Source organism: Megascapheus bottae, unplaced genomic scaffold (assembly GCF_031878675.1).
Source record: "Megascapheus bottae isolate mThoBot1 unplaced genomic scaffold, mThoBot2.hap1 HAP1_SCAFFOLD_65, whole genome shotgun sequence".
NCBI classification, from domain to species: Eukaryota; Metazoa; Chordata; class Mammalia; order Rodentia; family Geomyidae; genus Megascapheus; species Megascapheus bottae.
The window spans coordinates 770,769-842,857 of record NW_028327756.1 but is presented as its reverse complement, the minus strand read 5'-3'; positions in this window follow the sequence as shown (position 1 = coordinate 842,857).

Below are 72,089 nucleotides of genomic sequence, written 5' to 3'. Positions count from 1 at the left end.
GAGGCGCCCAAAATACAGCTGAAGGATGAGACTGTGCACACATCCACCAGAGTAGAGACTGATCTCTCTGTGGGAGGGCCTGGGAATACAGCTGAAGGATGAGACTGTGCACACATACACCAGATAAGAGACTGATCTCAATGTGAGAGGCTCTGAGAATACAGCTGAAGGATGAGACTGTGCACACATCCACCAGAGGAGAGACTGATCTCTCTGTGACAGGCCCTGCCAGAGAATACTGCTGAAGGATGAAACTGTGCACTCGTCCACCAGAGAAGAGACTGATCTCTCTGTGAGAGGCCGTGAGAATACAGCTGAAGGATGAGACTGTGCACACATCCACCAGATGAGAGACTGATCTCTATGAGAGGCACACAGAGTACAGGTGACGGATGAGACTGTGCAAATATACACGAGAGTGGAGACTGATCTCTCTGTGAGAGGCCCTGATAATACAGCTGAAGAATGAGACTGTCTACACATTCACCAGAAAAGAGACTCACCTCTGTGAGAGGCCCTGAGAATACAGCTGAACGATGAGAATGTGCACACGTCCACCAAAGAAGAGACGGATCTCACTGTGAGAGGCACACAGAGTACAGCTGAAGGATGAGACTTTCCACATATACACCAGACAGAAGACTGATCTCTCTGTGATAGGCCCTAAGAATATAGCTGAAGGATGAGACTTTGCACACATTCAACATAGAAGAGACTGATCTCTGTGAGAGGCCCTGAGAATGAAGCTGAAGGATGAGACTGTGCACATATCCACCAGAGGAGAGACTGATCTCTCTGTGAGAGGCCCTGCCTGAGAATACAGCTGAAGGATGAAACTGTGCAATCGTCCCCCAGAGGAGAGACTGATCTCTCTGTGAGAGGCCCTGAGAATACAGCTGAAGGATGAGACTGTGCACACATCCACCAGAGGAGAGACAGATCTCAGTGTGAGAGGCCCACACAGTACAGCTGAAGGATAAGACTCTGCACACATCCACCAGAGGAGAGACTGATCTCTCTGTGAGAGGCCACAGAGTACAGCCGAAGGATGAGACTGTGCACACATCCACCAGAGGAGAGACTGATCTCTCTGTGAGAGGCCCACATAGTACAGCTGAAGGCTGAGACTGTGCACACATCCACCAGAGAGGAGACTGATCTCTCTGTGAGAGACCCTGAGAATACAGCTGAAGGATGAGACTGTGTACACATTCACCAGAGAAGAGACTGATCTCTGTGAGAGGCCCTGAGAATACAGATGAAGGATGAGACTGTGCACACGTCCACCAGAGAAGAGACTAATCTCTCTGTGAGAGGCCCATAGAAAACAGCTGAAGGATGGGACTGTGCACACGTCCACAAGAGAAGAGACTGATCTCTCTGTGAGAGGCACACAGAGTACAGATGAAGGATGAGACTGTGCACATATACACCAGAGAAGAGATTGAACTCTGTGAGAGGCCCTGAGAATACAGCTGAAGGATGCGACTGTGCACACGTCCAACAGAGAAGAGACTGATCTCTCTGTGAGAGGCCCACAGAATACAGCTGGAGGATGAGACTGTGCACACATCCACCAGAGGAGAGACTGATCTCTCTGTGGGAGGCCCTGAGAATACAGCTGAAGGGTGAGACTGTGCAAACATGCACCAGAGGAGAGACTGATCTCTCTGTGAGAGGCTCTGAGAATACAGCTGATGGATGAGACTGTGCACATCTCCACCAGAGAAGAGACTGATTTCTCTGTGAGAGGCCCACAGAGTACAGCTGAAGGATGAGACTGTGCACACTTCCACCAGAGGAGAGACTGATCTCACTGTGAGAGGCCCACAGAGTACAGCTGAAGGATGAGACTGTGCACACATCCACCAGAGGAGAGACTGATCTCTCTGTGAGAGGCCCTGAGAATACAGCTGAAGGATGAGTCTGTGCACACGTCCACCAGAGGAGAGACTGATCTCTCTGTGAGAGGCCGTGACAATACAGCTGAAGGATGAGACTGTGCACACATTCACCAGAGAAGAGACTGATCTCTGTGAGAGGCCCTGAGAATATAGCTGAAGAATGCGACTGTGCACACGTCCAACAGAGAAGAGACTGATCTCTCTGTGAGAGGCCCACAGAATACAGCTGGCGGATGAGACTGTGCACACATCCACCAGAGGAGAGATTGATGTCTCTGTGGGAGGCCCTGAGAATACAGCTGAAGGGTGAGACTGTGCACACATCCACCAGAGGAGAGACTGATCTCTCTGTGAGAGGCTCTGAGAATACAGCTGAAGGATGAGACTGTGCACACGTCCACCAGAGAAGAGACTGATTTCTCTGTGAGAGGCCCACAGAGTACAGCTGAAGGATGAGACTGTGCACACATCCACCAGAGAAAGACTGATTTCTCTGTGAGAGGCCCACAGAGTACAGCTGAAGGATGAGAGTGTGCACACATCCACCAGAGGAGAGACTGATCTCTCTGTGAGAGGCCCTGAGAATACAGCTGAAGGATGAGTCTGTGCACACATCCACCAGAGGAAAGACTGATCTCTCTGTGAGAGGCCGTGAGAATACAGCTGAAGGATGAGACTGTGCACACATCCACCAGAGAAGAGACTGATCTCTGTGAGAGGCCCTGAGAATACAGCTGAAGAAAGCGACTGTGAACACGTCCAACAGAGAAGAGACTGATCTCTGTGTGAGAGGCCCACAGAATACAGCTGGAGGATGAGACTGTGCACACATCCACGAGAGAAGAGACTGCTCTCTGTAAGAGGCCCACAGAGTACAGCTTAAGGATGAGACTGTGCACACATCCACCAGAGGAGAGACTGATCTCTCTGTGAGAGGCCCACATAGTACAGCTGAAGGCTGAGATTGTGCACACATCCACCAGAGAGGAGACTGATCTCTCTGTGAGAGACCCTGAGAATACAGCTGAAGGATGAGACTGTATACACATTCACCAGAGAAGAGACTGATCTCTGTGAGAGGCCCTGAGAATAAAGCTGAAGGATGAGACTGTGCACACGTCCACCAGAGAAGAGACTGATCTCTCTGTGAGAGGCCCATAGAAAACAGCTGAAGGATGGGACTGTGCACACGTTCACAAAAGAAGAGATTGATCTCTCTGTGAGAGACACACAGAGTACAGATGAAGGATGAGACTGTGCACATATACACCAGAGAAGAGATTGATCTCTGTGAGAGGCCCTGAGAATACAGCTGAAGGATGCGACTGTGCACACTTCCAACAGAGAAGAGACTGATCTCTCTGTGAGAGGCCCACAGAATACAGCTGGAGGATGAGACTGAGCACACATCCACCAGAGGAGAGACTGATCTCTCTGTGAGAGGCTGTGAGAATACAGCTGAAAGATGAGACTGTGCACACATCCACCAGAGGAGAGACTTATCTCTCTGTGAGAGGCCGTGAGAATACACCTGAAGGATGAGACTGTGCACACATCCACGAGAGAAGAGACTCTTCTCTCTGTGAGAGGCCCTGGGAATACAGCTGAAGGACGAGACTGTGCACACATCCACCAGAGGAGAGACTGATCTCTCTGTGAGAGGTCCTGAGAATACAGCTGAACGATGAGACTGTGCACACATCCACCAGAGGAGAGACTGATCTCTCTATGACAGGCCCTGTCTGAGAATACAGCTGAAGGATGAAATGTGCACTCGTCCACCAGAGAAGATACTGACCTCTCTGTGAGAGGCCCACGGAGTACAGCTGAAGGATGAGACTGGGCACACATCCACCAGAGAGGAGACTGATCTCTCTGTGAGAGGCCCTGAAAATACAGCTGAAGGATGAGACTCTGCACATATCCACCAGAAGAGAGACTGATCTCCTGTGAGAGGCCCATAGAGTACAGCTGAAGGATGAGACTGTGTACACATCGACCAGCGGAGAGACTGATCTCTCTGTGAGAGGGCCACAGAGCACAGCTGAAGATTGAGACTGTGTACACATCCACCAGAGAAGAGACTGATCTCTCTGTGAGAGGCCCTGCGAATACAGCTGTAGGATGAGACTGTGCACACATCTACCGGAGGAGAGACTGATCTCTCTGTGACAGGCACTGTCTGAGAATACAGCTGAAGGATGAAACTGTGCACTCGTCCACCAGAGAAGAAAATGATCTCACTGTGAGAGACCCTGAGAATACAGCTGAAGGATGAGACTGTGCACACATCCATCAGAGGAGAGACTGATCTCTCTGTGAGAGGCACACAGAGTACAGCTGAATGATCAGACTGTGCACGTATACTCCAGGGAGGAGACTGACTCTCTGTGAGAGGCCCTGAGAATACAGCTGAAGGATGAGACTGTGTACACATTCACCAGGGAAGAGACTGATCTCTGTGAGAGTCCCTGAGAATACAGCAGAAGGATGAGACTGTGCACCCATCCACCAGAGAGGAGACTGATCTCTCTGTGAGAGGCCCACGGAGTACAGCTGAAGGGTGAGACTGTGCACACATTCACTAGAGAGGAGACTGATCTCTCTGTGAGATGCCCTGAGAATACAGCTGAAGGATGAAACTGTGCAATCGTCCACCAGAGGAGAGAATGGTCTCTGTGTGAGAGGCTCTTAGAATACAGCTGAAGGATGAGACTGTGCACACATCCACCAGAGGAGAGACTGATCTCAGTCTGAGAGGCCCACCGAGTACAGCTGAAGGATAAGACTGTGCACACATCCACCAGAGGAGAGACTGATCTGTCTGTGAGAGGACCACAGAGTACCGCTGAAGGATGAGACTGTGCACACATCCACCAGAGGAGAGACTGATCTCTGTGAGAGGCCCTGAGAATAAAGCTGAAGGATGAGACTGTGCACACGTCCACCAGAGAAGAGACTGATCTCTTTGTGAGAGGCCCACAGAAAACAGCTGAAGGATGGGACTGTGCACACGTTCACAAAAGAAGAGATTGATCTCTCTGTGAGAGGCACACAGAGTACAGATGAAGGATGAGACTGTGCACATATACACCAGAGAAGAGATTGATCTCTGTGAGAGGCCCTGAGAATACAGCTGAAGGATGCGACTGTGCACACTTCCAACAGAGAAGAGACTGATCTCTCTGTGAGAGGCCCACAGAATACAGCTGGAGGATGAGACTGAGCACACATCCACCAGAGGAGAGACTGATCTCTCTGTGAGAGGCTGTGAGAATACAGCTGAAAGTTGAGACTGTGCACACATCCACCAGAGGAGAGACTTATCTCTCTGTGAGAGGCCGTGAGAATACAGCTGAAGGATGAGACTGTGCACACATCCACGAGAGAAGAGACTCTTCTCTCTGTGAGAGGCCCTGGGAATACAGCTGAAGGATGAGACTGTGCACACATCCACCAGAGGAGAGACTGATCTCTCTGTGAGAGGTCCTGAGAATACAGCTGAACGATGAGACTGTGCACACATCCACCAGAGGACAGACTGATCTCTCTATGACAGGCCCTGTCTGAGAATACAGCTGAAGGATGAAATGTGCACTCGTCCACCAGAGAAGATACTGACCTCTCTGTGAGAGGCCCACGGAGTACAGCTGAAGGATGAGACTGGGCACACATCCACCAAGAGGAGACTGATCTCTCTGTGAGAGGCCCTGAAAATACAGCTGAAGGATGAGACTGTGCACATATCCACCAGAAGAGAGACTGATCTCTCTGTGAGAGGCCCATAGAGTACAGCTGAAGGATGAGACTGTGTACACATCGACCAGCGGAGAGACTGATCTCTCTGTGAGAGGGCCACAGAGCACAGCTGAAGATTGAGACTGTGTACACATCCCCCAGAGAAGAGACTGATCTCTCTGTGAGAGGCCCTGCGAATACAGCTGTAGGATGAGACTGTGCACACATCTACCGGAGGAGAGACTGATCTCTCTGTGACAGGCACTGTCTGAGAATACAGCTGAAGGATGAAACTGTGCACTCGTCCACCAGAGAAGAAAATGATCTCACTGTGAGAGACCCTGAGAATACAGCTGAAGGATGAGACTGTGCACACATCCATCAGAGGAGAGACTGATCTCTCTGTCAGAGGCCCTGAGATTAGAGGTGAAGGATGAGACTGTGTACACATTCACCAGAGAAGAGACTGGTCTCTGTGAGAGGCCCTGCGAATACAGCTGAAGGATGAGACTGTGCACACGTTCACCAGAGAAGAGACTGATCTCTCTGTGAGAGGCCCACAGAATACAGCTGAAGGATGAGACTGTGCACATGTCCACCAGAGAAAAGACTGACCTCTCTGTGAGAGGCACACAGAGTACAGCTGAAGGATGAGACTGTGCACATATACACCAGAGAGGAGACTGATCTCTCTGTGATAGGCCCTGAGAATACAGCTGAAGGGTGAGACTGTGTACACATTCAGCAGAGAAGAGACTGATCTCTGTGAGAGGCCCAGAGAATACAGCAGAAGGATGAGACTGTGCACACATCCACCAGAGAAGAGACTGATCTCTCGGTGAGAGGCCAACTGAGTACAGCTGAAGGATGAGACTGTGCAGACATACACCAGAGGAGAGACTGATCTCTCTGTGAGAGGCCCACAGAGTACAGCTGAAGGATGGGACTGTGCAAACATCCAGGAAGAGAGGAGACTGATCTCTCTGTGAGACGCCCTGAGAATACAGCTGAATGATGAGACTGTGCATACATCGACCAGAGAAGAGACTTATCTCTTTGTGAGAAGCCCTGAGAATACAGCTGTAGGATGAGACTGTGCACACATCCACCAGAGGAGAGACTGATCTCTCTGTAGAGGCCCACAGAGTACAGCTGAAGGATGAGACTGTGCACAAATCCACCAGAGGAGAGACTGATCTCTCTGTGACAGGCCCTGTCTGAGAATACAGCTGAAGGATGAAACTGTGCAATCGTCCACCAGAGGAGAGACTGATTTCTCTGTGAGAGGCCCACAGAGTACAGCTGAAGGATGGGACTGAGCACATATCCACCAAAGGAGAGACTGATCTCTCGGTGAGAGAGGCACTGAGTACAGCTGAAGGATGAGACTGTGTACACATCCACCAGAGGAGAGACTGATATCACTGTGAGAGGCCCACAGAGTACAGCTGAAGGATGAGACTGTTCACACATTCACCAGAGGAGAGACTGATTTCTCTGTGACAGGCCCACAGAGTACAGCAGAAGGATGGGATTGTGCACACATCCACCAGAGAGAAGACTGATCTCTCTGTGAGAGGCCCTGAGAATACAGCTGAAGGATGAGGCTGTGTACACATTCACCAGAGGAGAGACTGATCTCTGTGAGAGGCCCTGAGAATACAGCTGAAGGATAAGACTGTGCACACGTCCACCAGAGAAGTGAATGATCTCTCTCTGAGAGGCCCACAAATACAGCTGATGGATGAGACTGTGCACACGTCCACCAGAGAAGAGACTGATCTCTCTGTGAGAGTCACACAGAGTACAGCTGAAGGATGAGACTGTGCATATATACACCAGAGAAGAGACTGATCTCTGTGAGAGGCCCTGAGAATACAGCTGAAGGATGCGACTGTTCACACGTCCACCAGAGAAGAGACTGATCTCTCTGTGAGAGGCCCACAGAATACAGCTGGAGGATGAGACTGTGCACACATCCACCAGAGGAGAGACTGATCTCTCTGTGGGAGGCGCTGAGAATACAGCTGAAGGATGAGACTGTGCACACAGCCACCAGAGGAGAGACTGATCTCTCTGTGACAGTACCTGTCTGAGAATACAGCTGAAGGATGAAACTGTGCACTCGTCCACCAGAGAAGAGACGGATTTCTCTGCGAGAAGCTGTGAGAATACAGCTGAAGGATGAGACTGTGCACACATCCACCAGAGGAGAGACTGATCTCTCTGTGAGAGCCCCACAGACTACAGCTGAAGGATGAGACTGTGCACAAATCCACCAGAGGGGAGACTGATCTCTCTGTGACAGGCCCACAGAGTACAGCTGAAAGATGAGACTGTGTACACATCCACCAGAAATCTCATTGTTCTCTCTGTGAGAGGCCCTGAGAATACAGCTGAAGGATGAGACTGTGCACACATCCACCAGAGGAGAGACTGATCTCTCTGTGACAGGCCCTGCCTGAGAATACAGCTGAAGGATGAAACTGTGCACTCGTCCACCAGAGAAGATACTGATCTCTCTGTGAGAGACCAATGGAGTACAGCTGAAAGATGAGTCTGTGCACACATCCACCAGAGATGAGCCTGATCTCTCTGTCAGAGGCCCTGAGAATACAGCTGAAGGATGAGACTGTGTACACATTCACCAGAGAACAGACTGATCTCTGTGAGAGGCCCTGAAATACAGCTGAAGAATGAGACTGTGCACACGTCCACCAGAGAAGAGACTGATCTCTCTGTGAGAGGCCCACAGAGTATAGCTGAAGGATGAGACTGTGCACATGTCCACCAGAGAAAAGACTGATCTCTCTGTGAGAGGCACAAAGAGTACAGCTTAAGGATGAGACTGTGCACACATTCACCAGAGAGGAGACTGATCTCTCTGTGAGAGGCCCTGAGAATACAGCTGAAGGATGAGACTGTGTACACATTCACCAGAGAAGAGACTGATCTCTGTGAGAGGCCCTGAAATACAGCTGAAGGATGAGACTGTGCACACGTCCACCAGAGAAGAAACTGATCTCTCTGTGAGAGGCACACAGAGTATAGCTGAAGGATGAGACCTGGCACATGACCACCCGAGAAAAGACTGATCTCCCTGTGAGAGGCACACAGAGTACAGCTTAAGGATGAGACTGTGCACATATACACCAGATTGGAGACTGATCTCTGTGAGAGGCCCTGAGAATACAGCAGAAGGATGAGACTGTGCACACATCCACCAGAGAAGAGACTGATCTCTCTGTGAGAGGCCCACAGAGTACAGCAGAAGGATGAGATTGTGCACACATCCACCAGAGGAGAGACTGATCTCTCTGTGACAGGCTCTGTCTGAGAATACAGCTGAGGGATGAAACTGTGCAATCGTCCACAAGAAGAGAGACTGATCTCTCTGTGAGGGGCCCTGAGAATACAGCTGAAGGATGAGACTGATCACACATTCACCAGAGGAGAGAATGATCTCTCGGTGAGAGGGCCACTGAGTACAGCTGAAGGATGAGACTGTGTACACATCCACCAGAGGAGAGACTGATCTCTCTGTGAGAGGCCCACAGAGTACAGCTGAAGGATGGCACTGTGCACACATCCACCAGAGAGGAGACTGATCTCTCTGTGAGAGGCCCACAGAGTACAGATGAAGAATGAGACTGTGCACACATCCACCAGAGGAGAGACTGATCTCTGTGTGAGAGGCCCACAGAGTACAGCAGAAGGATGAGACACTGCACACATCCGACAGAGAGGAGACTGATCTCTCTGTGAGAGGCCCTGAGAATACAGCTGAAGGATGAGACTGTGTGCATATTCACCCGAGAAGAGACTGATCTCTCTGTGAGGGGCCCTGACAATACACCTGAAGGATGAGACTGTGCATGCATCCACCAGAGGAGAGACTGATCTCTCTGTGAGAGGCCCACAGAGTACAGCTGAAGGATAATACTGTGCACACATTCACCAGAGGAGAGACTGATCTCTCTGTGAGAGGCCTACAGGGTAAAGCGGAAGGATGAGACTGTGCACACATCAGCCAGAGGAGCGACTGATCTCTCTGTGAGAGGCCAACAGAGTACAGGTGAAGGATGAGACTGTTCACACATCCACCAGAGGAGAGACTGATATCTCTGTGAGAGACCCTGAGAATACAGCTGCAGGATGAGACTGTGTACACATTCACCAGAGAAGAGACGGATCTCTGTGAGAGGCCCTGAGAATACAGCCGAAGGATGAGACTGTGCAAACATCCACCGGAGAAGAGAGTAATCTCTCTGTGAGAGGCCCACAGAGTACACCTGAAGGATGAGACTGTGCACACATTCACCAGAGGAGATACTGATCTCTCTGTGAGAGGACCTGAGAATACAGCTGAAGGATGAGACTGTGCACACATCCACCATAGGAGAGACTGTTCTCTCTGTGACAAGCCCTGCCTGAGGATACAGCTGAAGGATGAAACTGTGCACTTGTACACCAGAGAAGATACTGATCTCTCTGTGAGAGGCCCACGGATTACAGCTGAAGGATGAGACTGTGCACACATCCACCAGAGTAGAGACTGAACTCTCTGTCAGAGGCCCTGAGAATACAGCTGAAGGATGAGACTGTGCACACATCCACCAGAGAAGAGACTGATCTCTGTGAGAGGCCCTGAGAATACAGCTGAAGAAAGCGACTGTGAACAGGTCCAACAGAGAAGAGACTGATCTCTGTGTGAGAGGCCCACAGAATACAGCTGGAGGATGAGACTGTGCACACATCCACGAGAGAAGAGACTGATCTCTCTGTAATAGGCCCACAGAGTACAGCTTAAGGATGAGACTGTGCACACATCCACCAGAGGAGAGACTGATCTCTCTGTGAGAGGCCCACATAGTACAGCTGAAGGCTGAGATTGTGCACACATCCACCAGAGAGGAGACTGATCTCTCTGTGAGAGACCCTGAGAATACAGCTGAAGGATGAGACTGTATACACATTCACCACAGAAGAGACTGATCTCTGTGAGAGGCCCTGAGAATAAAGCTGAAGGATGAGACTGTGCACACGTCCACCAGAGAAGAGACTGATCTCTCTGTGAGAGGCCCATAGAAAACAGCTGAAGGATGGGACTGTGCACACGTTCACAAAAGAAGAGATTGATCTCTCTGTGAGAGACACACAGAGTACAGATGAAGGATGAGACTGTGCACATATACACCAGAGAAGAGATTGATCTCTGTGAGAGGCCCTGAGAATACAGCTGAAGGATGCGACTGTGCACACTTCCAACAGAGAAGAGACTGATCTCTCTGTGAGAGGCCCACAGAATACAGCTGGAGGATGAGACTGAGCACACATCCACCAGAGGAGAGACTGATCTCTCTGTGAGAGGCTGTGAGAATACAGCTGAAAGATGAGACTGTGCACACATCCACCAGAGGAGAGACTTATCTCTCTGTGAGAGGCCGTGAGAATACACCTGAAGGATGATACTGTGCACACATCCACGAGAGAAGAGACTCTTCTCTCTGTGAGAGGCCCTGGGAATACAGCTGAAGGACGAGACTGTGCACACATCCACCAGAGGAGAGACTGATCTCTCTGTGAGAGGTCCTGAGAATACAGCTGAACGATGAGACTGTGCACACATCCACCAGAGGAGAGACTGATCTCTCTATGACAGGCCCTGTCTGAGAATACAGCTGAAGGATGAAATGTGCACTCGTCCACCAGAGAAGATACTGACCTCTCTGTGAGAGGCCCACGGAGTACAGCTGAAGGATGAGACTGGGCACACATCCACCAGAGAGGAGACTGATCTCTCTGTGAGAGGCCCTGAAAATACAGCTGAAGGATGAGACTCTGCACATATCCACCAGAAGAGAGACTGATCTCCTGTGAGAGGCCCATAGAGTACAGCTGAAGGATGAGACTGTGTACACATCGACCAGCGGAGAGACTGATCTCTCTGTGAGAGGGCCACAGAGCACAGCTGAAGATTGAGACTGTGTACACATCCACCAGAGAAGAGACTGATCTCTCTGTGAGAGGCCCTGCGAATACAGCTGTAGGATGAGACTGTGCACACATCTACCGGAGGAGAGACTGATCTCTCTGTGACAGGCACTGTCTGAGAATACAGCTGAAGGATGAAACTGTGCACTCGTCCACCAGAGAAGAAAATGATCTCACTGTGAGAGACCCTGAGAATACAGCTGAAGGATGAGACTGTGCACACATCCATCAGAGGAGAGACTGATCTCTCTGTGAGAGGCACACAGAGTACAGCTGAATGATCAGACTGTGCACGTATACTCCAGGGAGGAGACTGACTCTCTGTGAGAGGCCCTGAGAATACAGCTGAAGGATGAGACTGTGTACACATTCACCAGAGAAGAGACTGATCTCTGTGAGAGTCCCTGAGAATAAAGCAGAAGGATGAGACTGTGCACCCATCCACCAGAGAGGAGACTGATCTCTCTGTGAGAGGCCCACGGAGTACAGCTGAAGGGTGAGACTGTGCACACATTCACTAGAGAGGAGACTGATCTCTCTGTGAGATGCCCTGAGAATACAGCTGAAGGATGAAACTGTGCAATCGTCCACCAGAGGAGAGAATGGTCTCTGTGTGAGAGGCTCTGAGAATACAGCTGAAGGATGAGACTGTGCACACATCCACCAGAGGAGAGACTGATCTCAGTCTGAGAGGCCCACCGAGTACAGCTGAAGGATAAGACTGTGCACACATCCACCAGAGGAGAGACTGATCTGTCTGTGAGAGGACCACAGAGTACCGCTGAAGGATGAGACTGTGCACACATCCACCAGAGGAGAGACTGATCTCTGTGAGAGGCCCTGAGAATAAAGCTGAAGGATGAGACTGTGTACACATCCACCAGAGAAGAGACAGATCTCTCGGTGAGAGGCCAACTGAGTACAGCTGAAGGATGAGACTGTGCAGACATACACCAGAGGAGAGACTGATCTCTCTGTGAGAGGCCCACAGAGTACAGCTGAAGGATGAGACTGGGCACACATCCACCAGAGAGGAGACTGATCTCTCTGTGAGAGGCCCTGAAAATACAGCTGAAGGATGAGACTGTGCACATATCCACCAGAAGAGAGACTGATCTCTCTGTGAGAGGCCCATAGAGTACAGCTGAAGGATGAGACTGTGTACACATCGACCAGCGGAGAGACTGATCTCTCTGTGAGAGGGCCACAGAGCACAGCTGAAGATTGAGACTGTGTACACATCCCCCAGAGAAGAGACTGATCTCTCTGTGAGAGGCCCTGCGAATACAGCTGTAGGATGAGACTGTGCACACATCTACCGGAGGAGAGACTGATCTCTCTGTGACAGGCACTGTCTGAGAATACAGCTGAAGGATGAAACTGTGCACTCGTCCACCAGAGAAGAAAATGATCTCACTGTGAGAGACCCTGAGAATACAGCTGAAGGATGAGACTGTGCACACATCCATCAGAGGAGAGACTGATCTCTCTGTCAGAGGCCCTGAGATTAGAGGTGAAGGATGAGACTGTGTACACATTCACCAGAGAAGAGACTGGTCTCTGTGAGAGGCCCTGCGAATACAGCTGAAGGATGAGACTGTGCACACGTTCACCAGAGAAGAGACTGATCTCTCTGTGAGAGGCCCACAGAATACAGCTGAAGGATGAGACTGTGCACATGTCCACCAGAGAAAAGACTGACCTCTCTGTGAGAGGCACACAGAGTACAGCTGAAGGATGAGACTGTGCACATATACACCAGAGAGGAGACTGATCTCTCTGTGATAGGCCCTGAGAATACAGCTGAAGGGTGAGACTGTGTACACATTCAGCAGAGAAGAGACTGATCTCTGTGAGAGGCCCAGAGAATACAGCAGAAGGATGAGACTGTGCACACATCCACCAGAGAAGAGACTGATCTCTCGGTGAGAGGCCAACTGAGTACAGCTGAAGGATGAGACTGTGCAGACATACACCAGAGGAGAGACTGATCTCTCTGTGAGAGGCCCACAGAGTACAGCTGAAGGATGGGACTGTGCAAACATCCAGGAAGAGAGGAGACTGATCTCTCTGTGAGACGCCCTGAGAATACAGCTGAATGATGAGACTGTGCATACATCGACCAGAGAAGAGACTTATCTCTTTGTGAGAAGCCCTGAGAATACAGCTGTAGGATGAGACTGTGCACACATCCACCAGAGGAGAGACTGATCTCTCTGTAGAGGCCCACAGAGTACAGCTGAAGGATGAGACTGTGCACAAATCCACCAGAGGAGAGACTGATCTCTCTGTGACAGGCCCTGTCTGAGAATACAGCTGAAGGATGAAACTGTGCAATCGTCCACCAGAGGAGAGACTGATTTCTCTGTGAGAGGCCCACAGAGTACAGCTGAAGGATGGGACTGAGCACATATCCACCAAAGGAGAGACTGATCTCTCGGTGAGAGAAGCACTGAGTACAGCTGAAGGATGAGACTGTGTACACATCCACCAGAGGAGAGACTGATATCACTGTGAGAGGCCCACAGAGTACAGCTGAAGGATGAGACTGTTCACACATTCACCAGAGGAGAGACTGATTTCTCTGTGACAGGCCCACAGAGTACAACAGAAGGATGGGATTGTGCACACATCCACCAGAGAGAAGACTGATCTCTCTGTGAGAGGCCCTGAGAATACAGCTGAAGGATGAGGCTGTGTACACATTCACCAGAGGAGAGACTGATCTCTGTGAGAGGCCCTGAGAATACAGCTGAAGGATAAGACTGTGCACACGTCCACCAGAGAAGTGAATGATCTCTCTCTGAGAGGCCCACAAATACAGCTGATGGATGAGACTGTGCACACGTCCACCAGAGAAGAGACTGATCTCTCTGTGAGAGTCACACAGAGTACAGCTGAAGGATGAGACTGTGCATATATACACCAGAGAAGAGACTGATCTCTGTGAGAGGCCCTGAGAATACAGCTGAAGGATGCGACTGTTCACACGTCCACCAGAGAAGAGACTGATCTCTCTGTGAGAGGCCCACAGAATACAGCTGGAGGATGAGACTGTGCACACATCCACCAGAGGAGAGACTGATCTCTCTGTGGGAGGCGCTGAGAATACAGCTGAAGGATGAGACTGTGCACACATCCACCAGAGGAGAGACTGATCTCTCTGTGACAGGCCCTGTCTGAGAATACAGCTGAAGGATGAAACTGTGCACTCGTCCACCAGAGAAGAGACGGATTTCTCTGCGAGAGGCTGTGAGAATACAGCTGAAGGATGAGACTGTGCACACATCCACCAGAGGAGAGACTGATCTCTCTGTGAGAGCCCCACAGACTACAGCTGAAGGATGAGACTGTGCACAAATCCACCAGAGGGGAGACTGATCTCTCTGTGACAGGCCCACAGAGTACAGCTGAAAGATGAGACTGTGTACACATCCACCAGAAATCTCATTGTTCTCTCTGTGAGAGGCCCTGAGAATACAGCTGAAGGATGAGACTGTGCACACATCCACCAGAGGAGAGACTGATCTCTCTGTGACAGGCCCTGTCTGAGAATACAGCTGAAGGATGAAATGTGCACTCGTCCACCAGAGAAGATACTGACCTCTCTGTGAGAGACCAATGGAGTACAGCTGAAAGATGAGTCTGTGCACACATCCACCAGAGAGGAGCCTGATCTCTCTGTCAGAGGCCCTGAGAATACAGCTGAAGGATGAGACTGTGTACACATTCACCAGAGAACAGACTGATCTCTGTGAGAGGCCCTGAAATATAGCTGAAGAATGAGACTGTGCACACTTCCACCAGAGAAGAGACTGATCTCTCTGTGAGAGGCCCACAGAGTATAGCTGAAGGATGAGACTGTGCACTTGTCCACCAGAGAAAAGACTGATCTCTCTGTGAGAGGCACACAGAGTACAGCTTAAGGATGAGACTGTGCACACATTCACCAGAGAGGAGACTGATCTCTCTGTGAGAGGCCCTGAGAATACAGCTGAAGGATGAGACTGTGTACACATTCACCAGAGAAGAGACTGATCTCTGTGAGAGGCCCTGAAATACAGCTGAAGGATGAGACTGTGCACACGTCCACCAGAGAAGAAACTGATCTTTCTGTGAGAGGCACACAGAGTATAGCTGAAGGATGAGACTGTGCACATGACCACCCGAGAAAAGACTGATCTCCCTGTGAGAGGCACACAGAGTACAGCTTAAGGATGAGACTGTGCACATATACACCAGATTGGAGACTGATCTCTGTGAGAGGCCCTGAGAATACAGCAGAAGGATGAGACTGTGCACACATCCACCAGAGAAGAGACTGATCTCTCTGTGAGAGGCCCACAGAGTACAGCAGAAGGATGAGATTGTGCACACATCCACCAGAGGAGAGACTGACCTCTCTGTGACAGGCTCTGTTTGAGAATACAGCTGAGGGATGAAACTGTGCAATCGTCCACAAAAGAGAGACTGATCTCTGTGAGGGGCCCTGAGAATACAGCTGAAGGATGAGACTGATCACACATTCACCAGAGGAGAGAATGATCTCTCGGTGAGAGGGCCACTGAGTACAGCTGAAGGATGAGACTGTGTACACATCCACCAGAGGAGAGACTGATCTCTCTGTGAGAGGCCCACAGAGTACAGCTGAAGGATGGGACTGTGCACACATCCACCAGAGGAGAGACTGATCTCTCTGTGAGAGGCCCACAGAGTACAGCTGAAGGATGGGACTGTGCACACATCCACCAGAGAGGAGACTGATCTCTCTGTGAGAGGCCCACAGAGTACAGATGAAGAATGAGACTGTGCACACATCCACCAGAGGAGAGACTGATCTCTGTGTGAGAGGCCCACAGAGTACAGCAGAAGGATGAGACACTGCACACATCCGACAGAGAGGAGACTGATCTCTCTGTGAGAGGCCATGAGAATACAGCTGAAGGATGAGACTGTGTGCATATTCACCCGAGAAGAGACTGATCTCTTTGTGAGGGGCCCTGACAATACACCTGAAGGATGAGACTGTGCATGCATCCACCAGAGGAGAGACTGATCTCTCTGTGAGAGGCCCACAGAGTACAGCTGAAGGATAATACTGTGCACACATTCACCAGAGGAGAGACTGATCTCTCTGTGAGAGGCCTACAGGGTAAAGCGGAAGGATGAGACTGTGCACACATCAGCCAGAGGAGCGATTGATCTCTCTGTGAGAGGCCAACAGAGTACAGGTGAAGGATGAGACTGTTCACACATCCACCAGAGGAGAGACTGATATCTCTGTGAGAGACCCTGAGAATACAGCTGCAGGATGAGACTGTGTACACATTCACCAGAGAAGAGACGGATCTCTGTGAGAGGCCCTGAGAATACAGCCGAAGGATGAGACTGTGCAAACATCCACCGGAGAAGAGAGTAATCTCTCTGTGAGAGGCCCACATAGTACAGCTGAAGGCTGAGACTGTGCACACATCCACCAGAGAGGAGACTGATCTCTCTGTGAGAGACCCTGAGAATACAGCTGAAGGATGAGACTGTGCACACATCCACCAGAGGAGAGACTGATCTCTCTGTGAGAGGCCCACATAGTACAGCTGAAGGCTGAGACTGTGCACACATCCACCAGAGAGGAGACTGATCTCTCTGTGAGAGACCCTGAGAATATAGCTGAAGGATGAGACTGTGCAATCGTCCACCAGAGCAGAGACTGATCTCTCTGTGAGAGGCCCTGAGAATACTGCTGAGGGATGAGACTGTGCACACATCCACCAGAGGAGAGACTGATATCTCTGTGAGAGACCCTGAGAATACAGCTGCAGGATGAGACTGTGTACACATTCACCAGAGAAGAGACGGATCTCTGTGAGAGGCCCTGAGAATACAGCCGAAGGATGAGACTGTGCAAACATCCACCGGAGAAGAGAGTAATCTCTCTGTGAGAGGCCCACAGAGTACACCTGAAGGATGAGACTGTGCACACATTCACCAGAGGAGATACTGATCTCTCTGTGAGAGGACCTGAGAATTCAGCTGAAGGATGAGACTGTGCACACATCCACCATAGGAGAGACTGTTCTCTCTGTGACAAGCCCTGCCTGAGGATACAGCTGAAGGATGAAACTGTGCACTTGTACACCAGAGAAGATACTGATCTCTCTGTGAGAGGCCCACGGATTACAGCTGAAGGATGAGACTGTGCACACATCCACCAGAGTAGAGACTGAACTCTCTGTCAGAGGCCCTGAGAATACAGCTGAAGGATGAGACTGTGCACACATCCACCAGAGGAGAGACTGACCTCTCTGTGAGAGGCCATGCCTGAGAATACAGGTGAAGGATGAAACTGTGCACTCGTCCACCAGAGAAGAGACTGATCTCTCTGTGATAGGCCCTGAGAATAGAGCTGAAGGATGAGAATGTGCACATGTCCACCAGAGGAGAGACAGATCTCACTTTGAGAGGCCCACAGAGTACAGCTGAAGGATAAGACTGTGCACACATCCACCAGAGGAGAGACTGATCTCTCCGTGAAGAGGCCCACAGAGTACAGCTGAAGGATGAGACTGTGCACACATCCACCAGAGGAGAGACTGATCTCTGTGAGAGGCCCTGAGAATACAGCTGAAGGATGCGACTGTGTACACGTCCACCAGAGAAGAGACTGATCTCTCTGTGAGTTGCCCACAGAATACAGCTGGAGGATGAGACTGTGCACACATCCAGCAGAAGAGAGACTGATCTCTCTGTGGGAGGCCCTGAGAATACAGCTGAAGGATGAGACTGTGCACACATCCACCAGAGGAGAGACTGACCTCACTGTGAGAGGCATAAAAAGTACAGCTGAAGGATGAGACTGTGCACATATACACCAGAGACGAGACTGATCTCCCTGTGAGAGGCCCAGAGAATACAGCTGAAGGATGAGACTGTGTAGTTATTCACCTGAGAAGAGATTGATCTCTGTGAGAGGTCCTGAGAATACAGCTGAAGGATGAGACTGTGCACAGGTCCACCAGAGAAGAGACTGATCTCTCTGTGAGAGGCCCACAGAGTACAGTTGAAAGATGGGACTGTGCACACATCCACCAGAGGAGACACTGATCTTTCGGTGAGAGGCCCACAGAGTACAGCTGAAAAATGAGACTGTGCACACATCCACCAGAGGAGAGACTGATCTCTCCGTGAGAGGCCCACAGAGTACAGCTGAAGGATGAGACTGTGCACACATCCGCCAGAGGAGAGACTGATCGCTCTGTGAGAGGCCCACAGAGTACAGCTGAAGGATGAGACTGTGCACACATCCACCAGAGGAGAGACTGATCTCTCTGTGAGAGGCCCACATAGTACAGCTGAAGGCTGAGACTGTGCACACATCCACCAGAGAGGAGACTGATCTCTCTGTGAGAGACCCTGAGAATACAGCTGAAGGATGAGACTGTGCACACATCCACCAGAGGAGAGACTGATCTCTCTGTGAGAGGCCCACATAGTACAGCTGAAGGCTGAGACTGTGCACACATCCACCAGAGAGGAGACTGATCTCTCTGTGAGAGACCCTGAGAATATAGCTGAAGGATGAGACTGTGCAATCGTCCACCAGAGCAGAGACTGATCTCTCTGTGAGAGGCCCTGAGAATACTGCTGAGGGATGAGACTGTGCACACATCCACCAGAGGAGAGACTGATCCCAGTGTGAGAGGCCCACAGAGTACAGCTGAAGGATAAGACTGTGCACACATCCACCAGAAGAGAGACTGATCTCTCTGTGAGAGGCCTACAAGGTAAAGCCGAAGGATGAGACTGTGCACACATCAGCCAGAGGAGCGACTGATCTCTCTGAGAGAGGCCAACAGAGTACAGGTGAAGGATGAGACTGTTCACACATCCACCAGAGGAGAGACTGATATCTCTGTGAGAGACCCTGAGAATACAGCTGAAGGATGAGACTGTGTACACATTCACCAGAGAAGAGACGGATCTCTGTGAGAGGCCCTGAGAATACAGCCGAAGGATGAGACTGTGCAAACATCCACCGGAGAAGAGAGTAATCTCTCTGTGAGAGGCCCACAGAGTACACCTGAAGGATGAGACTGTGCACACATTCACCAGAGGAGATACTGATCTCTCTGTGAGAGGACCTGAGAATACAGCTGAAGGATGAGACTGTGCACACATCCACCATAGGAGAGACTGATCTCTCTGTGACAAGCCCTGCGTGAGGATACAGCTGAAGGATGAAACTGTGCACTTGTACACCAGAGAAGATACTGATCTCTCTGTGAGAGGCCCACGGATTACAGCTGAAGGATGAGACTGTGCACACATCCACCAAAGCAGAGACTGAACTGTCTGTCAGAGGCGCTGAGAATACAGCTGAAGGATGAGACTGTGTACACATTCACCAGAGAAGAGAGCGATCTCTGTGAGAGGCCCTGAGAATACAGCTGAAGGATGAGACTGTGCACACATCCACCAGAGAAGAGACTGATCTCTCTGTGAGAGGCCCACAGAATACAGCTGAAGGATGAGAATGTGCACATGTCCACCAGAGAAAACACTGATCTCTCTGTGAGAGGCACACAGAGTACAGCTGAAAGATGAGACTGTGCACATATACACCAGAGAGGAGACTGATCTCTCTGTGATAGGTCCTGAGAATACAGCTGAAGAGTGAGACTGTGCACACATCCACCAGAGAAGAGACAGATCTCTCTGTGAGAGGCCCACAGAGTACAGCTGAAGGATGAGACTGTGTACACATTCACCAGAGAAGAGACTGATCTCTGTGAGAGGTCTGGAGAATACAGCTGAAGGATGAGACTGTGCACACATCCACCAGAGGAGAAACTGATCTCTCTGTGAGAGGCCCACAGAGTACAGCTGAAGGATAATACTGTGCAAACATTCACCAGAGGAGAGACTGATCTCCCTGTGAGACGCCCACAGAGTACACCTGAAGTATGAAACTGTGCACACATCCACCAGAGGAGAGACTGATCTCTCTGTGATAGGCACTGAGAATAGAGTTGAAGGATGAGACTGTGCACACATCCACTAGAGGAGAGACTGATCTTTCTGTGACAGGCCCTGCCTGAGAATACAGGTGAAGGATGAAACTGTGCATTCGTCCACCAGAGAAGAGACTGATCTCTCTGTGATAGGCCCCGAGAATAGAGCTGAAGGATGAGACTGTGCACACATCCACCAGAGGAGACACTGATCTCACTGTGAGAGGCCCACAGAGTACAGCTGAAGGAAAAGACTGTGCACACATCCACCAGAGGAGAGACTGATCTCTCTGTGAGAGGCCTACAGGGTAAAGCCGAAGGATGAGACTGTGCACACATCCCCCAGAGGAGAGACTGATCTGTCTGAGAGAGGCCCACAGAGTACAGCTGAAGGATGAGACTGTGCACACGTCCACCAGAAGAGAGACTGATCTCCCTGTGAGAGGCCTACAGGGTAAAGCCGAAGGATGAGACTGTGCACACATCCCCCAGAGGAGAGACTGATCTGTCTGAGAGAGGCCCACAGAGTACAGCTGAAGGATGAGACTGTGCACACGTCCACCAGAGGAGAGACTGATCTCTCTGTGAGAGGCCCACAGAGTACAGCTTAAGGATGAGACTGTGCACACATCCACTAGAGAGGAGACTGATCTCTCTGTGAGAGACCCTTAGAATACAGCTGAAGGATGAGACTGTGTACACATTCACCAGAGAAGTGACTGATCTCTGTGAGAGGCCCTGAGAATACAGCTGAAGGATGAGACTGTGCACACGTCCACCAGAGAAGAGACTGATCTCTCTGTGAGAGGCATACTGAGCACAGCTGAAGGATGAGATTGTGCACATATACACCGGAGAAGAGACTGATCTCTGTGAGAGGCCCTGAAAATACAGCTGAAGGATGCGACTGTGCACACGTCCACCAGAGAAGAGACTGATCTCTCAGTGAGAGGCCCACAGAATACATCTGGAGGATGAGACTGTGCACACATCCACCAGAGGAGAGACTGATCTCTCTGTGGGAGGGTCTGAGAATACAGCTGAAGGATGAGACTCTGCACACATCCACCATAGGAGAGACTGATCTCTCTGTGACAAGCCCTGCCTGAGAATACAGCTGAAGGATGAAACTGTGCACTCGTACACCAGAGGAGATACTGATCTCTCTGTGAGAGGCCCACGGATAACAGCTTAAGGATGAGACTGTGCACTATCCACCAGAGTAGAGACTGATCTCTCTGTCAGAGGCCTTGAGAATACAGCTGAAGGATGAGACTGTGTACACATTCACCAGAGAAGAGACTGATCTCTGTGAGAAGCCCTGAGTATACAGCTGAAGGATGAGACTGTGCACACGTCCATCAGAGAAGAGACTGACCTCTCTGTGAGAGGCCCACAGAATACAGCTGAAGGATGAGACTGTGCACATGTCCATCAGAGAAAAGACTGATCTCTGTGAGAGGCACACAGAGTACAGCTGAAGGATGAGACTGTGCACATATACACCAGAGAGGAGAATGTTCTCTCTGTGATAGGCACTGAGAATAGATCTGAAGGATGAGACTGTGCACACATCCACCAGAGAAGAGACTGATCTCTCTGTGAGAAGCCCACAGAGTACAGCTTAAGGGTGAGACTGTGCACACATCCACCAGAGGAGAGACTGATCTGTGTGTGAGAGGCCCTGAGAATAGAGCTGAAGGATGAGAATGAGCACATATATACCAGAGGAGACACTGATCTCTCCGTGAGAGGGCCACTGAGTACAGCTGAAGGATGAGACTGTGTACACATCCACCAGAGGAGAGACTGATATCTCTGTGAGACGTCCACAGAGTACAGCTGAAGGATGAGACTGTGCACACATCCACCAGAGGAGAGACTGGTCTCTCTTTGAGAGGCCCACAGAGTACAGCTGAAGGATGAGACTGTGCACACATCCAGCAGAGAGGAGACTGATCTCTCTGTGAGAGGCCCTGAGAATACAGCTGAAGGATGAGACTGTGTACACGTTCCCCAGTGAAGAGACTGACCTCTCTGTGAGAGGCCCTGAGAATACACCTGAAGGTTGAGACTGTGCACACATCCACCAGAGGAGAGACTGATCTCTCTGTGAGAGGCCCACAGAGTACAGCTGAAGGATAATACTGTGCACACATTCAACAGAGGAGAGACTGGTCGCCCTGTGAGAGGCCCACAGAGTACAGCTGAAGGATGAAACTGTGCACACATCTACCAGAGGAGAGACTGATCTCTCTGTGAGAGGCCCACAGAGTACAGATGAAGAATGAGACTGTGCACACATCCACCAGAAAAGAGACTGATCTCTCTGTGAGAGGTCCACAGAGTACAGCTGAAGGATGAGACTGTGCACACATCCACCAGAAGAGAGACTGATCCCTCTGTGGGAGACCCAGAGAATAGAGCTGAAGGATGAGACTGTGCACACATCCACCAGAGCAGAGATTGATCTCACTGTGACAGGCCCTGTCTGAGAATACTGCTGAAGGATGAAACTGTGCACTCGTCCACCATAGAAGAAACTGATCTTCTGTGAGAGGCCCTGAGAATACAGCTGAAAGATGAGACTCTGCACACATTCACCAGAGGAGAGACTGATCTCCCAGTGAGAAGCCCACAGAGTACAGTTGAAGGATGAGACTGTGCACACATCCACCAGAGGAGAGACTGATCTCTCTGTGAGAGGCCCACAGAATACAGCTGAAGGATGAGACTGTGCACACGTGCACCAGAGAAGAGACTGATCTCTCTGTGAGAGGCACTGAGAATAGAGCTGAAGGATGAGACTGTGTACACATTCACCAGAGAAGAGACTGATCTCTGTGAGAGGCCCTGAGAATACAGCTAAAGGATGAGACTGTGCACACGTCCACCAGAGAAGAGACTGACCTCTCATTGAGAGGCCCACAGAATACAGCTGGAGGATGAGACTGTGCACACATACACCAGAGGAGAGAGTGATCTCTCTGTCTCAGGTCCTGTCTGAGAGTACAGCTGAAGGATGGGATTGTGCACACATCCACCAGAGAGGAGACTGATCTGTCTGTGAGAGGCTCTGAGAATACAGCTGAAGGATGAGACTGTGTACACGTTCACCAGAGAAGAGACTGATCTCTGTGAGAGGCCATGAGAATACAGCTGATGGAGGAGACTTTGCACACGTCCACCAGAGAAGAGACTGATCGCTCTGTGAGAAGCCCTGAGAATACACCTGAAGGATGAGACTGTGCACCCATCCACCACAGGACAGACTGATCTCACTGTGCGAGGCCCACAGAGTACAGCTGAAGGATAATACTGTGCACACATCCACAAGAGGAGAGACTGATCTCTCTGTGAGAGGCCAATAGAGTACAGATGAAGAATGAGACTGTGCACACATCCACCAGAAAAGAGACTGATCTCTCTGTGAGAGGCCCACAGAGTACAGCTGAAGGATGAGACTGTGCACACATCCATCAGAGAGGAGACTGATCTCTCTGTGAGAGGCCCTGAGAATACAGATGAAGGATGAGACTGTGTACATATTCACCAGAGAAGAGACTATCTCTGTGAGATGTCCTGAGAATACAGGTGAAGAATGAGACTGTGCACACGTCCACCAGAGAAGAGACTGATCTCACTGTGAGAGAGCCTGAGAATACAGCTGAAGGATGAGACTGTGCACACATCCACCAGAGGAGAGACTGATCTCTCAGTGAGAGGCCCACAGAGTACAGCTAAAGGAGAAGACTGTGCACACATCCACCAGAGGAGAGACTGATCTCTCTGTGAGAGGCTCACACAGTACAGCTGAAGGATGAGACTGTGCACACATCCACCAGAGAGGAGACTGATATCTCTGTGAGAGGCCCTGAGAATATAGCTGAAGGATGAGACTGTGTACATATTCACCAGAGAAGAGACTGATCTCTGTGAGAGGCCCTGTGAATACAGGTGAAGGATGAGACTGTGCACACATCCACCAGAGAAGAGACTGATCTCTCTGTGAGAGGCCCACAGTATACAGCTGAAGGATGAGACTGTGCCCACGTCCACCAGAGAAGAGACTGATCTATCTGTGAGAGGCACACAGAGTACAGCTGGAGGATGAGACTGTGCACACATCCAACTGAGGAGAGACTGATCTGTCTGTTGGAAGCCCTGTGAATACAGCTGAAGGATGAGACTGTGCACACATCCACCAGAGGAAAGACTGATCTGTCTGTGACAGGCCCTGTCTGAGAATACAGCTGAAGGATGAAACTGTGCACTCGTCCACCAGAGAAGAGACTGATTTCTCTGTGAGAGGCCCTGAGAATACAGCTGAAGGATGAGACTGTGCACAAACCCACCAGAGGATAGACTGATATCTCTGTGAGAGGGCCACAGAGTACAGATGAAGAATGAGACTGTGCTCACATCCACCAGAGGAGAGACTGATCTCTCTGTGAGAGGACCACAGAGTACAGCTGAAGGATGAGACTGTGCACACATCCACCAGAGAGGAGACTGATCTCTGTGAGAGGTCCTGAGAATACAGCTGAAGGATGAGACTGTGCACAGGTCCACCAGAGAAGAGACTGATCTCTCTGTGACAGGCCCTGAGAATAGAGCTGAAGGATGAGACTGTGAAACATCCACCAGAGGAGAGACTAATCTCTCAGTGAGAGGCCCACAGAGTACAGCTAAAGGAGAAGACTGTGCACACATCCACCAGAGGAGAGACTGATCTCTCTGTGAGAGGCCCACAGAGTACAGGTGAAGAATGAGACTGTGTACATATTCAGCAGAGTAGAGACTGATCTCTGTGAGAGGCCCTGTGAATACAGCTGAAGGATGAGGCTTTGCACATGTCCACCAGAGAAGAGACTGATCTCTCTGTGAGAGGCCCACAGAGTACAGCTGAAGGATGAGACTGTGCACATATACACCAGAGAAGAGACTGATCTCTCTGTGAGAGGCCCACAGAATACAGCTGGAGGATGAGACTGTGCACACATCCACCTGAGGAGAGACTGATCTCTGTTGGAGGCCCTGAGAATACAGCTGAAGGATGAGACTGTGCACACATCCACCAGAGGAAAGACTGATCTGTCTGTGACAGGCTCTGTCTGAGAATACAGCTGAAGGATGAAACTGTGCACTCGTCCACCAGAGAAGAGACTGATTTCTCTGTGAGAGGCCCTGAGAATACAGCTGAAGGATGAGACTCTGGACACATCAACCAGAGGAGAGACTGACCTCTCTGTAAGAGGCCCTGAGAATACAGTTGAGGGATGAGACTGTGTACACATCCACCAGAAGAGAGACTGATCTCTCTGTGAGAGGCCCTCCCTAAGAATACAGCTGAAGGATGAAATTGTGCACTCGTCCACCAGAGAAGAGACTGATCTCACTGTGAGAGGCCCTGAGAATACAGCTGAAGGATGAGACTGTGCACACATCCAACAGAGGAGAGACTGATCTCACTGTGAGAGGCCCACAGAGTACAGCTGAAAGATAAGACTGTGCACACATCCACCAGAGGAGAGAGTGATCTCTCTGTGACAGGTCCTGTCTGAGAATACAGCTGAAGGATGAAACTGTGCACACGTCCACCAGAGGAGAGAGTGATTTCTCTGTGAGAGGCCCTGAGAATACAGCTGAAGGGTGAGACTGTGCACAAATCGACCAGAGGAGAGACTTATCTCTTTGTGAGAGGCCCTGAGAATACAGCTAAAGGATGAGACTGTACACACATCCACCAGAGGAGAGACTGATCTCTCTGTGACAGGCCCTGTCTGAGAATACAGCTGAATGATGAAACTGTGCAATCGTCCACCAGAGGAGAGATGATCTCTCTGTGAGATTCCCTGAGAATACCGCTGATGGATGAGACTGAGCACATATCCACCAGAGGAGAGACTGATCTCTCGGTGAGAGGGCCACTGAGTACAGCTGAAGGATGGGACTGTGCACACATCCACCAGAGGAGAGATTGATGTCTCTGTGAGAGGCCCACAGAGTACAGCTTATGGATGAGACTGTGCACACATCCACCAGAGGAGAGACTGATCTCTCCGTGAGAGGCCCACAGAGTACAGCTGAAGGATGGGATTGTGCACACATCCACCAGAGAGGAGACTGATCTGTCTGTGAGAGGCCCTGAGAATACAGCTGAAGGATGAGACTGTGTACACGTTCACCAGACAAGAGACTGATCTCTGTGAGAGGCCATGAGAATACAGCTCATGGAGGAGACTTTGCACACGTCCACCAGAGAAGAGACTGATCGCTCTGTGAGAAGCCCTGAGAATACACCTGAAGGATGAGACTGTGCACCCATCCACCAGAGGACAGACTGATTTCTCTGTGCGAGGCCCACAGAGTACAGCTGAAGGATAATACTGTGCACACATCCACAAGAGGAGAGACTGATCTCTCTGTGAGAGGCACACAGAGTACAGATGAAGAATGAGACTGTGCACACATCCACCAGAGAGGAGACTGATCTCTCTGTAAGAGGCCCTGAAATTACAGATGAAGGATGAGACTGTGTAAATATTCACCAGAGAAGAGACTATCTCTGTGAGATGTCCTGAGAATACAGCTGAAGGATGAGACTGTGCACACGTCCACCAGAGAAGAGACTGATCTCACTGTGAGAGAGCCTGAGAATACAGCTGGAGGATGAGACTGTACACACACCCACCAGAGGAGAGACTGATCTCTCAGTGAGAGGCCCACAGAGTACCGCATGAATGATGACACTGTGCACATATCCACCAGAGGAGAGACTGATCTCTCTGTGAGAGGCCCACAGAGTGCAGCTGAAGGATGAGACTGTGTACACATCCAGCAGAGAAGAGACTGATCTCTCTGTGAGAGGCACTGAGAATAGAGCTGAAGGATGAGACTGTGCACACACCCAGCAGAGTAGGGACTGATCTCTCTGTGAGAGGCCCTGAGAATACAGCTGAAGGATGAGACTGTGCACACGTCCACCAGAGGAGAGACTGATCTCTCTGTGAGATTCCCTGAGAACACAGCTGAAGGATGAGACTGTGCAAACATCCACCAGAGGAGAGACTGATCTCTCTGTGAGAGGCCCACAGAGTACAGCTGAAGGATAAGAGTATGCACACATCCACCAGAGGAGAGACTGATCTCTCTGTGAGAGGCCCACAGAGTACAGCTGAACGATGAAACGGTGCACACACCCACCAGAGGTTAGACTGATGTCTCTGTGAGAGGGCCACAGAGTACAGATGAAGAATGAGACTGTGCTCACATCCACCAGAGCAGAGACTGATCTCTCTGTGAGAGGCCCACAGAGTACAGCTGAAGGATGAGACTATGCACACATCCACCAGAGAGGAGACTGATCTCTGGAAGAGGTCCTGAGAATACAGATGAAGGATGAGATTGTGCACAGGTCCACCAGACAAGAGACTGATCTATCTGTGAGAGGCCCACAGAATACAGCTGAAGGATGAGACTGTGCTCACATCCACCAGAGGAGAGACTGATCTCTCTGTGGGAGGCCCTGAGAATACAGGTGAAGGATGAGACTGTGCAAACATCCACCAGAGGAGAGACTGATCTCTCAGTGAGAGGCCCACAGAGTACAGCTAAAGGAGAAGACTGTGCACACATCCACCAGAGAGGAGACTGATCTCTCTGTGAGAGGCCCTGAGAATATAGCTGAAGGATGAGACTGTGTACATATTCACCAGAGAAGAGACTGATCTCTGTGAGAGGCCCTGTGAATACAGCTGAAGGATGAGACTGTGCACACGTCCACCAGAGAAGAGACTGATCTCTCTGTGAGAGGCCCACAGAATACAGCTGAAGGATGAGACTGTGCACACGTCCACCAGAGAAGAGACTGATCTATCTGTGAGAGGCACACAGAGTACAGCTGGAGGATGAGACTGTGCACACATCCAACTGAGGAGAGACTGATCTGTCTGTTAGAGGCCCTGAGAATACAGCTGAAGGATGAGACTGTGCACACATCCACCAGAGGAAAGACTGATCTGTCTGTGACAGGCCCTGTCTGAGAATACAGCTGAAGGATGAAACTGTGCACTCGTCCACCAGAGCAGAGACTGATTTCTCTGTGAGAGGCCCTGAGAATACAGATGAAGGATGAGACTGTGCACACACCCACCAGAGGATAGACTGATGTCTCTGTGAGAGGGCCACAGAGTACAGATGAAGAATGAGACTGTGCTCACATCCACCAGAGGAGAGACTGATCTCTCTGTGAGAGGTCCACAGAGTACAGCTGAAGGATGAGACTGTGCACACATCCACCAGAGAGAAGACTGACCTCTCTGTGAGAGGCCCTGAGAATACAGCTGAAGGATGAGATTGTGTACATATTCACCAAAGTAGAGACTGATCTCTGTGAGAGGCCCTGTGAATAGAGCTGAAGGATGAGACTGTGCACACATCAACCAGAGGAGAGACTGATCTCACTGTGAGAGGCCCTGAGAATAAAGCTGAAGGATGAGACTGTGCACACAATCCAACAGAGGAGAGACTGATCTCACTGTGAGAGGCCCACAGAGTACAGCTGAAAGATAAGACTGGGCACACATCCACCAGAGGAGAGAGTGATCTCTCTGTGACAGGTCCTGTCTGAGAATACAGCTGAAGGATGAAACTGTGCACACGTCCACCAGAGAAGAGAGTGATTTCTCTGTGACAGGCCCTGAGAATACAGCTGAAGGGTGAGACTGTGCACACATCGACCACAGGAGAGACTTATCTCTTTGTGAGAGGCCCTGAGAATACAGCTAAAGGATGAGACTGTACACACATCCACCAGAGGAGAGACTGATCTCTCTGTAGAGGCCCACAGACTACTGCTGAATGATAAGAGTGTGCAAACATCCACCAGAGGAGAGACTGATCTCTCTGTGACAGGCCCTATCTGAGAATACAGCTGAATGATGAAACTGTGCAATCGTCCACCAGAGGAGAGACTGATCGCTCTGGGAGAAGCCCTGAGAATACACCTGAAGGATGAGACTGTGCACCCATCCACCAGAGGACAGACTGATCTCTCTGTGCGAGGCCCACAGAGTACAGCTGAAGGATAATACTGTGCACACATCCACAAGAGGAGAGACTGATCTCTCTGTGAGAGGCCAACAGAGTACAGATGAAGAATGAGACTGTGCACACATCCACCAGAGGAGAGACTGATCTCTCTGTGAGAGGCCCACAGAGTACAGCTGAAGGATGAGACTGTGCACACATCCACCAGAGAGGAGACTGATCTCTCTGTGAGAGGAGCTGAGAATACAGCTGAAGGATGAGACTGTGTACATATTCACCAGAGAAGAGACTGATCTCTGTGAGATGTCCTGAGAATACAGGTGAAGGATGAGACTGTGCACACGTCCACCAGAGAAGAGACTGATCTCACTGTGAGAGAGACTGAGAATACAGCTGAAGGATGAGACTGTGCACACATCCACCAGAGGAGAGACTGATCTCTCAGTGAGAGGCCCACAGAGTACAGCTGAAGGATGACACTGTGCACATATCCACCTGAGGAGAGACTGATCTCTCTGTGAGAGGCCCACAGAATACAGCTGAAGGATGAGACTGTGCACACATCCACAAGAGGAAAGACTGATCTGTCTGTGACAGGCCCTGTCTGAGAATACAGCTGAAGGATGAAACTGTGCACTCGTCCACCAGAGAAGAGACTGATTTCACTGTGAGAGGCCCTGAGAAAACAGCTGAAGGATGAGACTGTGCACACACGAACCAGAGGATAGACTGATGTCTCTGTGAGAGAGCCACAGAGTACAGATGAAGAATGAGACTGTGCTCACATCCACCAAAGGAGAGACTGATCTCTCTGTGAGAGGCCCACAGAGTACAGATGAAGGATGAGACTGTGCACACATCCACCAGAGAGGAGATTGATCTCTGTGAGAGGTCCTGAGAATACAGCTGAAAGATGAGACTGTGCACACATCCACCAGAGGAGAGACTGATCTCTCTGTGACAGGCCCTGAGAATAGAGCTGAAAGATGAGACTGTGAAACATCCACCAGAGGAGAGACTGATCTCTCAGTGAGAGGCCCACAGAGTACAGGTAAAGGAGAAGACTGTGCACACATCCACCAGAGGAGAGACTGATCTCTCTGTGAGAGGCCCACAGAGTACAGCTGAAGGATGAGACTGTGCACACATCCACCAGAGAGGAGACTGATCTCTCTGTGAGAGGCCCTGAGAATACAGCTGAAGGATGAGACTGTGTACATATTCACCAGAGTAGAGACTGATCTCTGTGAGAGGCCCTGTGAATACAGCTGAAGAATGAGACTGTGCACACGTCCACCAGAGAAGAGACTGATCTCTCTGTGAGAGGCCCACAGAATACAGCTGAAGGATGAGACTGTGCACACGTCCACCAGAGAAGAGACTGATCTATCTGTTAGAGGCACACAGAGTACAGCTGAAAGATGAGACTGTGCACATATACACCAGAGAAAAGACTGATCTCTCTGTGAGAGGCCCACAGAATAAGGCTGGAGGATGAGACTGTGCACACATCTACCTGAGGAGAGACTGATCTGTCTGTTGGAGGCCCTGAGAATACAGCTGAAGGATGAGACTGTGCACACATCCACCAGAGGAAAGACTGATCTGTCTGTGACAGGCCCTGTCTGAGAATACAGCTGAAGGATGAAACTGTGCATTCGTCCACCAGAGAAGAGAATGATTTCTCTGTGAGAGGCCCTGAGAATACAGCTGAAGGATGATACTGTGCACACATCAACCAGAGGAGAGACTGACTTCCCTGTGAGAGGCCCTGAGAATACAGCTGAAGGATGAGACTGTGTACACATCCACCAGAAGAGATACTGATCTCTCTGTGAGAGGCCCTGCCTAAGAAGACAGCTGAAGGATGAAATTGTGCACTCGTCCACCAGAGAAGAGACTGATCTCACTGTGAGAGGCCCTGAGAATACAGCTGAAGGATGAGACTGTGCACACATCCAACAGAGGAGAGACTGATCTCTCTGTGAGAGGCCCACAGAGTACAGCTGAAGGATGAGACTGTGCACATATACACCAGAGAGGAGACTGATCTCTCTGTGAGAGGCCCACAGAGTAGAGCTGAATGATGAGACTGTGCACACATACATCAGAGGAGAGACTGATATCTCTATGAGAGGCCACGGAGTACAGCTGAAGGATGAGACTGTGCACACATCCACCAGAGAACAGACTGATCTCTCTGTGAGAGTCCCTGAGAACACAGCTGAAGGATGAGACTGTGCACACATCCACCAGAGGAGAGACTGATCTCTCTGTGACAGGCCCTCTCTGAGAATACATCTGAAGGATGAAACTGTGCAGTCGTCCACCATAGAAGATACTGATCTCTCTGTGAGAGGCCTACGGAGTACAACTGAAGGATGAAACTGTGCCCAAATCCACCACAGAGGAGACTGAACTCTGTGAGAGGCCCTGAGAATACACCTGAAGGACGAGACTGTGCACACATCCACCAGAGCAGAGACTGATCTCTCTGGGACAGGCCCACAGAATACAGATGAAGGATGAGACTCTGCACACGTCCACAAGAGAAGAGACTGATCTCTCTGTGAGAGGCATTCAGAGTAGAGCTGAAGGATGAGACTGTGTACACATTCACCAGAGAAGAGACTGATGTCTGTGAGAGGCCCTGAGAATACAGCAGAAGGATGAGACTGTGCACACATCCAGCAGAGTAGGGACTGATCTCTCTGTGAGAGGCCCACAGAGTACAGCTGAAGGATGAGACTGTGCACACATCCACCAGAGGAGAGACTGATCTCTCTGTGACAGGCCCTGTTGGAGAATACAGCTGAAGGATGAAACTGTGCAATCGTCCACCAGAGGAGAGACTGATTTCTCTGTGAGAGGCCGACTGAGTACAGCTGAACGATGAAACGGTGCACACATCCACCAGAGAATAGACTGATCTCTCTGTGAGAGGCCCACAGAGTACAGACGAAGAATGAGACTGTGCACACATTCACCAGAGGAGAGACTGATCTCTCTGTGAGAGGCCCTGCCTAAGAATACAGCTGAAGGATGAGACTGTGTACATATTCACCAGAGAAGAGACTGATCTGTATGAGAGGCCCTGAGAATACAGCTGAAGGATGAGACTGTGCACACGTCCACCAGAGACGAGACTGATCTATCTGTGAGAGGCACACAGAGTACAGCTGAAGGATGAGACTGTGCACATATGCACCAGAGAAGAGACTGATCTCTGTGAGAGGCCCTGAGAATACTGCTGAAGGATGCGACTGTGCACATGTCCCCCAGAGAAGAGACTGGTCTTTCTGTGAGAGGCCTACAGAATAAAGCTGGAGGATGAGACTGTGCACACATCCACCTGAGGAGAGACTGATCTCTGTTGGAGGCCCTGAGAATACAGCTGAAGGATGAGACTGTGCACATATCCACCAGAGGAAAGACTGATCTGTCTGTGACAGGCTCTGTCTGAGAATACAGCTGAAGGATGAAACTGTGCACTCGTCCACCAGAGAAGAGACTGATTTCTCTGTGAGAGGCCCTGAGAATACAGCTGAAGGATGAGACTGTGCACACATCAACCAGAGGAGAGACTGACCTGTCTGTGAGGGGCCCTGATAATACAGCTGAAGGATGAGACTGTGTACACATCCACCAGAAGAGAGACTGATCTCTCTGTGAGAGGCCCTGCCTAAGAATACAGCTGAAGGATGAAATTGTGAACTCGTCCACCAGAGAAAAGACTGATCTCTGTGAGAGGCCCTGAGAATACACCTGAAGGACGAGACTGTGCACACGTCCACCAGAGCAGAGACTGATCTCTCTGTGAGAGGCCCACAGAATACAGCTGAAGGATGAGACTCTGCACACGTCCACAAGAGAAGAGACTGATCTCTCTGTGAGAGGCATTCAGAGTACAGCTGAAGGATGAGACTGTGCACATATACACCAGGCAGGAGACTGATCTCTCTGTGATAGGCCCTGAGAATACAGCTGAAGGATGAGACTGTGTACACATTCACCAGAGAAGAGACTGATCCCTGTGAGAGGCCCTGAGAATACAGCAGAAGGATGAGACTGTGCACACATCCACCAGAGGGGAGACTGATCTCTCTGTGACAAGCCCTGCCTGAGAATAGAGCTGAAGGATGAAACTGTGCACTGGTACAACAGAGAAGATACTGATCTCTCTGTGAGAGGCCCACGGATTGCAGCTGAAGGATGAGACTGTGCACACATCCACCAGAGTAGAGACTGATCTCTCTCTCAGAGGCCCTGATAATACAGCTGACAGATGAGACTGTGTACACATTCACCAGAGAAGAGACTGATCTCTGTGAGAGGCCCTGAGAATACAGCAGAAGGATGAGACTGTGCACACATCCACCAGAGGGGAGACTGATCTCTCTGTGACAAGCCCTGCCTGAGAATAGAGCTGAAGGATGAATCTGTGCACTCGTACAACAGAGAAGATACTGATCTCGCTGTGAGAGGCCCACGGATTACAGCTGAAGGATGAGACTGTGCACACATCCACCAGAGAAGAGACTGATCTCTCTGTGAGAGGCCCACAGAATACAGCTGAAGGATGAGACTGTGCACATGTCCACCAGAGAAAAGACTGATCTCTCTGTGAGAGGCACACAGAGTACAGCTGAAGGATGAGACTGTGCACATATACACCAGAGAGGAGACTGATCTCTCTCTGATAGGCCCTGAGAATAGAGCTGAAGGGTGAGACTGTGCACACATCCACCAGAGGAGAGACTGATCTCTCTGTGAGAGGCCCACAGAGTACAGCTGAAGGATGAGACTGTGCACACATCGACCAGAGGAGAGACTGATCTCTCTGTGACAGGACCTTTCTGAGAATACAGCTGAAGGATGAAACTGTGCAATTGTGCACCACAGGAGAGACTGATCTCTCTGTGAGAGGCCCTGAGAATACAGCTGAAGGATGAGACTGAGCACATATCCACCAGAGGAGAGACTGATCTCTTCGTGAGAGGGCCACTGAGTACAGCTGAAGGATGAGACTGTGTACACATCCACCAGAAGAGAGACTGATATGTCTGTGAGAGGCCCACAGAGTACAGCTGAAGGATGAGACTGTGCATACATCCACCAAAGGAGAGACTGATCTCTCTTTGAGAGGCCCACAGAGTACAGCTGAAGGATAGGGACTATGCACACATCCACCAGAGAGGAGACTGATCTCTCTGTGAGAGGCCCTCAGAATACAGCTGAAGGATGAGACTGTGTACACCTTCACCAGAGAAGAGACTGATCTCTCTGTGAGAGGCCCTGAGAATACACCTGAAGTATGAGACTGTGCACGCATCCACCAGAGGAGAGACTGGTCGCCCTGTGAGAGGCCCACAGAGTACAGCTGAAGGATGAAACTGTGCACACATCCACCAGAGGAGAGACTGATCTCTCTTTGAGAGGCTCACAGAGTACAGATGAAGAATGAGACTGTGCACACATCCACCAGAAAAGAGACTGATCTCTCTGTGAGAGGTCCACAGAGTACAGCTGAAGGATGAGACTGTGCACACATCCACCAGAGGAGAGACTGATCCCTCTTTGGGAGACCCAGAGAATACAGCTGAAGAATGAGACTGTGCACACATCCACCAGAGCAGAGATTGATCTCTCTGTGACAGGCCCGGTCTGAGAATACTGCTGAAGGATGAAACTGTGCACTCATCCACCATAGAAGAAACTGATCTCCCTGTGAGAGGCCCTGAGAATACAGCTGAAGGATGAGACTGTGCACACATCCACCAGACGAGAGAATGACCTCTCTGTGAGAGGCACAAAGAGTACAGCTGAAGGATGAGACTGTGCACATATACACCAGAGAGGAGACTGATCTCTCTGTGAGAGGCCCTCAGAATAAAGCTGAAGGATGAGACTGTGTACTCATTCACCAGAGAAGAGACTGATCTCTGTGAGAGGCCCTGAGAATACAGCTGAAGGATGAAACTGTGCACACGTCCACCAGAGAAGAGACTGATCTCTGTGAGAGGCCTTGAGAATACAGCTGAAGGATGCGACTGTGCACACGTCCACCAGAGAAGAGACTGACCTCTCAGTGAGAGGCCCACAGAATACAGCTGGAGGATGAGACTGTGTACACGTTCACCAGAGAAGAGACTGATCTCTGTGAGAGGCCATGAGAATACAGCTGATGGAGGAGACTTTGCACACGTCCACCAGAGAAGAGACTGATCGCTCTGTGAGAGGCCCTGAGAATACACCTGAAGGATGAGACTGTGCACCCATCCACCAGAGGACAGACTGATCTCCCTGTGCGAGGCCCTGAGAATACAGCTGAAGGATGAGACTGTCCAAACACCCACCATAGGAGAGACTGAACTCTCTGTGACAGGCCCTCTCTGAGAATAGAGCTGAAGGATGAAACTGTGCACTCGTACACCAGAGAACAGACTGATCACTCTGTGAGAGGCCCTGAGAATATAGCTGAAGGATGAGACTGTGTACGTATTCACCAGAGCAGAGACTGATCTCTGTGAGATGTCCGGAGAATAGAGCTGAAGGATGAGACTGAGCACACGTCCACCAGAGAAGAGACTGATCTCTCTGTGAGAGGCCCACAGAATACAGCTGAAGGATGAGACTGTGTACACATCCACCAGAGGAGAGTCTGATCTCTCTGTGGGAGGCCCTGAGAATACAGCTGAAGGATGAGACTGTGCACACATTCACCAGAGCAGAGATTGATCTCTCTGTGACAGGCCCTGTCTGAGAATACAGCTGAAGGATGAAACTGTGCAGTCGTCCACCAGAGAAGAGACTGATCTCACTGTGAGAGGCCCTGAGAATACAGCTGAAGGATGACACTGTGCACACATCCACCAGAGGAGAGACTGATCTCTGTGTGAGAGGCCCACAGAGTGCAGCTGAAGGATGAGACTGTGTACACATCCAGCAGAGAAGAGACTGATCTCTCTGTGAGAGGCACTGAGAATAGAGCTGAAGGATGAGAAGTGCACACGTCCACCAGAGGAGAGACTGATCTCTCTGTGAGAAGCCCTGAGAACACAGCTGAAGGATGAGACTGTGCAAACATCCACCAGAGGAGAGACTGATCTCTCTGTGACAGGCCCTGTCTGAGAATACATCTGAAGAATGAAACTGTGCAGTCGTCCACCAGAGAAGATACTGATTTCTCTGTGAGAGGCATTCAGAGTACAGCTGAAGGATGAGACTGTGCACATATACACCAGGCAGGAGACTGATCTCTCTGTGATAGGCCCTGAGAATACAGCTGAAGGATGAGACTGTGTACACATTCACCAGAGAAGAGACTGGTCTCTGTGAGAGGCCCTGAGAATACAGCAGAAGGATGAGACTGTGCACATATCCACCAGAGGGGAGACTGTTCTCTCTGTGACAAGCCCTGCCTGAGAATAGAGCTGAAGGATGAAACTGTGCACTCGTACAACACAGAAGATACTGATCTCTCTGTGAGAGGCCCACGGATTACAGCTGAAGGATGAGACTGTGCACACATCCACCAGAGTAGAGACTGATCTCTCTGTCAGAGGCCCTGAGAATACAGCTGAAGGATGAGACTGTGTACACATTCACCAGAGAAGAGACTGATCTCTGTGAGAAGCCCTGAGTATACAGCTGAAGGATGAGACTGTGCACACCTCCACCAGAGAAGAGACTGATCTCTCTGTGAGAGGCCCACAGAATACAGCTGAAGAATGAGACTGTGCACATATACACCAGAGAGGAGACTGATCTCTCTCTGATAGGCCCTGAGAATACAGCTGAAGGATGAGACTGTGCACACATCCACCAGAGAAGAGACTGATCTCTCTGTGAGAGGCCCACAGAGTACAGCTGAAGGATGAGACTGTGCACACATCCACCAGAGGAGAGACTGATCTCTCTGTGACAGGACCTTTCTGAGAATACAGCTGAAGGATGAAACTGTGCAATTGTGCACCAGAGGAGAGACTGATCTCTCTGTGAGAGGCCCTGAGAATACAGCTGAAGGATGAGACTGAGCACATATCCACCAGAGGAGAGACTGATCTCTCCGTGAGAGGGCCACTGAGTACAGCTGAAGGATGAGACTGTGTACACATCCACCAGAGGAGAGACTGATATGTCTTTGAGAGGCCCACAGAGTACAGCTGAAGGATGAGACTGTGCACACATCCACCAAAGGAGAGACTGATCTCTCTTTGAGAGGCCCACAGAGTACAGCTGAAGGATAGGGACTATGCACACATCCACCAGAGAGAAGACTGATCTCTCTGTGAGAGGCCCTCAGAATACAGCTGAAGGATGAGACTGTGTACACCTTCACCAGAGAAGAGACTGATCTCTCTGTGAGAGACCCTGAGAATACACCTGAAGTATGAGACTGTGCACGCATCCACCAGAGGAGAGACTGATCTCTCTGTGAGAGGCCCAAGACTACAGCTGAAAGAAAATACTGTGCACATATTCATCATAGGAGAGACTGGTCTCCCTTTGAGAGGCCCACAGAGTACAGCTGAAGGATGAAACTGTGCACACATCCACCAGAGGAGAGACTGATCTCCCTGTGAGAGGCACACAGAGTACAGATGAAGTATGAGACTGTGCACACATCCACCAGAAAAGAGACTGATCTCTCTGTGAGAGGTCCACAGAGTACAGCTGAAGGATGAGACTGTGCACACATCCACCAGAGGAGAGACTGATCTCTCTTTGGGAGACCCAGAGAATACAGCTGAAGGATGAGACTGTGCACACATCCACCAGAGCAGACATTGATCTCTCTGTGACAGGCCCGGTCTGAGAATACTGCTGAAGAATGAAACTGTGGACTCGTCCACCATAGAAGAAACTGATCTCTTTGTGAGTGGCCCTGAGAATACAGCTGAAGGATGAGACTGTGCACACATCCACCAGACGAGAGAATGACCTCTCTGTGAGAGGCACAAAGAGTACAGCTGAAGGATGAGACTGTGAACATATACACCAGAGAGGAGACTGATCTCTCTGTGAGAGGCCCTGAGAAAAAAGCTGAAGGATGAGACTGTGTACTCATTCACCAGAGAAGAGACTGATCTCTGTGAGAGGCCCTGAGAATACAGCTGAAGGATGAGACTGTGCACAGGTTCACCAGAGAAGAGACTGATCTCTGTGAGAGGCCCTGAGAATACAGCTGAAGGATGCGACTGTGCACACGTCCGCCAGAGAAGAGACTGACCTCTCAGTGAGAGGCCCACAGAATACAGCTGGAGGATGAGACTGTGTACACGTTCACCAGAGAAGAGACTGATCTCTGTGAGAGGCCATGAGAATACAGCTGATGGAGGAGACTTTGCACACATCCACCAGAGAAGAGACTGATCGCTCTGTGAGAGGCCCTGAAAATACACCTGAAGGATGAGACTGTCCACACACCCACCAGAGGAGAGACTGAACTCTCTGTGACAGGCCCTCTCTGAGAATAGAGCTGAAGGATGAAACTGTGCACTCGTACACCAGAGAAGAGACTGATCACTCTGTGAGAGGCCCTGAGAATATAGCTGAAGGATGAGACTGTGTACGTATTCACCAGAAAAGAGACTGATCTCTGTGAGATGTCCTGAGAATACAGCTGAAGGATGAGACTGTGCACACGTCCACCAGAGAAGAGACTGTTCTCTCTGTGAGAGGTCCACAGAATACAGCTGAAGGATGAGACTGTGTACACATCCACCAGAGGAGAGTCTGATCTCTCTGTGGGAGGCCCTGAGAATACAGCTGAAGGATGAGACTGTGCACACATTCACCAGAGCAGAGATTGATCTCTCTGTGACAGGCCCTGTCTGAGAATACAGCTGAAGGATGAAACTGTGCAGTCGTCCACCAGAGAAGAGACTGATCTCACTGTGAGTGGCCCTGAGAATACAGCTGACGGATGACACTGTGCACACATCCACCAGAGGAGAGACTGATCTCTCAGTGAGAGGCCTATAGAGTACAGCTGAAGGATGAGACTGTGCACATATCCACCAGAGGAGATACTGATCTCTCTGTGAGAGGCCCACAGAGTGCAGCTGAAGGATGAGACTGTGCACACATCCAGCAGAGAGGAGACTGATCTCTCTGTGAGAGGCACTGAGAATAGAGCTGAAGGATGAGACTGCACACGTCCACCAGAGGAGAGAATGATCTCTCTGTGAGAGGCCCTGAGAACACAGCTGAAGGATGAGACTGTGTACACATTCACCAGAGAAGAGCCTGATCTCTGCGAGAGGCCCTGAGAATACAGCTGAAGGATGCGACTGTGCACATGTCCACCAGAGCAGAGACTGATCTCTCTGTGCGAGGCTCAAAGAATACAGCTGAAGAATGAGACTGTGCACATATCCACCAGAGGAGAGACTGATCACTCTGTGGGAGGCCCTGAGATTACAGCTGAAGGATGAGACTGTGCACACATCCAGCAGAGGAGAGACTGATCTCTCTGTGACAGGCCCTGTCTGAGAATACATCTGAAGCATGAAACTGTGCAGCCGTCCACCAAAGAAGATACTGATCTCTCTGAGACGCCCACGGAGTACAGCTGAAGGATGAGACTGTGCCCACATCCACCAGAGAGGAGACTGAACTCTCTGTGAGAGGCCCTGAGAATACAGCTGAAGGATGAGACTGTGTACACATTCATCAGAGAAGAGACTGATCTCTGTGAGAGGCCCTGAAAATACACCTGAAGGATGAGACTGTGCACACGTCCACCAGAGCAGAGACTGATCTCTCTGTGAGAGGCCCACAGAATACAGCTGAAGGATGAGACTCTGCACACGTCCACAAGAGAAGAGACTGATCTCTCTGTGAGAGGCATTCAGAGTACAGCTGAAGGATGAGACTGTGCACATGTACACCAGGCAGGAGAGTGATCTCTCTGTGATAGGCCCTGAGAATACAGCTGAAGGATGAGACTGTGTACACATTCACCAGAGAAGAGACTGATGTCTGTGAGAGGCCCTGAGAATACAGCTGAATGATGAAACTGTGCAATCGTCCACCAGACGAGAGACCGATCAATCTGTGAGAGGCCATGAGTATACAGCTGAAGGATGAGACTGTGCACACACGCACCAGAGGAGAGACTTATCTCAGTGTGAGAGCCCCACAGAGTACAGCTGAAGGATAAGACTGTGCACACATCCACCAGAGGAGAGACTGATCTCTCTGTGAGAGGCCGACTGAGTACAGCTGAACGATGAAACGGTGCACACATCCACCAGAGTATAGACTGATCTCTCTGTGAGAGGCCCACAGAGTACACATGAAGAATGAGACTGTGCACACATCCACAAGAGGAGAGACTGATCTCTCTGTGAGAGTCCCACAGAGTACAGCTGAAGGATGAGACTGTGCACACATCCACCAGAGAGGAGACTGATCTCTGTGAGAGGCCCTGAGAATACAGCTGAAGGATGAGACTGTGTATACATTCACCAGAGAAGAGAGTGCTCTCTGCAAGAGGTCCTGAGAATACAGCTGAAGGATGAGACTGTGCACTGGTCCACCAGAGAAGAGACTGATCCCTCTGTGGGAAGCCCACAGAATACAGCTGAAGGATATGACTGTGCTCACATCAACCAGAGGAGAGACTGATCTCTCTGTGGGAGGCCCTGAGAATACAGCTGAAGGATGAGACTGAGCATACATCCACCAGAGGTGAGACTGATCTCTCTGTGACAGGCCCTGAGAATACAGCTGAAGGATAAGACAGTGCAAACATCCACCAGAGGAGAGACTGATCTCTCAGTGAGAGGCCCACAGAGTACAGCTGAAGGATGAGACTGTGCACACATCCACCAGAGGAGAGACTGATCTCTCTGTGAGAGGCCCACAGAGTACAGCTGAAGGATGAGACTGTGCACACATCCACCAGAGAGGAGACTGATCTCTCCGTGAGAGGCCCTGAGAATACAGCTGAAGGATGAGATTGTGTACATATTCACCAGAGAAGAGACTGATCTTTGTGAGAGGCCCTGAGAATACAGCTGAAGGATGAGACTGTGTACACGTCCATCAGAGAAGAGACTAATCTCTCTGTGAGAGGCCCACAGAATACAGCTGAAGGATGAGACTGTGCACATGTCCACCAGAGAAGAGACAGACCTATCTGTGAGAGGCACACAGAGTACAGCTGAAGGATGAGACTGTGCACATATACACTAGAGAAGAGACTGATCTCTGTTGGAGGCTCTGAGAATACAGCTGAAGGATGAGACTGTGCACACGTCCATCAGAGAAGAGACTAAACTCTCTGTGAGAGGCCCACAGAGTACAGCTGAAGGATGAGACTGTGCACACATCCACCAGAGGAGAGACTGATCTCTCTGTGAGAGGCCCACAGAGTACAGCTGAAGGATGCGACTGTGCACACGTCCACCAGAGAAGAGACTGATCTCTCTGTGAGAGACCCACTGAATGCAGCTGGAGGATGAGACTGTGCACACATCGACCAGAAGAGAGACTGATCTCTCTGTGGGAGGCTTTGAGAATACAGCTGAAGGATGAGACTGTGCACACATCCAACAGTGGGGAGACTGATCTCTCTGTGAGAGGCACACAGAGTAGAGCTGAAGGATGAGACTGTGCACATATACACCAGAGAGTAGAGTGATCTCTCTATGAGAGGCCCTGAGAATAGAGCTGAAGGATGAGACTGTGTACTCATTCACCAGAGAGGAGACTGATCTTTGTGCGAGGCCCTGAGAATACAGCTGAAGGATGAGACTGTGTACATATTCACCAGAGAAGAGACTGATCTCTGTGAGAGGTCCTGAGAATACAGCTGAAGGATGAGACTGTGCACCCATCCACCAGTGAGAGACTGATCTCTCTGTGAGAGGCCCACAGAGTACAGCTGAAGGATGAGACTGTGCACACATCCACCCGAGGAGAGACTGATCTCTCTGTGAGAGGCACACAGAGTACAGCTGAAGGATGAGACTGCACACATCCACCAGAGGAGAGACTGAATTCTCTGTGAGAGGCCCACAGAGTACAGCTGAAGGATGAGACTGTGCACACATCCACCAGCGATGAGACTGATCTCTCTGAGAGCGGCCCTGAGAATACAGCTGAAGGATGAGACTGTGTACACATTCACCAGAGAAGAGACTGTTGTCTGTGAGAGGCACTGAGAATACACCTGAAGGATGAGACTGTGCACAAGTGCACAAGAGAAGACACTGATCTCTCTGTGAGAGGCCCACACAGTACAGCTGATGGATGAGACTGTGCACATATACACCAGAGAGGAGACTGACCTCTCTGTGATAGTCCTGAGAATACAGCTGAAGGATGAGACTGTATACACATTCACCAGAGAAGAGACTGATCTCTGTGAGAGGCCCTGAGAATACAACTGAAGGATGAGACTGTGCACACATCCACCAGAGAAGAGACTGATCTCTCTCTCAGAGGCCCACAGAGTACAGCTGAAGGATGAGACTGTGAACACATCCACCAGAGGAGAGACTGATCTCTCTGTGAGAGGCCCACTGAGTACAGCTGTAGGATGAGACTGTGCACACATCCAGCAGAGGAGAGACTGATCTCTCTGTGAGATTCCCACAGAGTACAGCTGAAGGATGAGACTGTGAACACATCCACCAGAGGGGAGACTGATCTATCTTTGAGAGGCCCACAGAGTACAGCTGAAGGATGAGTCTGTGCACACATCCACCGGAGAGGAGACTGATCTCTCTGTGAGAGGCCCTGAGAATACAGCGGAAGGATGAGACTGTGTACACATTCACCAGAGAAGAGCCTGATCTCTGTGAGAGGCCCTGAGAATACAGCTGAAGGATGCGACTGTGCACATGTCCACCAGAGCAGAGACTGATCTCTCTGTGCGAGGCCCAAAGAATACATCTGAAGAATGAGACTCTGCACATATCCACCAGAGGAGAGACTGATCACTCTGTGGGAGGCCCTGAGATTACAGCTGAATGATGAGACTGTGCACACATCCAGCAGAGGAGAGATTGATCTCTCTGTGACAGGCCCTGTCTGAGAATACAGCTAAAGGATGAAACTGTGCACTCGTCCACCAGAGAAGAGACTGATCTCTCTGTGAGAGGCCCTGAGAATACAGCTGAAGGATGAGACTGTGCACACATCCACCAGAGGAGAGACTGATCTCTCTGTGAGAGGCCCACAGAGTACAGCTGAAGGATGAGACTGTGTACACATCCACCAGAGGAGAGACTGATCTCTCTGTGAGAGGCCCACAGAGTACAGCTGAAGGATGAGACTGTGTACACATACACCAGAGGAGAGACTGATCTCTCTGTGAGAGGCCCACAGAGTACAGCTGAAGGATGAGACTGAGCACACATCCACCAGAGGAGAGACTGATCTCTCTTTGAGAGGCCCACAGAGTACAGCTGAAGGATGAGACTGTGCACACATCCACCAGAGAGGAGACTGATCTCTCTGTGAGGGCCCTGAGAATACAGCTGAAGGATGACACTGTGTACACATTCACCAGAGAAGAGACTGATATCTGTAAGAGGCCCTGAGAATACAGCTGAAGGATGCGACTGTCCACACGTCCACCAGAGAAGAGACTGATGTCTCTGTGAGAAGCCCACAGAATACAGCTGAAGGATGAGACTGTGCACACATTCTCCTGAGGAGAGACTGATCTCTCTGTGAGAGGCCCACAGAATACAGCTGAAGGATGAGACTGTGCACACATCCACCAGAGGAGAGACTGATCTCTCTGTGACAGGCCCTGTCTGAGAATACAGCTGAAGGATGAAAGTGTGCACTCGTCCACCAGAGAAGAAACTGATCTCTCTGTGAGAGGCCCTGAGAATACAGCTGAAGGATGTGATTGTGCACACATCCAGAAGAGAAGAGACTGGTCTCTCTGTGAGACACTGGCCTTTTGCCATGCACAAGCATTAACTCAAAGTGGATCAAAGACCTCAACGTCAGACCAGAAACCGTGAAATTGTTACATGCTAATGTAGGAGAGACACTGGAACTCATAGGCACAGGCAACAGATTCCTGAACAGAAAACTAGGGTCACAACAGATTGGAGAGAGACTCGATAAATGGGACTACCTAAAAATAAAAAGTTTCTGTACAGATAAAAACATAGTTGCAAAAGTAGAGAGACAGCCAACCAACTGGGAAAAGATATTCACCAATACTATATCTGACAAATGCTTAATATCCAGTATCTACAGGGAACTCAAGAAACTGATCCCCCGAAAACCCAATAAACCATACACTAAATGGGCAAGGGAACTAAAGAGAGACCTATCAGAAGAAGAGATTAAAATGGCAGAAAAACATATGAGAAAATGTTCATCATCTATGGTCATAAAGGAAATGCAAATTAAAACAACCCTAAGATACCACCTTACCCCAACAAGAATGGCCAAGATTTTGAACTCAGACAATGACAATTGCTGGCGGGGTTGTGGAGAAAAAGGAACCCTACTGCACTGCTGGTGGGATTGTAAACTAGTTCAGCCATTCTGGAAAGCAGTGTGGAGGTTCCTTGAAGAACTGAAAATAGACCTTCCCTACGATCCCGCCATACCACTGCTGGGCATCTATCCTGAACAGCATGACCCAGGATATTATAAAGACACCTGCTCAGCTATGTTCATCTCTGCACTATTCACAATAGCCAGGCGATGGAAACAATCCAGATGCCCTACTGCAGATGAATGAATACAGAAAATGAGGTATATATACACAATGGAATTCTACATAGCCAAAAGACAAGATAAAATAATGGCATTCGCAGGGAAGTGGATGAATCTAGAGCGAATCATGCTGAGTGAGACAAGTCAACACCTAAGGAGCAAAAGGCGCATGGTATCCTTAATATGCGGTTATTAAATCCAAAGGGTACAAGAACGAGGACTCAATAACTGCATACTCAAAGCAATGGACATGGTAATGGAAATACAAACATAACTATATAGACAAAAAAACCTATGACTCATTATGAATCATAATGTTTTATTTCATAAATTGACAGGTTTCTATGACATACAAACCGTTAGCCTAATTTTGATTAAGTTCTAAAGACTAAGACCCAGAGAATGTAATTAGAGATTCCCTCCTTGAACAATTATTTGTTAAACTAGTCATTTAAAATATGATGTAAACATAGCCATATAATTAATGATTGTTTTTCTTAAGGTATTATGTTATCTCTCATCTCTTTTGTTCTCACTTGGTTATGTCATATTGTTACACTATCTCACTTTGTTACCTGATATATTGGATATATTTGAATTTGGCTATCTGAAATTGGATAGGGAACGGGGGAAAACAAGATGAGGGGTGGGGGAGGGGGGAAGGGAAATGGGGACCATGACATGTGAAAGGGTATCAATGTGTGGGAATGAATGCACCATTTATCTGGCAAATATCATGTAACCCTTCTATTAATTACAATAAAAAACATATTAAAAAATATTTAAAAAAACGTAACATGTGTCCTAACAAATACTCTAACATGTACTGCAATTCCTGTATGTACCATGACAGGTACCATAACATGTGTCCCAAATGTGCCCTAAGGTTTCCTAACACAAACTCAAATCCATACACGTACTCTTATGTGCACTGTAACATGCATTCCGAACTAACCTAAGGTATTCCCTAATAGGTATTGTAGCTTAATATGTATTTTAACCACATCAGGTTTCCCAGTAGTATTTTCACTATAACATGCTACAGATGCTCTAGACACTAACCCATATAGTAATGAGTACCTAACACCTACTAACTATAAACCATACAGGTAACACTTACATGCCTCCTGAATGTTCCCTAACACACTCTGACCTTAAATATTACCTGACACGAATATACATACCCTAACTTGAAGCCTAACCACAAATAGGTATTCTAACAAGTATCCTAACATGTACCCCGATAAATATAAGTACCCATACATACATCCTAACATGTACTTCCAGCACACCCTAACATGTTCCTTAATCCTAACATGCACTAACACACACTCTAACATAGCCTTATGAGTATTCTAGTCACACAAGTTCCCTTACATGAATCCTAACAGGTATCCCAATTTAGTATAACACATAGCCTAACATGTGCCCTAACCCTAACAAAGACCTTAACCTTCAAAGATCCCTTATCAATGACCCGAACTCTAACATATACCCTAACATGGACCCCATCACATACCCTGACACAGATTGTAACACATATCCTAACCCATACTCTATAAACACTAACAGATATGGTCATGAGGACCCAAATGTATAGTGTAAGCCATAATTACCCTTACATGTACCCTAACTCATACCTCAACACAAACCCTGATATCCTAACCCTAATCCAACCCCTAATATCCTTACACATACCCTGACCTCAACACGTATCCAATATGTACCCTAACGAGTAACACATACAGTAATGAGTACCCTAACGCATACAGGTACCCTTAAATCCATCCTAACATGCACCCACAATGTACCCTAACACATGCTCTAACACTTACCCCAACAAATACACTAATATATGTCCTAAACCTGAAGCATACCTTAACCACATCCTAGATTTTTACCATGAACTCTAAGACTAGGTACCCTCACAAGCACACTACATGTACCCAAATGTAACCCAACACATACCCAAGCATGACCTAATATTAACCAAAACCACAACACTAACCAATACCCTGACAACACGTACTAAATGTAACCAATACACTAACATATATCCTTGACATGCACCCTAAATTTAATGCCTATCCTGATATGTACCCTAACCACCAATACACACTCTAAACTACATATGCACCTAACATGTACCCCAAAGGCATAATGTAACACATACCCTAGAACTTGCCCTAACCCTAATATGAATCCTAACATGTTCCCTAACATATATCCCATCATGCATCTTAACTCTTGCCCATACTCACACCTTGACATGTACCATAACCCACACCTTATCATGTACCACACAATGTACCGTAACATTAAAATGTACATTAATCATTAACATGTACCACCCTGCCTAACCAGTACAAGTATCCAAGCAGTACTCAAAACCACCCTTACAGGCACCCTAACGTGTACCCCAAGTGTACACTAACATATACTCTAATATGTGTCCTATCCCTAACAGGAACCTTCATCCTAACATTCCCTAACATGTACCATAACTGTAATCTGTACCCTAACATATACCCTAAACATGAAATACATACAGAATCAAGTACCCGAACACACACTCTAAATCACATAGGTGCCCCTCCATGTACCCTAGCATGCACCCCAAACCTACCCCCAACGCATGCCCTAACATGTAAACTAAACCCTAACCCTAACAGGCACCTTAAACCAAACATTATCTTCACATGCTCCCTAACATGTACCCCGTTATACACTAACTCTGCCATACTCACATCTTCACAGGTGCCCTAACCCACACTCATACCCTAACAAATTACTGTAATGCACCACCAATCTTATGCCTCACCCGAGACCATCTTCTAGCCCCAATCCATATGTAACTGCCTAACACTTTGTACAATCCTAACCCACTCCCAGAACCTACATAACCCCTTTCCTAACAAGTTCTCTGCTCCTCACCTGTCCCCTAACACACTTTGAAGACCATTCCATAACATATCCAAACCCTAACCCATCCCATAATTTCTTCCTCACAAGCTCCCTGACCTTCAACCTTTCCTGAACCATTATTGGAACATTTTCCTCCACTACATCCCCAACCTCACATTTTGTCTACCATATTCCCTACACTCTGCCCCAACCTTAAACCTGACCTGTTCCATAATGCAAATGCTAATCTTTTCCACAATGACTACCAGATCCATAACATTAACCCATTCACTAAACATAATTCCCTATCTTTCTGTAACACTTAACACTAACCCTAACTTATTAACCTGCTATGTAAGGATAACAGAAAACCCAGTACTTGCTCCAACCTGTTTCTGAACCATGACCACAAAATTCATGCTGGGTCACAGCACCACTTCCGGCTTTTTCTGTCTGTGGTACCAAAGACTGGCTTTTTTCTGTGCATGGTACCAAAGAATTGAACCCAGAGCTTTGTGTATACTAGGCAAGCACTCTACCATTAGGCCAGGCTCCTGGCCCCTCTCCAGTTGGTCTTCTGACACTGGGTACATTTTCTCCTCAGAGTGCACACAAGTAGAGGAAGGCAACTCACCACAAAGGCTAGGCATCCAGGAGCCTGGTGAAGGATAAACAAGACCTGGAAGGTCTGACAGAGAAGGAAAAGTGCTAGGATATGCCTTCTGCTTCCCTCCATAGATTCTTATTAGAAACTTGACAAAACCCCACTTCTGAGGCATAACATAGAGGGCTTAGTGTGGAGTTGCTGACCTAGCCTGTGAACATACTACCACTGGAATTCACCCATGCAAATGTGAATACCTTGGAATGCCTAATAAAAGTGTATGTAAGATGTATATAATGAAGACCTGAACATCTATCACACATCTCCTCACTCCCGACCCCCATGCCATATACAGACATTGCTAAAAGCTCAGTGAAGACTCAGAGTTGAGGATACAGACTTAGGATAAGCCTGATGTGGCAAAAGGTGTTCTGACAAGTACCAACTTAACAAGCAGGAAAGCACAGACTGCCCTTCCTCACAGGTGTCTTCATTCCATTCACCAGGCTTTGGCATGAACATGACTGGAAGTACAGATAAAAACTGATACACACTGAAGACAGGAGGTTAGAGACCTAAATTTAGCATGAGTCTATGAAAGCAGGTTAGGGGTAGGAGGTATCAGTCAGGCCACTTCAACATTAGACCACAAAATCAGAATCTTGAGACACAATTCCCAGTGTCTGGACTCCACATTTTTTCCTGATACTCAGCAAGTTTTGCCCCTGAAGTACTTATGGTCAGAAGAAATCAACACACAATGAAGGGTGAAAATGCTAGAACTGCTCCACAGATCAGTGGGATCCTGTATACTGTCAGAGGAAGACAAAACAGAAACAGTCACACAGAAGCCCCTACTCGAAAACGGACATATAACATCAGTCTAAAGGAACTGATTGAGTTACTAGACAGAAAGGGGTGAGGCTCAGGGTTGAGGTGCTTGCCTAGGTGGTAGGAGGCCATGAAACACAATAAATTTTAAATTCACCAAAAGAAATTTAAATGCATTGATACGTTGAACAAAATGTGTCTATGACCTGTGTAATTACAAATGAAACTTCCCGCATTCCCTCAGCCCCAACCCACAGGCACTGAGAAGGACATGACCAAAAGCAGATGTGAAATCACAATGAAGATTCAGAGACCCGGGTAGGGGCCTAGGGTCATCAAAGTTGTCCTGAGAAGCACCAATTCACCAAGCATGGAGGGAGAGAGACTACCCTTCCTCACACATGCCCTCACCCACTTCTCCAGGCCCCAGGATGATCAAAGTATGGATGAAACTTGATCACACTTGGAGAGAGGCCAGAGGCCTGGGCAAGGCCTGACTTCACCAGAACAAGTTCAAATGGAGTCCATCCAGACCATCCTGTGTTGGGCCATACCTACTAAACCTGTATTCACAATCCCAAGCTTCCAGTCTCTCCACATTTTACCCTGACCCTGTGCATTTTCTTCTCAAAGTGCAGCAAAGCCTGGAAATTGTGAAAATCAAAGGCTGAGGTGCTTGCCCAGCTTGGGAGAGACCCTGGAACACAATATCACAGGAATTCACCAAACAGAAATTAAATTACCTTTGTGTGTCTAATAAAATGATTATTGGACCTATACAATAAAAACAAAGATATTTCTGTGCTGGTCCTGGAGCTTGAACTTAGGACCTAGGTGTTCTTCCTGACTAATGTTTGTTCAAGGCTAATGTTCTACCACTTGAACTCCACTTTAGCTTTTTTACCCATAATTGGATATAAAGACCCTCAAGAACTTTCCTTCCATGGCTAGGTGTGAACTGCAAACCTCAGATCTTGGACACCTTAGCAACTAGGAATACAGACCACCATCACCTGGCAAAAAAACCAATGCTTTCCACACATCCCCTCACACCCTAACCCCCATGCGCCATGCAAGATGTGGGCTGGGAGCAACATGTGTTGGGATCCATACAGCCCATCCTACATTTGAGTGTACACCCAGATCCCACACTTACGATTGATTCAAAGGTTCTGGAATCTTCATCTTTTCTCATCACAGCACGTACAGTGAAAGGAGTCTCTGAAGAACAAATGCTCAGCATCCCGAGGCATCTCTTCCGCTGAGCAGGATCTGGGGTAGTGCTGACAGAAGGAAAAAAAGAAAAAGCCACATAGACCACACTTTCTGCTCCCACCATCTGCTACCCCACCAAGCTCCTCATGAGGCAGATCTCAGGCCAGGGAAAGCGGCAGGCGGCTTGCCAGGCCTCTCCACTCTCCACCAGGCCCTGGGCCTTCTAAACTGAAAATTCACCGCTGACTGTGAGCTGCCTCTGGAGGTCTGGCTTGGGCCTAACATGTGCTCTTCAGGAAGAGCACAAAGAACACACAGGGCTTGGCAGGCCACACTTCACACACCTTCACAGCCACCACCTGCCCATGCCTTGTATAGACCTGGCAAGAAGCACTGCTTTACCTCCAGAGCCCTGGCCTTCCTCACACACATGCAGCCTCTGAGTATAGATAGGCTCTTTCAGGTGTTTCCCCAAGAAGAAACGCTGCCGGCAGCTTACAGGCTGGGTGAACACACAACAGGCCGAGAGTGCCCCGAGAGGCCCCGGAACAAATGCCGCTCTCTCAGAGGAAGGCGGCTGCAGTGGAGCCTCTCACAGGCCAACTGGTCCCGGGCAGAACCGCCCAGAACCAGTTCATCGTCCTCTCCCCGCCCCAGACCCCTTAAGTCCTCACTCTGCCCCACCCCTCTCAGCCTCTGAACCTGCGAGCCCGGCCCTGATGTCTCACATCCTCACTCCGCCCAACCCCTCTCAGGCTGAACCCACAAACCCCGCCTGCAACCCCTCAAGTCCTCAGAGTGGAGGGGCAGCAGCCCAGATCCCGTTTGCTCTGACCCCTCCCTCCCGTGGCAGCACCGTCCCCAGGCCTGGATGGAGGAAAATAAAACAATAGAGGAGGCAGTGGCGGGCGTGCTGCCGTGCCTGTCCACTCACAACCAGGCCCTGGGCCTACACTGAAAGCTCCCCACTGACGGAGCTGGCTCTGGAGGCCTGGCTTCAGCTTAACATGGCCGAAGGCCCTTCAGGGAGAGGAAAAATGAAGCTGCCCACCCCACTTCTCCACACACTCACAGCCACCACGCACCAGGCCCCGGCTCTGCCTAGGCTAAAAAGCACACCTCTGACAGGGAGCTGGCTCCAGAATCCTGGCTTAGGCCTAAGGGCCTTCCTCTCACACATGCAGCGTCTGGGTAGAGATAGCGTCCTTCAGTCCCTTCCCCAAGAAGAAAGGCTGCCGGCAGCTTACAAGACGGGTGAACACACAACAGGCCGAGAGTGTCCTGCCCTGCTCTCTAGGCCCCAGAACAAATGCCGCTCTCTCTCTCGCACTGGAGCCTTTCACAGGCGGACTGGTCCCAGGGCGAACCGACCGACCGGAACCAGTTCAGTGTCCTCGCCCCGCCACTAACGCCTCACGTGCTTGCTCCGCCCCACCCCTCTCAGCCTCTTAACCTGTAAGCCCCAGCCCTGACCTCTCACGTCCTCGCTCCGCCCAACCCCTCTCTGGCTGACACACAAGCCCCACCTGCAACCCCTCAAGTCCTCACAGTGGAGTGGCAGCTGCCCAAGCCCCATTTGCTCTGACCCCTCCCTCCCGTGGCGGCACCAGGCCTGAATGGAGGAAAATAAAACAAAAGAGGAGGCAGTGGTGGGCGGGCTGCAGCACCTGTCCACTCTCGACCTGGCCCTGGGCCTACACTGAAAGCTCACCGCTGACGGAGCTGGCTCCGGAGGACAGGCTTCAGCCTAACATAGGCGAAGCCCCTTCAGGAAGAGGAAAAATGAAGCAGCAGGCCCCACCTCATACACCTTCACAGCCACCACACACCAGGCCCCGGGCCTGCCTAGGCTAAAAAGTGCACCTCTGACTGGGAGCTGGCTCCGGAAGCCGGGCTTAGGCCTAATATGGCCTTCCTCACACACACGAGGCATCTGGGTAGAGACAGCCTCCTTCAGGTGCTTCCCCATGAAGAAACGCTGCCTGCACCTTACAGGACCGGTGAACAGGCAACAGACGCCCGGCCTCAGGCCGAGAGTGCCCGCCCAGCTCTGCAGGCCCCGGAACAAATGCTGCTCTTTCAGAGAAAGGCGGCCTCACTGGAGCCTCTCACGGGCAGAACCGCCAAGGACCAGTTCAGTGTCCTCGCCCCGCCCCCGACCGTTCACATCCTTGCTCCACCCCACCCCTCTCAGGCTCTGTTCCCGCAAGCCCCGCCCCCAGACCACCTGTTCCATGCCCTGGCTCCACCACCCTGGAGCTCTCCCTCCAAGCCCCGCCCTAGACCGCTGACCTCAGTTCCTCGTCCAGGCCCCACCCCCCGGTGCTCAGCCCCCCACAAGCCCCGCCCTTCTCAAGCCTCAGCCCCACTCCGGCTCCAGCCCGCCTTTTTCTCTGGCTGTTCTTCCCACTGCCTTTGGCTGCTCTCCTCTCAGCTCCACTTCTTCCCCTTCCCACCTGGAGAGGCGGGGCGAACAGAGCAGCAGGCTGTGAACCAGGACAGACCCCTGACCACAGACCACAGACCACAGACCCCCGACCCCAGACACAGAACCCAGACCCCCGACCCCACCCAGACCCCACACACCTGACTCCAGACCCCCAACCCCAGAACACAGATCCGAGACGCCAGACTCCCGACCCCCGACCCAAGACCCCAGACCAGTCCCTAGCCTCGGTCCGAGACCCCATACCCCAGAACCCTGTCCTCAGACCCCAGACCCCAGACCCCTGACACAAGACCCCCGACCTCAGACTCAGAACCCAGACCCTGGTCCCCCGACCCCAGACCCCTGACCCCTGACCCCCGACCACAGACCCCAGACCCCCGCCACCAGACCCCAGACCCCAGTCCCAGACCCCGATCCTCAGACCCAGATGCCAGACCCCCGACCCCAGACCTCAGATCCCAGACCCCAGACCCCAGACCCCAGACCCACGACCCCAGACTCCAGGCCCCGGCTCCAGACCCCGACCCAGGCCCCAGACCCCAGAACCCAGACCCCGACCTCAGACCCCAGACCCCAGAACCCTGACCCCAGGCACCCGACCCCCACCGCAGACCCCAGACCCCCAACCCCCGACACCAGATCCCCGATCCAGACCTGACCCCAGACCCCTGACCCCAGACACCCGACCACCGACCCCCGATCCCAGACCCCATACCCCAGACTCCAACCTGCCCGGAAAGCCCGCCCGAACCCCGACCCCCATCCTCTGACCCCAGACCTAGATCCCCGACCTCAGACCTCAGACCCCAGACCCAGACCCCAGACCCCCGACCCCAGACCCCGACTCCAGGCCCCCGACCCCAGACCCCGACTCCAGGCCCCAGACCCCAGACCCCTGACCCCAGACCACTGACCCCAGACCCCCAACCCTAGACCCCAGACCCCAGACCCAGACCCCATCTCCAGAACCAGACCCCGACCCTAGACCCCACACCCAGGCCGCAGACCCCAGACCCCCGAACCCATACCCCAGACCCGCGACCCCAGACACTGGCCCCAGACCCTAGACCCCCGACCCCAGACCCCCTACAACAGACCCCAGACCCTAGACCCCAGACTTCAGGCTCTGGACCCCAGACCGCAGACCCAGAACCCCGACCCTAGACCTAGACCCAGACCCCAGACCCCCGACCCCCAACGCCAGACCCCAGACCCCAGACCCCTGACCCCAGACCCAGACCCCGACCCCAGAACCCAGACTTTGACCCCACACCCCAGATCCCAGACCCCCGACCCCAGACCACATACCACCGACCCCAGACCCCGGACCCCAGGCCCCGACCCCAGACCCCCGACCCCAGATCCCAGACCCCCGACCCCGACCCTTGACCCCAGACTCTAGACACCGGACCCCCGATCCAGGCCCCAGACCCTGACCCCAACCCCATACTCCAAACTTCCCGGAGCGCCCGCCCGACCCAGACCCCAGACCCCCGACGCCAGACCACCGACCCGAAACCCTAACATGCCCGGAGAGTTCGCCCGACCCCAGACCCAAGACCCCGACCCCAGACCCCAGACCCCAGATCAAAGACCCAGACCTCCAGACCCAGACATCAGATCATAGACCACCGAACCCAGACCCCAGTCTCCGGCCCCAGATCCAGGCCCCTGACCCCCGACCACACCTAGATCCCAGAACCCCATCCCCAGACCCCAGAGCCCAGATCGAGACCCCAGACCACCTACCCAACCCAGACACCAGACCCCGAACCCAGACCCCACTCCGCAGGCCCAGGCCTCAGACCCCAGCCCCAGACACCGGACACCCGACCCCAGACCCCTGACACCAGATCCCAGACCCCAGACCCAGACCCCAGACGCCCGACCCCAGACCCCCGACCCCAGACCCAGACCCCAGAACCCCAAACCCAGACCCCAGACCTCCGACCCCAGACTCCCGACCCCAGACCTCCGACCCAGACTCCCGACACCAGACCCCAAACTCCCGACCCCAGACCCCAGACCCCAGACCCAGAACCCTGACCCTATACCCAGACCCCCGACCCCAGACTCCAGACCCCAGACACCCGACCACAGACCCCCGACCCCAGACACCCAACCAACGACCCACGACCCCAGACTCCATGACCCAGCCCCAGACCCCAGACCCCAGACCACCTACCCCAGAACCAAGACCCCAGTCCCTGACCCCAGACCCCAGACCCCAGACACCCGACACCTGACCCCCGACCATAGACCACAGACCCCAGACCTCCAACCCCAGACCCCCAACACCAGACACCAGACCCTGACCCCAGACCCCAGACCCCGGCCCCAGACCCCAGACCCCAGACCCAGACCCCCGATCCCAGACTCCAAACCCAGACCCCAGACCCTGAACCCAAACCCCAGACTCAAACTCCAGACCCAGACCCCAGACCCCAGTCCCCGCCCGGACCCCAGACCCCTGACCCCAGAACCCAGCCCTCTGACCCCAGAACCCTGAACACAGACCCCAGACCCCAGACCCCCTAGCCCAGACCCAGAACCCAGACCCAGACCCCAGTCCCCACCCAGACCCCAGACACCTGACCACTGACCCCAGAATCTAGACCCCAGACGCCAGACCCCGACCCCAGACTCCAGGACCCAGCCCCAGACCGCAGACCCCAGACCACCTACCCCAGGGCCAAGATCCCAGTCCCCGACCCCAGACCCCAGACCCCTGACCCCAGACCCAGAACCCAGACCCAGACCCCAGTCCCCACCCAGACCCCAGACACCCGACCACTGACCCCAGAATCCAGACCCCAGACACCAGACCCCTGACCCCAGACCCGAGACCCAAACCCCAGACCCCAGAACCAGACCCCCGATCCCAGACTCCGAACCCAGACCCTGGACCCCTAAACCCAAACCCCAGACTCAAACCCCAGACCCAGACCCCCGACCCCATACCCAGACCCCCAACCCCAGAACCCAGACTCCACCCAGAACCCAGACACCCGACCACTGACCCCTGACCCAAGACACTCGACCACCGACCCACAACCCTAGACTCCAGACCCCCAACACCAGACACAGACCCCCGATCCAGACCCTAGACATGCACCCCAGAACCCTGACCCCAGACCCCCGACCCCAGACCCCCTACCCCAGACCTCCGAACCCAGACCTCCGACCCCACACCCCCGACACCAGACCCCAGAACCCGACCCCAGAACCCAGCCCCAGACCGCCGACCCCAGACCCAGACCCCCGACCCCAGACTCCGAACCCCGACCCCAGAACCCACACCCCAGACCCCAGACCCAAACCCCAGACCCCAGACTCCACCCAGATCCCAGACACCCGACCACCAACCCCAGAATCCAGACCCCAGACCCAGACCCCCGACCCCACCCAGACCCCCGACCCCAGACCCCCAGACCCAAACCCCAGATCCAGACCCAGACGCCACCCAGACCCCAGACACCCGATCACCAACCCGAGAATCCAGACCCCAGACCCCAGAACCTAGACCCCTGACCCCAGACACCAGACCCCGGGCCCAGACCCAGATCCCCAACCCCAGACCCCAGACCCCGACTCCAGACCCTGACCCCAGACCTCAGACCTCCGCCACAGGACCCCAGACCCCAGACCCCAGACCCCCGACCCCAGACCCCCAACTCCAGACGCCAGACCCCCGATCCAGACCCGACCCCAAATCCCAGACCCAAGACCCCGACCCCAGACCCCCGACCCCTGACCCCAGAACCCAGACCCCCAACCCCAGACCCCAGTCCTGAGACCAGACTCCACCCCAGACCCAGACCCCAGACCCCCGACTCAAGACGCCACACCACCGCTCCAGACCCGATCCCAGACCCCAGACCTCCGACCCCAGACCCCCGACCCCGACGCCAGAACCCAGACCCCCATACCCAGACCCCAGAACCCAGTCCTGAGACCAGACTCCACCCCAGGCCCAGACCCCAGACCCCCGACCCCAGAACCCAGAACCCAGACCCGAGACCAGACTCCACTCCAGACCCAGACCCCAGACCTCCGACCCCAGACTCCTGACACCAGACCCCAAACTCCTGACCCCAAACCCCAGGCCCGGGCCCCAGACCCCAGACCCCAGACCCAGACCCCCGACCCCATACCCAGACCCCAGACCCCAGACCCCCGACCCCCGACCCCAGACACAGAACCCACACCCCGACCCCACCCAGACCCCAGACACCCGACTCCAGACCCCCAACCCAGAACACAGATCCGAGACGCCAGACCCCCGACCCCCGACCGAAGACCCCAGACCAGACCCTAGCCCCGGCCCCAGACCCCATATCCCAGACACCCGTCCTCAGACCCCAGACCCCCAACCCCACACCCTAGACCCCAGACCCCCGACCCCAGACCCCAGATCCCAGACCCCAGACCCCTGGCTCCAGACCCCGACCCCAGGCCCCAGACCCCAGACCCCAGACCCCAGACCCCAGACACCAGACCCCAGACTCCAACCTGCCCGGAAAGCCCGCCCGAACCCCGACCCCCGTCCTCCGACCCCAGACGCCAGATCCCCGACCCCAGACTCCAGACCCCGGACCCCAGACCCCAACCTGCCTGTAGACCCCGCCCGTACCCAGACCCCAGAGCCCAGACCCCCGACCCCAGACCTCCGACCCCAGACCCAGACCCCAGACCCCCGACCCCAGACCTCGACTCCAGGCCCCAGACCCCAGACCCAGACCCCGGCCACAGACCCCAGACCCCAGAACCCCGACCCCAGACCCCAGAACCCCAACCCCAGACCCCATAACCCTGACTCCCGACCACAGACCCCGACCCCAGGTCCCAGGCCCCACGACCCCAGACTCCAGTACCCGGCCCCAGACCCCAGACCCCAGACCACCTACCCCTGACCCAAGACCCCAGTCCCTGACCCCAGACCCTAGGCCCCAGACCCCAGACTTCAGACCCCGGACCCCAGACCCCAGAACCATGACTCCAGACGACCGACCCCAGATCCCCGACCCTAGACCCAGACCCCAGACCCCAGACCCAGACCCCATCTCCAGACCCAGAACCCAGACCCCACACCCAGACCACAGCCCACAACCCCAGACACCCGAACCCAGACACCGACCCCAGACACTGGCCCCAGACCCCAGACCCCCGACCCCAGACCCCAGACCCTAGACCCCAGACCTCAGGCCCTAGACCCCAGACCCCTGACCTCTGAACCCTGACCCCCGAACCCAGACCCCAGACCCTAACTTGCCTGGATAGCCCACCCGACCCCCGACCCCAGACCCCAGACCCCAGACCCTAGACACCCGACTCCAGACCCCCAACCCCAGAGCACAGATCCGAGACGCCAGACCCCCGACCCCTACCCAAGACCCCAGACCAGACCCTAGCCCCGGCCCCAGACCCCATATCCCAGACCCCCGTCCTCAGACTCCAGACCCCATACCCAAGACCCCCAACCTCAGACTCAGAACCCAGAACCCGGTCCCCCGACCCCAGACCCCTGACCCCTGAACCCCAACCACAGACCCCAGACCCCCGCCACCAGACCCCAGACCCCAGTCCCAGACCCCCGACCCCCGACCCCCGACCCCCGACCCTAGACCCCCGACACCAGACCCCCCGATCCAGACCCAACCCCAGACCCCTGACCCCAGACACCCCACCACTGACCCCTGACCCCAGAACCCAGACCCCAGACCCCAGACTCCAACCTGCCCGGAAAGCCAGCCCGAACCCCGACCCCTGTCCTCCAACCCCAGACGCCAGATCCCCGACCCCAGACCCCCGACCCCAGACCCCAAACCCCGACTCCAGACCTCCGACCCCGACTCCAGGCCCCAGACCCCAGAACCCCAACCCCAGATCCCAGACCCCCGACCCCCAACCACAGACCCCGACCCCAGGCCCCAGACCCAGACCCAGACCCCAGACCCAGACCCCAGACCCCAGAACCCTGACCCCAGACCACCGACCCCCGACCCTAGACTCCAGACTCCAGACCCAGACCCCATCTCCAGACCCAGACCCCAGACCCCACACCCAGACCACAGACCCCTGACCCCCAACGCCAGACCCCGACCCCAGACCCCGACCCCAGACCCCAGACACCGACCCCATCTCCATACCCAGAACCCAGACCCCACACACAGACCCCAGACCCCCGATCCCAGACTCCAGATCCCAGAAACCAGACCCAAACCCCAGACCCCTGACCCCTCTAGACCACAGAACCCCGACCCCAGACCCCAGACCACCAACCCCAGACCCACCTCTCCAGACCCAGGACGCCAGATCCCAGACCCAGGACCCGAGACCCCAGACCCTGGACCCCAGACCCCAGACCCCGGACCCCAGACGCCCGACCCCAGATCCCAGACCCCAGACCCACGATCCCTGACCCCAGGCCCCGACCCCTGACCCCAGACCCCAGACCCTGACCCCACCCCATACCCCAAACTTTCTGGAGCGCCCGCCCGACCCAGACCCCTGAGCCCCGACCACAGACAACCGACCCGAGACCCCAACATGCCCGGAGAGCCCGCCCGACCCCTGAACCCCGACCCCGATTCCAGACCCCGACACCAGACCCAGACCCCCGAATACAGACCCAGACCCCCGACCCCCGACCCCAGACCCAGACCCTAGACCCCCGACCCCACACAGACCCCAGACCCCCAACTGCAGACCCCAGACCCCCAACCCCCGACCCCAGACCCCAGACCCCAGAACCCAGACACTGACCCCAGACTCCAGACCCCATACCCCCGAACCCAGACCCCCGACCTCACCCAGACCCCCGACCCCAGACCCCCGACCCCAGACCCCATACGCCAGAACCCAGACACAGACCCAGACCCAGACCCCCGACCCAAGGATCAGTTCAGCGTCCTCACCCCGCCCCCTCACATCCTTGCTCCACCCCACCCCTCTCAGGTTCTGATCCCGCAAGCCCCGCCCCTGACCTCTCACGTCCTCGCTCTGCCCCACTGCTCTCAGGCTCGGACCATGCAAACCCCGCCCCCAGACCACCTGTTCCATGCCCTGGCTCCACCACCCTGGAGCTCTCCCTCCAACCCCCGCCCTAGACCGCTGACCTCAGTTCCTCGTCCAGGCCCCACCCCCCGGTGCTCAGCCCCCCCACAAGCCCCGCCCTTCTCGAGCCTCAGCCCCACTCCGGCTCCAGCCCGCCTTTTTCTCTGGCTGTTCTTCCCACTGCCTTTGGCTGCTCTCCCAGACTTAGACCCCACACCCCAGACCGGGGCCCGAAACCCCAGACCCCACACCCCAGACCCCAGGCCCAGACCCCATTTCCAGACCCAGAACCCAGACCCCACACACAGACCCCAGACCCCCGACCCCAGACCACAGACCCCAGACCCCGACTCCACACCCCGACCCCAGACCCCAGACCCAGGGCGCAGGCCCCCGTCCCCAGACCCCCGTCCCCAGACCCCCAACCCCAGACTCCCGAACCCAGACCCAGACCACAGACCGCAGACCCCCGACTCTGGACCCAGACCCCAGATCCCCGAACCCCAAACCCGACCTCTGACCACCGACCCCAGATTCCAGTCCCCAGACCCCAGACCCCCGACTCCCGACTCCAGACACCTGAGCCCAGACCACCGACCCCCGACTCCAGAACCCGACCCCAGACCCGAGACCCCGGCCCCATAACCCAGGCCCAGATCCCAGACCCCAGACCCAGACCCCCAACCCCAGACCCAGTCCCCACACCCCCGACCGCAGATCCCAGATCCCAGACGCCAGACCCAAGACCCCCGAACCCCAAACCCGACCTCTGACCACCGACCCCAGATTCCAGTCCCCAGACCCCAGACCCCCGACTCCCGACTCCAGACACCTGAGCCCAGACCACCGACCCCCGACTCCAGAACCCGACCCCAGACCCGAGACCCCGGCCCCATAACCCAGGCCCAGATCCCAGACCCCAGACCCAGACCCCCAACCCCAGACCCAGTCCCCACACCCCCGACCCCAGATCCCAGATCCCAGACGCCAGACCCAGACCCCAAACCCCGAACCCACCCAAACCCCAGAACCCCGAACTCAGACCCCACCAACGACCACAGACCCGCGACCCCAGACCCAGGACCCCAGACCCTAGACCCCAGACCCCAGACCCTACACCCCGACCTCAGATCCTAGGCCCCAGACCCCAGACCCAGACCCCAGACCCCAGACCCCGGCCCCAGACTCCAGACAACAGACCCCAGACCCCCGACCCCAGACCCCAGAACCCAGACCCCTAACCCAGACACCAGAACCCGTCCCCAGACTCCAGACCCCAGACCCCAGATCCCAACCTGCCCGGAGAACCCACCCGACCCAGACTCCAGACTCCCGACACTGACCACAGACCCGAGATCCCAACATGTCCAGAGAGCCCGCCTGACCCCTGACCCCAGACCCCGGCCCCAGACCCCAGGTCCCCGACCCCAGACCCCCAGCCCCAGACGACCTACGCCAGACCCCAGACCCCCGTACCCAGACCCCTGACCCCAGACCCCTGACCCCAACCCAGACCCCCGACCCCAGGCCCTGGCCCTGACCCCCGACCCAAGACCCCCGACGCCCCACCCCTGACTCCAGACCCCAGACCCCGGCCCCAGACCCCAGACGCTGACCCAGAACCCTGACCCCAGGCCCCGGCCCTAGACCCCCGACCCCCGACCCCGACCCCAGACCCCTGACCCCAAACCTCCACCCCCGACTCCAGACCCCGACACCAGACCCCAGAACCCCGATCCAGATCCCAGACCCCAGACCCAGACCCCCAAACCCAGACCCAGACCCCACACCCCCGACCCCAGGTTCAGGCCCCAGACCCAGACCCCAGATCCAGACCCTACCTAGACCCCAGAACCCCATCCCCAGACCCCAGACCACAGACCCCAGACCGAGACCCAGATCACCGACCCAACCCAAACCCTAGAACCCCACCCCAGAACCCAGCCCCAGACCCCCAATCCCAGACCTCAGACCACAGACCACCGAGCCCCGACCCTGGACCACGGACCCCAGACCCCCGACCCCAGAATCCAGACCCCAGACCCCCTACCCCCGACCCCAGACCGAGACACCGGCCCCAGACCCCAGACCCCAGACCCAGACCCCAGACCTCAGACCCCAGACCCAAAACCCAGACCCCGACCCCAGACCCAGACCCCAGACCCCTGACCCCAGACCCCAGACACCCGACGCCAGACCCCGGACTCTAGACCCCACCCTGCCCAGAGACCCCACCCGACCCCAGACTCCAGACCCTGACCCCCGAATCCAGACCCCAGACTACCGACCCCAGACCCCCACCCCAGATCCCCAACCCCGGACCCCAGACCTCAGACCCCAGACCTGAGGCCAAGGCCCCAGACCCCAGACCCCAGACACCAGACCCCAGACCCCCCAACCCAGACTCCAGACCCCAACATGCCCAGAGAGCCCACCCGACCCCCGACCCTGATCCCAGACCCCGGCCCCAGACCCAGACCCCCGAATACAGAACCAGACCCCCTACGCCAGACCCCAGACCTCACACCCAGACCCCAGACCCCCAACCGCAGACCCCAGACCCCCAACCCCCGACACCAGACCACAGACTTCCGATCCGACACATCCGACCCCTGAACCCTGACAACCGACCCCAAAACCCTGACCCCCGACCCCCGACCCCAGACCCCAGACCCCAGACACTGACCCCAGACCCCAGACACCATACCCCCGAACACAAACCCACATCCCCAGACCCCCAAACCCAGACCCCTGACCCCACCCAAACCCCCACTCCAGACCCCAGACAGAGACCCAGACCCCTGACCCCAGACCCCCGACCCCAGCCTGACACCAGACCCCCAAACCCAGACCCCAGACCGCGACCCCTGACACCCGACCCCAGACCCCAGACCCCAGACCCCCAACCCCAGACCCCAGAATTTGACCCCAGACCCAGACCCCAGACCCCAGACCCCTGACCCCTGACCCCAGACATCTGACCCCTGACCCCAGACCCCAGTCCCCAGAAACCAGACACCAGACCACAGACCCCAGTCCCCGGACACCAGATCCCCGACCCTAGACACCAGAGCCCAGACCCCAGACCACCGACCCCGATTCCAGACCCCGACCCCAAACCCCAGTCCCAGACCCCAGACCCCCGACTCACGATTCCCGACCACCGACTCCAGACCCCGACCCCAAACACCAGACCCCTACCCCAGACCTCCAATCCAAGACCTCAGACCACAGACCACCGAGCCCCAACCCTGGACCCCGGACCCCAGACCCCCGACCCCAGAATCCAGACACCAGACCCCCTACACCCGACCCCAGACCAAAACACCGGCCCCAAACCCCCAACCCCAGACCCCAGACCCTGACCCCAGACCCAGACCCCAGACCACAGACCCCTGACTCCAGACCCCAGTCCCCAGAAACCAGACACCAGACCACAGACCCCAGTCCCCGGACACCTGACCCCAGACCCTAGACACCAGAGCCCAGACCCCAGACCACAGACCCCGATTCCAGACCCCGACCCCAAACCCCAGTCCCAGACCCCAGACCCCAGACCCCCGACTCACGATTGCCGACGCCAGACACCTGACCCTAGACCCCCGACCACCGACTCCAGACCCCGACCCCAAACACCAGACCCCTGCCCCAGACCCCTGACCCAGACCTCCAACCCCAGACCCAGTCCCCACACCCCCAACTCCAGATCGCAGACCCCTGACCCCAGACCCCAGGTCCCACATGCCAGACATAGGCGCCAGACCCCCGACCCCACCCAGACCCCAGAACCCCGACCCAGACCCCACCACCAACCCCAGACCCGTGACCCCAGACCCAGGACCCCAGACCCCACTCCCCAACCCCAGTCCCCAGAGCCCAGACCCCCGACTCCGACGCCAGACGCCAGACCGCTGACACCAGATCCCCTGACTCCAGACCCCGACCCCAGACCCCGGCCCCAGACCCAAGACCCCAGACCCAAACCCCCAACCACAGACCCAGACCCCGACTCCAGGCCCCAGACCCCAGACCCAGACCCCGGCCACAGACCCCAGACCCCCGATCCTAGACCCTAGACCCCAGACCCCAGACCCCAGACCCCAGACCCAGACCTCATCTCCAGACCCAGACCCCAGACCCCACACCCAGACCACAGACCCCCGACCCCAGACCCCTGAACCCATACCCCAGACACCAACCCCAGACACCGGCCCCAGACCCCCGACCCCAGATCCCCGACCCCAGACCCTAGACCTCAGACCTCAGGCCCTAGACCCCAGACCGCAGACCCCAGACCTCCGACCATAGATCTAGACCCAGACCCCAGACCCCCGACCCCAACGCCAGACCTCAGACCCCAAACCCCCGATCCCTGACTCCAGACCCTGACCCCAGACCCCAGACCCTGACCCCACACCCCAGACCCCGGCCCCAAACCCCAGACTCCAGACCCCAGACCCAGACCCCATCTCCAGACCCAGAACCCAGACCCCACACACAGACCCTGACCCCAGACCCCAGATTCCAGACACCAGACCAAGACCCCAGAACCCTGACCCCACACAGACCACAGAACCCCGACCCCAGACTCCAGACCACCAACCCTAGACCCACGTCCCCACACCCAGGACCCCAGATCCCAGACCCAGGACCACCGACCCCAGACCCCAGACCCCCGACCCCAGACACCGACCCCTGACCCCAGACCATAGACACCGACCCCCGACCCCAGAACCCAGACCCTGACCACAACCCCATACCCCAAACTTCCCGGAGTGCCCGCCCTACCCCGAACCCAGACCCCGACCCCAGACCCAGACCCCCGAACACAGACCCAGACCCGCGACTTCCGACCCCAGACCCAGACCCCAGACCCCCAACCGCAGACCCCAGACCCCCAACTCCCGACACCAGACCACAGACTTCCGATCCCACACCCCGACCCCTGAACCCTGACAACCGACCCCAAACCCCGACCCCCGACCCCAGACCCCAGATCCCAGACCCTAGACACTGACCCCAGACCCCAGACCCCAGTCCCAGACACCGGACCTCAGACCTAGACCCCAGACTCCCGACCCCAGACCCCAGATCCCTGACCCGAGATGCCAGACCACATACCCCCGACCCCAGGCCCCAGACACCAGACCCCCGGCCCCAGACCCCGACTCCAGGCCCCAGACCCCAGACCCCAGACCCAAGACCCCAGCCCCATACCCCAGACCCCGACCCCAGATCCCAGAACCCTAACCCAGACACCAGATCCCAGACCCCTGACCCCCGAACCCCAACCCCAGACCCCGGACCCCCGACCACAGACCCCGACCCCAGGCCCCAGGCCCAAGACCCCCGACCACAGACCCCAGACCCCCGCCACCAGACCCCAGACACCAGTCCCAGACCCTGGTCCTCAGACCCAGATGCCAGACCCCAACCCCACACCTCAGACCCCAGACCCCAGACCTCCGACCCCAGACTCCAGGGCCCCGGCCCCAGACCCCGACCCAGGCCCCAGGCCCAGAACCCAGACCCCGACCTCAGACCCCAGACCCCAGACCCCAGAACCCTGACCCCAGACCCCTGACCCCCAACACCAGACTCCCGATCCAGAACCGACCCCAGACCCCTGACCCCAGACACCGACCCCCGATTCCAGACCCCATACCCCAGACTCCAACCTGCGCAGAAAGCCCGCCCGAACCCCGACCCCCGTCCTCCGAGCCAGACGCCTGATCCCCGACCTCAGACCCCAGACCCCAGTCCCAGACCCCAGACCCCAGACCCCAGACCCCGACTGCAGGCCCCAGACCCCAGACCCCAGAACCCTGACCCCAGACCACCGACCCCAGTCCCCCAACCCTAGACCCCAGACACCAGACCCCAGACCTAGACCCCATCTCCAGACCCAGACCCCAGACCCCACACCCAGGCCGCAGACCCCCGACCCCAGACCTCCGAACCCATACCCCAGACCCGTGACCCCAGACACTGGCCCCAGACCCGAGACCCCCGACCCCAGACCCCAGACCCCAACCTCAGACTCTAGACCCCAGACCACAGACCCAGAACCCCGACCCTAGACCTAGACCCAGACCCCAGACCCCCGACCCCCAACGCCAGACCCCAGACCCCAGACCCCTGACCCCCGACTCCAGACCCCGACTCCAGACCCCGACCCCAGACCCCAGATTTTGACCCCACACCCCAGACCGGGGCCCCAAACCCCAGACCCCACACCCAGACCCCAGACCCAGACCCCATCTCCAGACCCAGAACTCAGACCCCACACACAGACCCCAGACCCCCGACCCCAGACCACATACCACCGACCCCAGACCCACGTCCCCAGACCCAGGACCCCACATCCCAGACCCCGAGACCCCAGACCCCGGACTCCAGGCCCCAACCCCAGACCCCAGACGCCCGATCCCAGACTCCAGACCCCAGACTCCAGACCCCAGACCCCCGACCCCGACCCTTGACCCCAGACCCTAGACACCCGACCCCCAATCCAGGCCCCAGACCCTGACCCCAACCCCATACTCCAAACTTCCTGGAGCGCCCGCCCGACCCAGACCCCAGACCCCCGACGCCAGACCACCGACCCGAGACCCCAACATGCCCAGAGAGCCCGCCCGACCCCCGACCCAAGTCCCGGACCCCAGACCCCAGATCAAAGACCCCAGACCCCAGGCCCAAGACCCAGACCCCCAGACCCAGACACCAGACCATAGACCACCGAACCCAGACCCCAGTCTCCGGCCCCAGATCCAGACCCCAGACCCCCGACCACACCTAGATCCCAGAACCCCATCCCCAGACCCCAGAGCCCAGATCGAGACCCCAGACCACCTACCCAACCCAGACAACAGACCCCGAACCTAGACCCCAGTCCGCAGGCCCAGGCCTCAGACCCCAGGCCCAGACACCGGACACCCGACCCCAGACCCCTGACACCAGATCCCAGACCCCAGACCCAGACCCCAGACGCCCGACCCCAGATCCTGACCCCAGACCCCCGACCCCAGACCCAGACCCCAGAACCCCAAACCCAGACCCCAGACCTCCGACCCCAGACTCCCGACCCCAGACCTCCGACCCCAGACTCCCCACACCAGACCCCAAACTCCCGAACCCAAACCCCAGACCCCAGACCCCAGACCCAGAACCCTGACCCTATACCCAGACCCCCGACCCCAGACTCCAGACCCCAGACACCTGACCACTGACCTCTGACCGTAGACACCTGACCACTGACCTCTGACCCCAGACACCCAACCAACGAGCCACGACCCCAGACTCCATGACCCAGCCCCAGACCCCAGACCACCTACCCCAGACCCAAGACCCCAGTCCCCGACCCCAGACCCCAGACCCCAGACACCCGACACCTGACCCCGACCATAGACCACAGACCCCAGACCTCCAACCCCAGAACCCCAACACCAGACACCAGACCCTGACCCCAGACCCCGGCCCCAGACCCCCGATCCCAGACTCCAAACCCAGACCCCAGACCCTGAACCCAAAGTCCAGAACCAGACCCCAGACTCCAGTCCCCTTCCAGACCCCAGACCCCTGACCCCAGAACCCAGCCCTCTGACCCCAGGGACCCCTGACCACAGACCCCAGACCCCCTAGCCCAGACCCAGAACCCAGACCCCAACCCTAGCCAGACCCCAGACACCTGACCACCGACCCCCGACCCCAGAAACCCGACCACCGATCCCCGACCCCAGACTCCAGGACCTGGCTCCAGACCCCAGACCCCAGACCACCTACCCTAGGCCCAAGACCCCAGTCCCCGACCCCAGACCCCAGACCCCTGACTCCAGACCCCAGACCCCAGACCCAGAACCCAGACCCAGACCCCAGTCCCCACCCAGACCCCAGACACCCGACCACTGACCCCAGAATCCAGACCCCAGACAAAGAATACTAATTAACCGAGAACAAATTGTAGAACATCAAGAACCTCCTTCAAGAAGCAAACATCTATAATTCACTAAACACAAAAGGGGAAAAAAGAGAAAGAAACTTAGAACTAAAAATAAATAACAACAATGGACACTGACCACTTCTCCATAATCTCCCTAAATGTGAATGGGCTGAACAATCCAATCAAAAGACACAGAGCAGCAGACTGGAATAAGAAACACCACCCATCCATATGTTGCCTCCAAGAGACACACCTCACTGCCAAAGACAGAAACAAATTCCAAGTGAAAGGCTGGAAATGAGTTTTCCACTCCAATGCACCATGCAAAAATGCAGGAGTAGCAATCTTAATCTCCAATAAAATTAACTTCTCAGTAAAATCAGTACACAAAGATAGAGATGGCCATTATATATTAGTAAAGGGTACAATCCATGCCCATAATATTACAGTTATAAACATCTACTCCCCCAACACGGGAGCACCCAAATTTGTCAAACAAACTCTCTTGGAATTACAGAACAAGATAGACTCAAACACAATCATTGTCAGTGACCTCAATACTCCACCCTCAACAAATGACAGGTCAACTCAACAAAAGTTAAGCAAAGACACCATTGACTTAAATGACACCATAGCCCAGCTGGGCTTAACAGAAATACACAGAGTCTTCCACCAACGGCGAAACTTTTTACATTTTTCTCAGCAGCACATGGAACAAATTCCAAATAGATCATATAATAGTGCATACAGAAAACTTAAGCAGATACAAGAAGTCTGATATAATCCCATGCATCCTATCAGACCACAGTGGAGTCAGATTAATTCTGAGCAATGCAGTCAAAATCAAAACACATTCAATCACATGGAAACTGAACAACACACTTTTGAATAACTCCTGGGTAACAGATCAGATCAGAAATGAAATTTAAAACTTCCTTGAATGTCATGACAATCAAGAAACATCACAAAGAAACTTATGGGACACAGCAAAGGCAGTTCTAAGAGGCAAATTTATCGCACTACGAGCGCATATTAAAAAGACAGAAGAAGAGCACGTAAATAACCTTAAAAAAAACTGAAACACCTAGAGGAGCAAGAAAAAGTTAATTCTAAAACAGCTAGAAGGACAGAAATAACAAAAATAAAATCAGAAGTTTCAGAGATTGAAATAAGATGTATTATACAAAAAATTGATAAATCAAGAAGTTGGTTCTTTGAAAGAGTCAACAAAATTGAAAGACCCTTGGCAAGAATAATCAAAAAAAGGAAAGGGGAGACTCAAATAAACAAGATTAGAGACCCCACGGGAACAATCACAACTGATTCCCAGGAAATCCAGTCCATAATGAATAGGTACTACCAGGGCCTATATTCAAAGAAACAAGAAAATCTAGTAGATATGGATGATTTCTTAAATAAATATAGGCTACCCATACTGAACAACGATGAGGTAAACAAATTGAACAGACCAGTTTCTTACAACGAAATTGTGGAAGCAATCAGGGAAATGTCAACCAAAAAAAGCCCAGGTCCAGACAGTTTCACAGCGGAATTCTACAAGACATTTAAAGATGAAATAACACCTATACTCTTGAAACTCTTCCAAGAAATAGAAACAGAAGGAGCAATACCAAACTCACTTTATGAAACTAATATTACTCTCATCCCCAAACCAGGGAAAGACCCAACAAAAAAAGAAAACTACAGACCTATCCCTCTAATGAACACAGATGCAAAACTCCTCAATAAAATATTAGCCAACAGAATCCAGAAAAAAATTTAAAAAATCATACACTATGATCAAGTGGGCTTCATCCCACAAATGCAAGGCTGGTTTAACATTTGCAAATCAATCAATATAATACATCATATCAATAGAGCTAAAGATAAGAATCATATGATAATTTCTCTGGACGCAGAGAAGGCATTTGACAAAATACAACATCCTTTCATGTGGAAAGCACTACAAAAAATAGGAATAAGAGGTACATTCCTCAAAATAGTGAAAGCTACATATGCAAAACCTACAGCCAGTATTATACTAGATGGTGAAAGACTGGAACCATTCACCTTAAAATCAGGAACTAGACAGGGATGCCCACTCTCTCCACTTCTCTTCAATATAGTGCTGGAACCCTTAGCCAGAGCAATAAGGCAAGAAAAAGACATCAAAGGGATCCACATAGGGAAAGAAGAAATTAAACTATCCTTATTCGCAGACGACATGATCCTCTACTTGAGTGACCCAACAAACGCAACTCCCAAACTACTAGAATTAATAAACCACTTTAGCAAAGTAGCAGGATACAAAATCAACCTTCAGAAGTCAGTAGCCTTCTTGTACACCAACAATACACAAACAGAAGGCCAAATCAAGAAAATGATCCCATTCGCAATAGCCCCCAAAAGAATAAAATACTTAGGAATATATTTAACCAAAGAAGTAAAGGAATTATTCAATGAAAATTATAAAAGCCTAATGAAAGAAATTAAAGAGGACACTAGGAAATGGAAAGACAACCCATGCTCATGGCTAGGGAGAATCAACATAGTGAAAATGGCTATACTGCCAAAACTGATATACAAATTCAATGCAATCCCCATCAAAATCCCAAAGACATTCTTTATGGAAATTGAAGATATAATCCAAAGATTTATATGGAACAAGAAAAGACCTAGAATAGCCAAAACAATTCTAGGCAAAAAGAGCAATGCTGGTGGTATTACACTACCAGATTTCAAACTCTACTATAGAGCCATAGTAACCAAAACTGCTTGGTACTGGCACAAAAACAGACCAGAAGATCAGTGGAACAGAATAGAAGACCCAGAAATAGAACCATATACCTATAGGCAACTTGCATTTGACAAAGGAGCCAAAGATGTATAATGGAACAAACACAGTCTATTCAATTATTGGTGCTGGCAAAACTGGGCAGCCACATGCAGAAAACTAAAAATTGACACTAGCCTTTTGCCATGCACAAGCATTAACTCAAAGTGGATCAAAGACCTCAACGTCAGACCAGAAACCGTGAAATTGTTACATGATAATGTAGGAGAGACACTGGAACTCATAGGCACAGGCAACAGATTCCTGAACAGAAAACCAGGGTCACAACAGATTGGAGAGAGACTCGATAAATGGGACTACCTAAAAATAAAAAGTTTCTGTACAGATAAAAACATAGTTGCAAAAGTAGAGAGACAGCCAACCAACTGGGAAAAGATATTCACCAATACTATGTCTGACAAATGCTTAATATCCAGTATCTACAGGGAACTCAAGAAACTAATCCCCCGAAAACCCAATAAACCATACACTAAATGGGCAAGGGAACTAAAGAGAGACCTATCAGAAGAAGAGATTAAAATGGCAGAAAAACATATGAGAAAATGTTCATCATCTATGGTCATAAAGGAAATGCAAATTAAAACACCCCTAAGATACCACCTTACCCCAACAAGAATGGCCAAGATTTTGAACTCAGACAATGACAATTGCTGGCGGGGTTGTGGAGAAAAAGGAACCCTACTGCACTGCTGGTGGGATTGTAAACTAGTTCAGCCACTCTGGAAAGCAGTGTGGAGGTTCCTTGAAGAACTGAAAATAGACCTTCCTTATGATCCCGCCATACCACTTCTGGGCATCTATCCTGAACAGCATGACCCAGGATATTATAAAGACACCTGC